Raw genomic sequence first — 55,311 nt, forward strand, 5'->3', positions numbered from 1 at the left:
GGATGGCCTACCGTAACTCTCGGACAGCGAGACAGAGTGCTGCGAAAGGCCGATATCTGCCTGGGAAGTGGAAGAAGCAATGAAAAGCTGCACGAGAGGTAGATCGCCGGGTTTGAATGGTCTGCCCTACAAGCTTTACATTTCAATGCCAGACTTGTTTGCGGGCCTCTTGGCAAACGTTTACTGCAACTGGCAGCAAAACGGGAGAATTCCTGCTTTTGTTTGTCGAGGAGTGGTGGCTTTGCTGAGAAAGGACCCAAACAAGGGGGACATTATATGCAACTTTCGGCCCATCACTCTGCTCAATGCAGAGTTGAAGATTTTGGCCAAGGTGTAAGCCAAGAGATTGGCGCTTGTTGTGGGCGAGTTGGTTGGCAAGGCGCAGACATGCGCCGTGCCGACCAGGTCGATACACGATAATCTCCATCTCATGCGCTACACCATAGAGAGGGTGGGTAACGACACTGGCGCGGGTGGGGCTTTGATAAATTTAGATCAGAGTAAAGCCTTCGATAGGGTCGACCATCGATACCTGGCAACTGTTCTCAAGGTAGCCGGATTCGGTCCAGTCTTCCGCGGGTGGATTGCTGCTTTATACAGCAACATCTGCTCGGTAATACGGGTGAACGGTCACCTTTCAGAGCCGTTTGGCATCTCGCGTTCGGTCCGCCAAGGATGCCCTCTCTCCTCCCTCTTGTACGTATTGACTCTCGAGCCATTACTGCGCAAGTTGGAGGCTTTGAGGAGTATCCCGCGCGATCTAGGAGGTGGAAACAGCGTGTCTGCCTATGCCGACGACGTCACCGTGATAGTGTCGAGCCACAGGCACATTGACCTGATCGGCGAGACGCTAAACGAGTACGAAGCGGTGACAGGGGCCAGATTAACGCGGAAAAGTCTGTGGGCTTGCAACTGGGCACCTGGAGAAGCAAGTCCATGCCGTCCAACAGCGTCGTAGGGCGCTGGACAGACGGACCCGTTAAACTGCTCGGGGTTTGGTTCGGTCCAGATCTCCAGGTGGATAAAAACTGGGAAGAAGTGACGAGCAGGGTGGCCAAACTCACCCAGAAATGAGCCGAGAGGAAGCTGTCCTTGAAAGGTCGAGTGGAGGTGGCGAATGCGTACATCGCATCCGTCATCTATTACCGCTTGACCGTCGTCCCTTGTCCCGACCGCTTGTTGGCCAAGCTGGTACGCCTGCTCTTCGACTGTTTGTAGAAGGGTCAGGTACCACTGGTCAGGCGATCCATCTGTTGCCAAGGACCGCTGAACGGAGGCCTTGGCATGCTGTGGTTACTGATGCGCAGACATACGCTCAGGCTGCGTCATCTCAAGCGTTTCCTAGACGGTGAACAGGTGTGGTCGTCTTTTGTCAGACGCGACTTTCCGCAGCTCGTCTCTTTAACAGAGCTGCAAACATGGATCAAACGTAGACCGAGAAAGGGCGCTTGGTACCTCGAGTGCCATCAAGCTCTCTCTGCCCTCTGCCAAGCGGGCAATGCGATCGGTAGTAGTTCCACTCTAGCGTTCTATAGAGGGTCAGTGGAAGAAAAGTGCGACGACGTTCTCGGGGAAACTCTAGACGTTGACGATATTGAGCTGAGCAGTCTGTTCGGAAGGATTTTCGGGCCGGGGCCAATGGATAATTTCCAGAGGTCCCTCGCCTGGCAGTGTTACCGAGGGGCTCTGCCTGTTCGAGATAAACTCTACTGGCACGGAAGTGCCGTCAGCCGGACCTGCCCGAGGTGCTGCCACGACGACGAAACCGTTCTGCACGCACTCGTCCAGTGTCCGAGTATTGCTGAACTATGGGTTTATGTCGAAAAGCTACTGTCACGTATAGGACGGATCCGGCTATCAGCTGAATCCATACTGAAGATTGCCCCGCCGACCTCCTTTAACCGGGAGGGCAAGGCTGTTTTCCTTTACCTTAGTGGCTGTAGCGAAAGAGGTGGTATGGTGGACCCGTTTGAAAGGGCTAAGTCAGACACTTTCCTCTTTGGCTCAGGCTTCATCAACTTTTTCAGGTTTCACTTGAAAAGGAAGATGAAAGTAGAGAGGGAAGTGCTGTCCGATAGCAAGTTTGCTGAAAGGTGGATAAATGTCGCAAGAATGGCTAGGATGAAAGGAGCCATTCTGAGGTTACACCTGTGATTTAAAAAGGTAATATAAAAGGAGAAAGGGGCTCTCTACCCCACTTTTGACCAGGCTTTTATGGGTTTTTCCACCCCCTATTGGAAGTTTTTCATTGTTATAATTTTTGATTGTTACACTGTTTTTACACGATTTTTTCACAAATGAACAAAACCCTTTGTAACTTCTCGTCCTGTTTTTGTCCTATTTTTGTAATAATTAATTTTTGTCAGCCCTTGTGGCCAATAAAAGAATTGATTATTATTATTATTATTATTATTATTTTTTTTTATTAATATTATTATCATTATCATTATTATTATTATTATTATTTTTATTATCATTATTGTTGTTGTTGGTGGTGGTGGTGTTGGTGTTGCTGTTGTTGTTATTATTATATTATTCAGTAGTTTTATTGTTATAGCGTGCTTTCACTTCACTACCGAGCGCAGCTTTGTGTGACTTGGGTATGTGTTGCGATTTGTTGTGATGCTCTGTTGGTTCCTCCATTTCTTTTAGAAACACGTTGTCATCTGCTGGTATTGACACATCAATTAGAAAGCATTTTTTCTTCGTGATCTCTGACAACTATATCTGGCCTATTGGCCTTAATTTCTCTGTGTATTGGCATATCCCATGGTTGCTGGCCAGAGATAACATGATTTATTGTTTCTTGTCCATCTCCACCTATTCTGCAGTTACTTGTTATGTTTTTGGTAATTTCTGAGTCCTGAGCTTCTCAACCATTGCTGGAATTTTTCTCTGTCTATTTCTTTTGCATTTAGTTTAGTCCAGCATTTCCCATGAAGGGGCTATTTTTGCCATCGTTTTATCATGGTCCGTTGCTGTTCTAGTTTTAGTTTGGATTTCATTTGTTTTATAGCTTTTGTTGTTTCATCTTCTTTTTTGTTTGCATTAAATTTGGAGAACAGATTTTTGTGTTTTGCTCGTGTTTTGCCGCTATTTGTATCAGTTTTCCTTGCTTCTGAAGTAGGTATTTTTGCAGTCCTATGGTGGTTATTTTATAGTAGTTTTCCAGCTGTATAAGGCCTCTACTACCTTCAATACTTTATATATATAGTCTTTCTATGTCAGATTTTGGGTGGTGCATCCTAGATCCTGTCATTATTTTTCTTGTTTTCCTATCTATTTTGGTTAGTTCATTTAGTGTCCAGTTAAGAATATTGTAGCTGTAACTTATAAAAGGGACGGCTAAAGTATTAATACCTATTATCTGTTTTTAGTATTGATCTAACTTGTCTATAGTATTCTTTCTTTATTTTCTCTTTCATATGTGTGTGTTGTATCATATCTAGTTCATGGATTCTTAGATATTTGTATGTCTGGCTTTGGTCTAATTCTCTTATTTCATTGGTTTTATCTAGTGTGATGTTGCTACTCTTTCCTCTTTTCAGGGTTGGTTTGGCGCATTTTTCTAATCCAAATTTCATATCTATTTCTTTGGTAAATCCATGAACTGTCTTTAATAGTGTTTCCAGCTGTTTGTCATTTGTAGCGTATAGTTTTAGGCCATCTATATATAAAAGGTGGCTGATTGTTTTGCCGTAGCATTTGTATCCGCATCCAGGTCTATTTAGCATATCAGATCGAGGTGTCAGTGCCAAGCAGAAGAGGAGTGGAGAGAGCGCGTCTCCCTGGAATATTCCTCTTCTAATGGGGATGGGTTTGGTTTTCACGAGTTCCTCTTTTGTTTGGAGCTGTAGTAATATGTCTGCCATTTATTCATAGAGTGTCATGTATTTTATAATTGTTGGCGCTACCTTGTTAATGGCTATGAAACGTCTTTCGGTAGTCGATCCAAGCCATACTGAGGCCTTTCTTCTTTCTGTGGCTGAGGCTTTCTTCTTTCAGTTATGGCTTTATTGATCATTTGTTAATCTTTACAGCTATATGAGCCCTTGCAGCACCCTGCTCTTCTGGGAACAGGTTATTTTCGTCTAGGTGCTTGTTCAATCTTTGCAATATTACTGCAGTAAGGGCTTTGTACATTGTAGGGAGACAGGTTATAGGTCTGTAGTTTTGTGGTTTTGCCGTTTCATTGGATTTGAAAATTACGATGGTTTTCCCTTTCGTGAGCTATTCAGGCATTGTCTCTGGCTCTGCCTGTATGTCGTTAAATCTATTTCTGTGATGTTGTCCTTGCACAGTATTTTTGTTTTCTTCTTGTTGACTGTCTTCTAATTTCGTGAAGAATCGACAGATCTTTTCTCTTTTTTGTTTTTTGTTATTTTATGTTATTTATCCACAGGGTTTGTTTGGGTGGTGGTACTCCTGCTTGGATGGGTTTGAGGAAGTATCCAGCTTCTTTTGTGGTTGCAGTGGATGCTGCATATACTATGCCATTTAGCTCAGTGATATTACCATTTGTTTCTGTGATTATTAGTTCCGTGACGGCCAAGTTTATGCTATTTGTTATTGATGTTGTTTTTTTTGTCTAATTATATTTTTGGGAGGTATGGGCGGTGGTCCATTCTGAGATCTGTGGTTTACAGCTCTTTGATTATTCTCATTTTTATAGTATCATATTCATTAGGCTCCCTTCGTTGTTTCCAGATTTTAGATTTGTTTCGTTTTCCTTCTCATTCATGTGTTTGTCTGTTGTGTTTTGTACATATTATTCATCGCTACGGTGTCATCATCATCATCATCATCATCATTATTATTATTATTATTATTATATTATTATTATTATTATTATTATATTATTATTATTATTACTGTTATTATTATTATTATTATTATTATTATTATTTTTATTATTATTATTATTATTATTATTATTATTATTATTATTATTATTATTATTACTGTTGTTATTATTATTATTATTATTCAGTAGTCATATCTTTACAACGTACTTTCACTGCAGTACCGTGGGCAGCTCTGTGTGCCTTAGCTATATGCTGTAGTTTGATGTGATGCTCTTATGGTTTCTGTATTGAAAGTGTTTTACGTAGAACGTGTGCGGTGCCTAGTAGTGCTATTTTCTGTATGCTATATATATTTGTAAGTCCTGGTGTATTTATGTCTATTTCCTCTATCCATGTGTTCAGCTCTTTAGGGATAGTTCCCAATGCAACTATAACTACTAATTTTACCCGTATTTTCATAGTGTTTCTATTTCAATAGCTAGGTCTTGGTACTTCACTATTTTTCGATACTTCTCATATTAATGTGCTCAACATTTGGAACTGTAAAGTCATTTATCTGGCACTTTCTAGTCTCTGTCACATCAGACCTTCTAGCTTCTATTACTCTGTCAGTTTGAATTTTAAAGTCCCACAGCGTTTTGTATTTCTTACTTTCTAGTATTTACGAGGTTCATGTTCATAGCAATTATCAGTATTTTCAAGTCCTACCTTTCTACAGAGATTCCAGTGGCTTACTCTTCCTAGATTGTCATATCTTTTCTTGTATTCACCCTTTACCAGCATGCTACATTCACTTTCCTATTTTGTGACACTTTCCTATTTTGTTTTGCATAATCTGCATTGGGAATCTACTTGGTTGTGTCTATCTTGGCTTTTATACAAATTAGTCCTTAATGCTCGATATTATGCAGCTACTAACAAATTTTCTGTCTCACTCCTCAACTTTCCTTTCTGGAATCAGAACCATGTCTCACTACTACTATTTTCTGCAGTCTTCTTTTTGGAATCTACCATGCAACGCATTCTCCTGCCAGTCAGATAATTTCTGTTATTTTTTCTGTTCTTTAAGTTCGTTTCGGTTTTTGATTTCTCTCTCTTGCTGTGACTATTTAGCTTTTAATAAACTTTCTACAGAGGAGTCTATATCTGCTCTATTACCTACACCAATCTGTCTTTTACTGATATTAAATCCACTTCCGCCTTCCTTTCTATGTAAATATAATCTTGCTACTCCTGCCCTTGGGTGGAGTCCTCCATCCCTGTTGATTTCTTTCCTAGTTCTTCCGACTAACTTTGCTAATTCAGTTTTTGTCCAATCCACAAAAGTTTCTAAGTAATGATACTGTCCAAGTATTTACAGCCCTCACTAGATTCAAGCCATTTAACTTTGAATTCATTAGCTTCCTCACCCTTCTGATGTATGTACTCCTCAATTTTCGTTTTCATTTCTGTAGTTAGTACCCTGTCAGAGATACTTATAACTCTCTCCTTCTTTCAAAGATTTTAATGTCTGGCCATTAGGTAATTTGAATGCCTTCGCTACCTGTCCCCTTCTCATGACTAATATTGAACACTTATCTATGTCAAATTCCACGCCTATATCTCAATGCTGAAGAGTTTTTGAGGCTGTATTAAGGAATATATCTCATTTTCATCCTTACTAAAAAGCTTCAGATCATCCATGTAGAGAAAATGGTTAATTTCCCCTTACTATTTCAGAACTGATACCCTACTTTGCCTTCTTTAATACTAAACTGAGTGGGGGCCAAGCATAAAACAAATATTAAAGGGGACAACGAGTCCTCTGGAAAATTCCTCTTTTGATATTAACTTTTCCTAAGAGTGTGTGACTTGAGTAGAGATCTACTTTCCATTTCCTCGTGCTAAAGCTAATCAAATCTTTTATATTGTCCGCTATACTAAATAAACTTAAGCATTCACTCATTCATGAGTGTGGGATCATGTCATAGGCTTTCCTATAATCTATCCATGCTACTGTTAGATTTTTCTTTCTAGATTTTACTTAATTTAGAAGTGCTTTGTGTGTATATAATAGATCATGCCTTCTTTCTACAACTTTTTTGTTCTTCTGGCAGTAAATTCTCTCGTCAATAGTTTCCCCAATAATGGTAAAGCAAGTGATTGGTCTATAGTGGCTAGCTATATTACCCTAGCTCTTATCTCTCATGATGAGTATTGCACTCCCCCTAGTAATCCAATCTGGTATTATTCCTCTATTAAGGCGATCCTGAAATTGTTCCTTCAGCCTCCCATATAAAGTACTAAATTTCTTGGGGCCCTTCCATATTGGGATATTTCCGAACACTTTACTCATTAATGCACGAATTAATCATAGAACTGACTGCTTCTTGCTCACTACTTATTCCCTCACTTTCTTTAACCATACTTCATCTCCATTATGATTGACTAGCTTATCCCCAAAATTTCTCCAGAACTTTCTAGCTTCGTCTGCATTAGCTTTTTCACCTTGAGTACTTCATTCTCTGCTATTTATTTGGTTATAAAACTTCCTCTGGTCTGTCTCAAATACTGATTTATTCTTTTCGGGAGAGCTTGCCAGCAGCTGCTATGATACGCTGTTTCAACCCTTCTATTACTACCCCAAATCCTTTCCTTTTGACTTAGTATCTTTTCTCGGGGGAAGATTTGCATCTTGTGTTTCCTATCTTGTTCAGTTTCCTGGCTTCTATTCGATTCGGATCTTCTCTTAAAGTCTTCACTTTACTTTGTAGTCTCATTCCCTCTTTTTTATCTTTCCCTGTGAAATATCTAATTTTCTGGTGACTACTACACCTTCTGCATAGATCAAGAAAGTAGTATCTCCTATATTTTTTTAGTATTTATACTACATTCCTAGTCATATCCAGCAGCTTCCTACTGTTGGTGCCTTTTAATGCTGGTAATCATTTTTTACTTCTTTACTCATTACTTCCTGCAATTATTATTTTTTCCTTTAGGTTCTTCTTTGGTTTGAGCTGTATCGTTGTTTATCTTTCCTACAGCCTGCTCTTTCTTTTCCAGTTCTCGTGATCCCTTCTACCTCCAATTCTCATATCCACGCTCCTCTCCAAATAGCATTAATTTTAGCTTGATCAAGTAATCTCTGCTCAGTCACTGTAATCCGTTTCCTATAGAACCTACTTTTAGGTTCATTATCTAAGTAGCACTGCATCACTGTCATGTTTTCTTTGCAGGTCTCCTTCCACTTCCTTGCTCTATCATTTGTTAGCTGTGATCAGTCTGCATCTTTACTGCATCTGGACCAGTGTCGAGCGAGAGGCCTTCTCTTAAAGATACAACCAGAGTTCCTTTGGAAACCCCTGTCTCTTATGAATTGAGGTAAGGTAATGTTTTCGGCATCTGAAAGTTTCAAGCAACTTTTTATTGCATCATTTGTTGCACCATTGTGTTGGTGGAATGGTGTGTGCAGTGTTTTGTGAGAGAGGTGGGGGTGGATATTGTATTGTATCAGTCTGTTTTGTTACGGAATTTGGTTTAAGTCTTCTGTTGCATATTGTGCGTTGTTTGTGCAACCCACTTTGTGTTCTGTTGGGTATCGGGCTGTGGGTTTTGTTCATATTATTGGGTATTTACAGTATAAGTTTATTCTTGTACATTTTTTGCATAGTAGTGAGTGTAACTCATAAATTAACTATTTCATAGTTCTTTCTCTTTTGGTTGGTTTTGCTATGGGTTTGAATTTTAACCGTTGTCCTTCAAGAGAGTGTCATATATATATATATATATATATATATATATATATATATATATATAATATATATATAATATATTATATATATATATATATATAATATATATTATATATATATATATATTATATATATATACATGTATATGTATGTGTGTATGTATGTATGGGTATAATATATATATATATATAATATATATGTGTGTTGTGTATGTATGTATATATATATGTGCGTATATATGTATGTATATATATGTATATATATATATGTGTGTATATATATGTGTGTGTATATGTATATGTATATATGTATGTTAAGATTATACGTATATTTGTGAGTATGTGATTATATGATTGTATATGTCTATATGTGTGTATACAATCTTCAACAAGGTAACAGTCATGTATACAAATTGAAAGGAAACAAGACAGATTTTCAATTCATAGAAATAGGGGTGAAATAGATGTCAAAGTTCTAAATAAGAAATTGAGGTTGAGAGAAAGGGTAGTAATACAACAACAGAGTCCTTTTACCACTATTTGGCAAACAGATTTTGCATTAAAAAACTAGGTTAATATCAAATGGTTACAGTGACCACTCACAGACAATACAGAGATTCTTTTATGCTTATATACATCTTTATAATTAGTTGTTTTTAGGGACATAGAATTTATACTATTTATTATAAGAGAATATCAAAAACAAAAGGAGAATTTAATTCCAAGTTTTTTAGTAATCTATGTATGTTGACTTAAAAACCAGTATGGTATATTCATTCTTATTTGGTTATAAAGAATTAAAAATTTGAAAAATTTAGGAATATTCACAATATTATTATTTAAAATATTTAAACGTACGGGTTGTGCGATGTATGCAAGATACTCCTAGCTCCGAAAGGTTATTGAACAGATTTGTATTACTCCTATGTTTTAAAATTTTATGTTTCCATAGAACAAAGTTCACAATCAAGGCCGTGCTTTTCTTACTATATCCCATTTCAGGTTGAATTCTATATTATTCTTTTTCAGTTCCCAAATTTTACTAGACAACGTTGTCCAACCTGCTTTGTGTTTCAGCCTAAAGGAGGAAAAATGATTGTTTAAACGTTTCTTTAAATCTACCGAACAACTGAAATAAAGATAGTTGTTAATTTGAAGTTATTATTGTACATTTATAAATCACATTTTGGACCAAACATTTATAAATCACATTTTGGACCAAATACCGGACATTTCGATCTCATCATACAATCCTGGGGGGATAATTCCTTGTACTAGTATTATTTATGGATAATTCGATTTTCATTTCTGTTATTTGAGTTGTTATTAGTATTTGTGTTATTTTCTCTAATTGTAGTTATATTGTTATTCAATATCCTCATTATCATCACCTACTACATTTTTATCTATACTACCTATATTATTGAAGTTATTATTATCACTATTTATATTAATGTTTTTATTATTATTATTATTATTATCATCCTTATTATTATTACCATTATTATCATTATTATTATTATCATTATTATTATTATTATTATTATTATTATTATTATTATTATTATTATTATTCTATGTTTGACTTTTGCTTTATGTTTATACAAGTTGGCTCCAAGTCTCACCCAGAGACCTCAAGAGACAACAGGTTGGAAGTTCACGTTGTTGTTATGCCTGGTGTGCCATATATTTGGGGTTTTTGTGTTGTACTAGTGAATGTCTAATAAATAATTTTTTTTTTCAAATGTTTGTTTTAAACCTTGAGATTACATAGAAAGTATTTTGCGTAGGATATGAACAGTTCCCATGAGCACTTTCTTTTGAATTTCTGCCATTTTGGGGTTTCCTGGTATCTGAGTTAGGTAGCAATCAGCCCCTTTCGCTATCATTCCCAGGGCACCTATGACAACATGTATTGTTTTAGTCTTCAGTTTCCACATTTTGCTGATTTCTATTTCAAGATCTTTATATTTGCTCAGTTTTTGGTAGGTCTTGACAGATACATTTATATCGATTGGGACAGTCATATCAATGAGGAGGCATGTTCTTTGTCTGAAGTCTTTCAATATGATGCCTGGCCTATTTGCATCTATCTTTCTGTCAGTTTGAATGGAGAAGTTCCAGAGGAGTGAGATGTGGTCATTTTCAAGCACTGGAGGTGGATTGTGTTCCCACCAGTTTTATTCATGGGGCAAATCCAGGTTTTTGCAAATTACCCAGTGAATATATTGTGCAGCTCTATCATGCCTTTTGAGGTACTCTGTAGGCGCTAGAAGACTGCACTTGGAGACAACATGATCAATGGTTTCCTTTTGTTGTCGACATACACGACATGTTGGGCTACTGCCGTTCTTTAATATTTTGGCCTGGTAGTTTCTTGTTGGTAGGCATTGATCTTGAGCTGCGATGATAAATCCGTCTGTTTCAGATTTTAAGCCAGAGGCCATTAGCCATTGGTGGGTCAGGGCTTTGTCAATATCTGCATTATTCGCTCTCTTTGGGTATTTGCCATAGAGAGGTTTTATTATTATTATTATTATTATTATTATTATTATTATTATTATTATTATTATTACTATTGTTTTTATTTTTATTACTATTATTGCTGTTATTCTATCCCTAGCTAACTTAATATTTTTACTATTAAGTCTAGCTATTTGGAAAAGTAGAATATGATATTCTTACTGATTTATTAGAAATTATTTTATAATATTAATGGGAAGCTGGGAAGGTTTTTTTCTAGTGGTGTGTTTACGTCCTTGTAACTTAGCGGTTCGGCAAAAGACCCCGATAGAATAAGTACTAGGCTTACAAAGAATAAGTCCTACTAAAGGCGGTGCTCCAGCATGGCAACATTCAAATGACTGAGAACATCTTAATGAATCTAATAACATTTTATAACAAATCATACGATGCGTATTGAGGAGGCCAAAAATCTATATTATATATATATGTGTGTGCGTGTGTGTGTGTGTGTGTGTGTGTGTATGTGTGCATACATATATATAATATATAAATATATATATATATATATATATATATATATATATATATATATATATATATATATATATATACACATAGTCATATGTGCATATATGCATTCATACACACACATATACTCACACGCACTCATACACACACACGCGCGTGCACACACACACATGCACACACATACACGTGCAACCTAAAATACACATACATTTACACATACGTACATACATATTAATATATGTACACATACAATTATATATATTTGGAATTTACAAAATTAAACAAAAAAAGAAATGAGGCGAAGACAGTAGTTTAAGGCTCGGGAAGGTGAGAAGTCTTTTACGTTTCTAGCCTACGCTCTTCAACAGAAAGGAACATGAGAAAATAACTAGAGAGAGAAGAAAAAAGTTTCAGTGGCTAGCGGTCCAACATGTATGTATGGTTTTCTACATGTTTTATGGTTAAGGGTAGTTTTGTATTCCTGTATAAAGACAACTTCAATGACTTGTCTCAGGATTGCATCAGTGGGATATGTAAATAGGATATCTAACCTAAGTCTCCCTAAGGAGCCATTTTCACAGTCTACAACGTGCTGATAGAAGCTGCCGTTTGTCTTTTTTTAGTTTTTTTAATGTGGTTTTCCAGGTGTTCTTTGAACCTATCATTGATGCTCCTAGAAGTCTCACCAATACATGACTCTGGGATAACCGCGCAAGCTCCTTCTGCAGTTCATATATGGGTTTGTAGAACATACTTCACAATTATTCCGACACAAAATTTCTTACTTACAACACAAACACGCCTAGGCATCTACATGGTTTTCTAATATAGAGTGGATATGTCCACCAGAATAAAACACTACTCAAAAGAGCCGTTAAGTAAAATATAGCAGAGAAACTCGTTCAAAAAATAGTAAGATTCACGGCTATATTTAACAAATAAAAACTAGGGTTTGTTAGTTATAATTTTACAGGGGAAATAACTCAAAGTTCTGTCTTGAAGGTACTTAGACTATTAATTATTTTACAATTCATTTATTTAATATATTTTAATATCAATTTTTTGGAGGGCGGTGAGCTGGCAAAAACGTTAGCACGCCGGGCGAAATGCGTAGCCGTATTTCGTCTGCCGTTACGTTCTGAGTTCAAATTCCGCCGAGGTCGACTTTGCCTTTCATCCTTTCGGGGTCGATAAATTAAGTACCAGTTACGCACTGGGGTCGATATAATCGACTTAATCCGTTTGTCCGTCCTTGTTTGTCCCCTCTGTGTTTAGCCCCTTGTGGGTAGTAAAGAAATAGGTTAAATTTTGTAAAGAAATAGGTATTTCGTCTGCCGTTACGTTGTGAGTTCAAATTCCGCCGAGGTCGACTTTGCCTTTCATATTTTCGGTGTCGATTAAATAAGTACCAGTTACGCACTGGGGTCGATGTAATCGACTTAATCCGTTTGTCTGTCCTAGTGGATAGTAAAGAAATAGGTATTTCGTCTGCCGCTACGTTCTTTCGGGGTCGATTAAATAAGTACCAGTTACGCACTGGGGTTGATATTGGTATACAAAATTCGTACCCTTATGAAAATGATAACAACCAAACTATGTTGAATGGTTTTCTCGTATGAGTCGTTCTGTCGCAGAAGCTCTACGGAATATCAAGCGGGCCTTTGGTTATGGTTTTGTTGACATCAGAATTGTTCCGAGAGTAATCCAAAGCTCTCGTTCAGGAGATGATAGCTTGAAAATAAACCAAGGAGTACGCCAAAATTAGTTATTCGGCATGATGGATTAAATACTTTGTTTGAACAAAATCCGAGATCAAAGGTTCGAAAACTTTCATCAGAACTCCAAACATCTCACACAACTGTTTTTAAACACCTGTAAAAAAAATTGGAAAAGTCAAGAAAACGGATAGTTTAGTTCCACATTATCTGAATGAGATTAAAAAAACAGACGACTCGAAGGAAAAACGGTAACAGCAACATCGTATTGCCAGTTTAGTGAATAGACACAAAGCACGTCCTCACACTCTTCAAGCTACGGTCTAAAAGTTGCAAAGCCTCAATTATGAGATTTTGCAACATCCTCCCTGTTCCTCTGATATCTCTCCTACTGATCATCACTTATTTAAGCATTTTGAGCTTTTCACAAGCAATAAAACACAATTGAGGCATTCGGACAGTTTATCACAGAAAAAAATTAATAGAGTTTCTAGTCTTAGTAGTAATTCTAAGGAATTACTGCTAAGACTAGAAACTCTATTTATCGATGTAAAATTACTTCCGGTTCTGACGTCTTTTTTTATATAGGTTGTTTTTCATCTCAGTTGTCCACAAGAATATCTAATCATTACTGTACATTTAGGCATATTTATTTGATAATTAGTATAAGTTAAGATAAGTACATTTATTCTATTATTATTTTTTATTAATTATTATTTTAGACCTGATCAGTGACTATATTGTGTGCACACAAACGTGCACACACCATCCTACCAAATATTAAACACACACAGACACATTTACATACACCACAATAAACCCTGGGACCAATCAAAAACGGCCCACACACGCAACCACAAACACGTATATACACACACACTCACACCATTATGACCGCTAAAGACCGATCCCCATAACCACTGAACTGTGAAAGAGAAGCAAAAACTTGGTTACGTCACATTTCCTGTTGGTATCATATTATTTCTTACAGCGGCAAGCAAGGATTCACTCTGTTGTTTGATGTACCGTTCCAAACAGTTTTTCTCGTTGGCAACACAGATCTCTTCCTCGTTCTTAGGCACATACCGTTTTTCAATATCGCATTTTGGGTGCAGTTCCTTGTTAATTGTCATCCATTTTCTCGAGCTCCTTCTCTCTCCATCTCTCGACACCTGCACCGTATCGCATTGTGTTCACTCATTGATCATGTTCTTTCCATTAAGTCTACTTAATTACAGTCTACATAATTAATTTGGTTCTTCTGCGGTATTCTCGCCTAATGCTCTCTTTCATCTCACTCCCCTTGATTTTGTCTTTCTCCAAGATACCCAGATACTTATATCCATCAGTCTCAGCTCTCACACTTTTTAGCCCTAAATTCCATTCCCATATCCTTACTGAATATCTGCACTGTTTACACCAGACCATTTTTTTAATATTCGATCTTCCCAAAGATATTTAAGTCATCTATATATAACAGATAATTTAATTTTTCTCCCCTTAAAAGTGGAGAAAAATTGTCGATGTAATCGACTTACACCACCCCCGGAATTTTTAGGCTTGTTCCAAAATTTAAACTCAATATTTATTTTATTTCATTTTGTTTCGCTCATAAATTTGTTGTTTATTGACTTAGCGCCTCCTCTGAACTTGCTGGCCTTGTGTCAAAATATGAAACCAATTTACATTTAAACCAACTGTATATGCCCAAAGTAAGAAGCAATGGAGCATCAAGCATCTAAAAGAAAATCTTTTATTTAAATAAAATGAAATACCTATTTACAAGGTTATATAGAGTTTTATTTGTCTGTTCATCTCCTTGAGCAGAAAGTAACCAGCAATAATCCATGCAATGAAAAGGGTACAACCAGAACAACGATGGTGGTACGACTTATTGTGGGAGATTCTTCACCTAGAAAATATCATGAAAGAGTGCTATAACGTGCTAACTATTATAATGGAGTATTATCATATGGGAGGCGATAAACTGATTGAATTGTTGGCACTCCAGGCATTATTTCGTCCGTCTTTACGTTCTGAGATCAAATTCTGCTGACATCGACTGCCGTTCATCCTTTCGAGGTCGATAAAACAAGTCATTGTTGGACACAGGAGACAGTGTAATCGACTTACCCATTTGCCCAAAATTATTGGCCTTTTGCCAAAATTTGGAACAATTATTGTTATTAATAAAGCAGTAGGCTATCAGAATCGAGAGTACACCGGTAAAAATGCATAGCAGCATTTCGTCCGTATTCACGTTCAGAGATCAAAATTTGGTAGCGTCTACTTTGCCTTTCTTCTTTTTGTGTTCATAGAAGAAATACCAGTTGAGTACGGGGTCAATATAATCGACATCCCTTATTTCGAAATTGCTGGATCTGTGCCAAAATTTCAAGCCATTATTATTGTTATAAAGGTTGTTAGCATGTCGGGCAAAATGCTTAGCAGCACACTCTGTGAAGTGGTTGGGGTTAGGAAGGCCATCCAACCCAGCTGCCCTGGATGCTAGATCTGGTCAAACCATCCAACCCATAGCAGCTGAAAAATACGAACATTAAATGATGATAAGATGACAGATATATACATATGTATGTGTGTATCTATCTATATATATGTGTGTGTGTGTGTATGTATACACACACACAGACACGCATACATACATACATACATACATACATACATACATACATACATACATACATACATACATACATACATACAAACATGCATGCATACGTACATACATACATATATAGCTAGTTATAAAATCTCAGAGTAGTAACCATACTAACCAGGAAAAGTTAATCGCCACATCAAAGTGGCTGTTCCGTGTTACTACTAGTTTAACTCCAGGCAAATCTTGCGCCAGCTGGTTATCGATGCAGCGCTGCACCCTATATATTTCTAGTAAGGGTAGCGAACCCCTGCCACCCTCTAGAAGACAGCAGGATGGCGGATGTCATGACTGACTCAGTTTCGAGGTGGTTGGTTCATCATCAGTAGCGAGTACCTGGCCGCCAGAGCAATAAGCAGGGTCCGCTCCAGTCAGCAACATATTGTAAATAAATCTGCAAGGTTGCAGATCACATTTCCAGAAAATTTTTAAAATTTTGAAAATTTTAATGTTCCGATGTTGCTAAAAGTTTTCCCACCAGAACAGTTGTTCTCACTGGCATTGGAAAATTTCAAACGTTCCTAGGGGAGAAAGAAAAAAATGACAAATTATCTAGGCGTAAGCATGGTTGTGTGGTTAGAAGATTGCCTGCCAACTACATGATTCTGGCTTCAGTCGCACTGCGTGACACCATGGGCAAGTATTTTCTACTTATAGCTTCGGGCCTTGTAAAGTCGGAAACTGAACGACAAAAAGTCGTATCGATAGACAGGCAGCCTAGTACTTATTCTATCGGTCTCTTTTGCCGAACCGCTAAGTTACAGGGACGTAAACACACCAAAACTGGTTGTCAAGCGATGGTGGGGGAGATAAATACAGACATATATTATATACAACGGGCTTCTATCAGTTTGCGCCTACCTAATCCACTCACAAGGCTATAGTAGAGGACACTTGCCCAAGGTGCCACGCAGTGGGACTGAACCCGGAACATGTTGTTGGGAAGCAAGCTTCTTACCGCACAACCACTTTATATATATATATATATATATATATATATTATATGGTTATCCGTAATAATGAAGGGTGAAATTAATTAATTTGGAATAATTATCAATTACACCAAGTAGTCTTCGGCATGTAAAAGCCTCATTCGAGGAAATTTAAGTAATACTAAGCAATAAAGGGTTTAGCAACGAATTGCCTTACCACATACCGAATTTAGAAATAGCAGTCAAAGAGTTATAGCTATTTCTTCTACTAAAAAGGGAGATCTCAGTAAAAACAGCAATTGGAAGGCAGACACAACAGGTAAGAGAGAATGAATTGACGGCAATCTATCATACAATTTTAAGTTATCTACGGACGTACGTTTCGAAATCAAGTCTTTAGGAAAGCATAAGAATTAAATATTAAATAATTCTATCTTACCAAAAACTTCTTTTCTCTTCAGCGTAGAATACTATAATCATAAATGATTATATATTGAATTTTGAGATACTAGAAGGCACCAACTCAACTCAGTATCAGAGCGAGCTAGAATCCGCAACTAGTATCACCAAATTCAATGCGTGAATGAAAAGATTGTGTCACCAGCCCCTTCCCACCCGCGTGTAGCCAAAACAAGATGCTGTGGTCATCTACTGAGATAAAATATGGTTATCCGTAATAATGAAGGGTGAAATTAATTAATTTGGAATAATTATCAATTACACCAAGTAGTCTTCGGTATGTAAAAGCCTCATTCGAGGAAAATTTAAGTAATACTAAGCAATAAGGGTTTAGCAACGAATTGCCTTACCACATACCGAATTTAGAAATAGCAGTCAAAGAGTTATAGCTATTTCTTCTACTAAAAAGGGAGATCTCAGTAAAAACAGCATTGGAGGGCAGACACAACAGGTAAGAGAGAATGAGTTGACGGCAATCTATCATACAATTTTAAGTTATCTACGGACATACGTTTCGAAATCAAGTCTTTAGGAAAGCATAAGAATTAAATATTAAATAATTCTATCTTCTATCTTACCAAAAACTTCTTTTCTCTTCAGCGTAGAATACTATAATCATAAATGATTATATATTGAATTTTGAGATACTAGAAGGCACCAACTCAACTCAATAATCAATTGCTGTTTTTACTGAGATCTCCCTTTTTAGTAGAAGAAATAGCTATAACTCTTTGACTGCTATTTCTAATTCGGTATGTGGTAAGGCAATTCGTTGCTAAACCCTTTATTGCTTAGTATTACTTATATATATATATATATATATATATATTATATATATATATATATATATATAATATATATATATATATATTATATATATATATATATATATATTATATATATATATACCGGAGTAAACACATAAATGTGCAACAAGGTGGAAAAAGAGTACTCAAGTATCAGTGGTAGAGTAATATGCTTTATTTAAAGCAGCAGAAAATTCAGCAAAACCTGTTACTCTGAGTTTCACGTTGAAACTCAGAGTAACAAGTTTTGTTGAATTTTGTGTGGGTGCGGGTTGGTGGGTGCGGGTTGGTGGGTGTGTGTAAAATTTATAAATATAATTTACGATAAAATTTTATTTTATTTTCATTAAAATACAAGTGAATTCAGAGCTCATAACAGTTTTCCTGCAATTAGCCACCTCTGACTGTCACTCACTGCCACTCCGTTTGTTGTTTTACTCTTGCCCTAGCGTTCTTGGAGCTGAAGCTTTAAATGTTGTTTGTTTGTTTTGGCATCTGCCACTGCTCGGAGGAAATCGATGTCACAATGGACGATATTAAAAATGCAAAGGATTTGTTAAAGAAAGATGGAAACAACGTCTTCCTTAACACTGCACAACAACTGCTATATCAAACAAACAAAAGGACCATATTTTCGACAAAATTTTCAACATAAAACACAAAAAAGTAGAAGGGGCAGTTGGAGATAGTGCTAAAGCCGATACGGGCAAAGAAATAATATGTAACCAAGGGGAAGCGAGGAAACGATTTGGAACTGTAGAAGTTCGCTTCCCAACTGAAAAGAACGCAAAGCGGCATTCCACAGTACCCTTAAAAACTGAGGATTTGCTGCTCGTGCCGACATACCTTGGTCGGCGCGTTACAAAAATAAAAATAGAGCAAGTGCCACCTGAACTCAGTATATGCTGGCTAGTGGTAGCTGTCCTCTTAGACATAGAGGACACTGCCACAGTTTTAAAAGTGCACAAATTGCAGTTAAAACTGGTCGGGTATGGGTATGCAGCTTCTCGTTCGAATTGAACAAGAAAGCATAAATGCCAAACCCTACTCCACACCAGACAGCACAAGGTTGCACGTTGCTGTGAAGGGGCGACGACCAAAGTACTACCTCTGCAGCAGCGAAAAACATTTAAAATTGGATTGCCCCATATACAAGGGGAGAATGGAGGCAGAAAGAAGGCGCCAGTATCAGAGACATCTTCAGTGCAACAGCAGCAGCAATAAACACCAACAACTAGAGACGCAGCGGAGGCAGAGAACAAAAGCTTCCGCACCACCAACACCACCAACAAAAGCGACACCACCTCCTACCATCACCAGACCAACACTGACGTCGATAACACTGGCCAGGATAAATATACCACCAACAACAACAGCACCACATTCAATAACAAATGAAGCTACACTAGAAAGAGTTTAAACGGACCCCAAATCAGCTCGGACAGTGCGAGCACTGATAGCGAGAAGGGGGAGTGGCACACCGTACCACCGAAAAAGAAGAGAAAAAACTAAAGAGAATCGATGAAGTGAGGAGGCGCGAGAAAGCAGAGCTTCCCTACAACAACAGCAACATGCATTCAACAACGTTCAACAACAACAACACCTCCAGCACTACCACCGCAAACATCAACACAAATTACAACACACAGACAACATCACCACCACCACCACCACCACCAATACAAACATCATAGCAAGAAAACTACGAGATAATAAAGAACAAATATCCAGATGATGTTAGGTCGCTCGGGAAAAGTTTCTCGAAAAAATTATACCAGAATTTGGTGGAAATACCCACGCGAAAGCATAAGAGAGTCACCCCACCAGAAAACGGCGGTAAGTAGAGCATTTTCTCCTGCATAACTCTTTTTCGACATGGTTATGCTCAGAATCGGTAGCATCAATGTGAGGGACCTCGGGTTGCCTTGAAAACAAGGTCACTTCTTAAACGCCCTAAAGGTCTTACAATGTGGATGTAGCAGCCATTAGCGAAACCAGGCTCTCCGACCCACGGGAATTCGCAGCCCTTTTTGGCGGATACGAGATTTTCTACCTCTGTGTCGGCCTGGAGCGGGCAGTGGTGTTACTGCGGTGCTATTTTGGAAAAGCCTGACTTTGAAAATAAAGGCAGTCTTCCTGGATCAGGATGGTTAGTTGGCGGTCCTGGATGCGAACAGTAGTGACGGCGGTGCCTTCAGACTGATGGCTGCCTATGCTCCGACAGGATCAGGGCAGTCGGATTATTTCAAGGTTTTCCTGGGTACATCTCGCACTTCAGTGCTAGTTGGGGATTGGAACGTTGTCTTAGACGAACGTTTCGATCGGGTAGGCGTGAGAGCATCTGATAGGAGAGTGGGGTGCAAAAGCCTCACCAACCTGCTCAGACGCTTTCAACTGTCTGACAGGTATCGACTAGACAACCCGAATGTGCAAATGTGGACTTGGACTAATCGCATCGGGTCGTCTAGATAGTACTTAGAGTTTTCTGCAGGCCGGCGGATAAGGACAGCATAGGGTGTCCACAATTCCACATAGTCAGCTACTCGGACCACAAATTCGTGATCTGTACGGTCGACTTAGATAGGCTACATAGACAGGGTCCCGGTTACTGGGAGCTAAACGCATCGTTAACGGTGTGCAGAGCTTACAGAGACCGAATTAGCTTATTAGTTAAGCGGGCACTCACGGGGGCAATCATCAACAACAACTGGTGGTTTGCACTCAAGAGAGCAATTAGAGTAGAGTCGATTAGGTTTAGTAAGGCTCTAGATGTAGAAACAAAGAAAATAGAGCGAGGTTTAGTTAAAAAAAACTAGACGAGGCTCTTAGGACAGGCATCGCGACCGACGTATTGGAGGCCAGGTAGGCCCTCGACCAACACTTCGACGCCAAACACGAAGGCTGCGTTGAGAGAGCTAAGACACGTTCGGTAAGAGGGGACTAAAGCCGCTCTATGGGCCCGTGTAGCGGAGACGAAGCGTGGCAACAGGGCAACCATTCGGTCTTTGGTGGACCAGAACGGGAGAGAGGTTTCTGAACCGAAACAGATGTGTGCGGCCTTTCAGCAGTAGTCTGCTCGACTGTTGGGGACGAGCGGTGGGACGGACAACGGGACAAATTTCGGTATGTACCTGGTCGGCCTGCCGCGACTCTCAGCCAACGAGGCAGAGTGCTGCTAAACACTAGAGAACTTTCGGCCATCACTCTGCTCAATGCAGAGTTGAAGATTTTGGCCAAGGTGTGAGCCAAAAGCTTAGCGCTTGTCGTTGACAAGCTGATTGGCAAGGCGCAAACCGCGCCGTCCCGACCAGGTCTATCCACGACAACCTACATTTCATGCGCTACATCATAGAGAGGGTGGGGCTTTGATCAATTTAGATCAGTCTAAAGCTTTCGATAGGGTCGACCATCGATACTTGAGAGCTGCTCTCAAGGCAGCTGGTTTCGGTCCGGTCTTCCATGGGTGGATCGCTGCTTTGTACAGTGGCATCTGCTCGGTCATACGGGTGAACGGTCACCTGTCGGAGCCGTTCAACATCTTGCTTTCGGTCAACTAAGGATGTCCTCTCTCCTCCCTCCTTTACGTATTGACTCTCGAACCATTACTGCGGAAATTGGAGGCTTTCAGGGGTGTCCTGCGTGATCTGGGATGTGGAAAGATCGTGTCTGCCTATGCCGACGGCATCACCATGATTGTGTCGAGCCACATCGACCTGATTGGCGAGACGCTAAGCGAGTACGAAGCGGTGACAGATGCGAAAATTAACGCGGAAAATCGGTGGGCACCTGGAGAGGCAAGTCCATGCCGTCAAACAGCGTCGTGGGGCGCTGGACAGAGTGTCCCGTTAAATTGCTCGGGGTCTGGTTCGGTCCGGACCTCCAAATGGAGCAAAACTGGGACGAGGTGACAAGCATGGTAGCCAATATCACCCAGAAATGGGCCGAGAGGAAGCTGTCACTGAAAGGTCGAACTGGGGTGGTCGCCGTTCGTCAGACTCTCCTTTCCGCAGCTCGTCTCTTTGACCGAGCTGCAATCTTGGATCAAGCCGTCAAGCTCTCACAGTCTTCCTCCAGGCGGGCAATGCGATCGGTAGTAGCGTTCTATAGAGGGTTAGTACAGGAAAAGTGCAACGACATTCTCGGGGAAACTCTAGACGTCGACGATGACCAGCTAAGCAGTCTGTTTGGGAGAACTTTCAGGCCGAGGACCATGGATAGCTTCCAAAAGTCCCTCGCCTGGCAGTGCTACCGGGGGGCGTTACCTGTTCGGAATAAACTCTACCGGCAGGAAGTGCCGCCAGCTGGGCCCGCCCGAGGTGCGCTCAGAACTACGAAATCGTTCTGCACACACTAGTCCAGTGCCCGAGCATTGCTGACCTGAGGGTTTATGTCGAACAGCTGCTGTCGCGTGTAGGACAGATCCGGCTATCAGCTGAATCCATAGTGAAGCTTGCCCCGCCGACCTCCTCTAACTGGGAGGGGAAGGAAAATTTTCATTTGTCTAGTGGCTGTGGCGAAAGAGGTGGTATGGTGGCCCCGTTTGAAAGGGCCAAAATCAGACACTTCCCTCTTTGGCCAAGGCCTCGTTAACTTTTTCAAGTTCCACTTGAAAAGGAAGATGAGAGAAGAGGGGGAAGTGTAATCTTGTAGCAAATTTATTAAAAGGTGGGTGAATGTCGGAAGAATGGCCAGTATGGACGAAACAATTCTGAGATTACACCTGTAAAACAAAAGGAATATAAATGGACAAGAGGCTCTCACCCTGTTGATCAGGCACCTGTGGCTTTTATGGGGTTTTCCACAAATAACTTTCAATGTGCCTTCCCCTATTGGGAGTTCTTTTTACCTGTTAAATTTTTCTTGTTACCATATGTTTACACGGACTTTTCTTTTTGCAAAACCATTTGTTTTTATCGTCCTCTGTTTGTCATTTCATGTGGCCAATAAAACAAGAATTTATTATTATTATTATTATTATTATTATTATTATTATCATTATTATTATTATTATTATTATTATTATTATTTATTATTATTATTATTATTATTATATGTTTGACTTTTGCTTTATGTCTGTACAAGTTGGCTCCAAGTCTCACCCAGAGACCTCAAGAGACAACAGGTTGGAAGTTCACGTTGTTGTTATGCCTAGTGTGCCATATATTTGGTTGTTTTTTGTGTTGTATTAGTGGATGTCTAAAACAAATATTTGTTTTAAACCTTGAGATTACATAGAAAGTATTTTGCGTAGGACATGAGCAGTTGCCATGAGCACTATCTTTTGAATTTCTGCCATTTTTGGGTTTCCTGGTATCTGAGTTAGGTAGCAATCAGCCCTTTTTGCTATCATTCCCAGGGCACCTATGACAATAGGTATTGTTTTAGTCTATTATTATTATTATTATTATTACTTTTTTTTTCTTCTTTCAAATTTGCTTCCATTTCTTGCCGAGTGTCTTCCCGACTCCTAGGGCAAAGAAACTCATAGTATACATTGGTAGGCCATTAATCCAAAATCAATAGTTCATTCTTTTTTTTTTTTTTTATTAAATTAAAATACATGAGCAGCAACAGTTCTCACATCGACAATGCCCTTCTCAATACGTGTGATGTACCAGTTAAGACAATCTTTTGCACTTCTTGCAGGGATGGTAAGCCAGGGATCATTCTCATATAATTTTCGGTTCCCTTCTTGATCATTCCTAGTGCTCCTACGATCACTGGTATTGTAACCGCCTTGAGATGCCACATTTTCTCAATTTCAATGAGTAGGTCTTTATATTTTCTGAGCTTGTCAAATTCTTTCGCTGAGATATTATGATCACAGGGGATGCTCATGTCGATCAATAAGCAAACTTTATTGTTTTGGTCTTTCACAACACTATCTGGTTTATTGGCTTTGATGGTTCGGTCTGTATGTACTGGAAAGTCCCACAGAATGGTTACATTTTCTCCTTCAGTTACAGCCTCAGGGTGGTGATTATACCACTTGTCGGCAGCTTTGATATTGTAATGCCGACTTATTAGCCAGTGTAGATATTGGTCAACTCTGTCATGTCTTAATTTATACTCCACTGGTGCTAAGACTTTACATCCAGAGATTAGGTGGTCCACTGTTTCAATCATGTCGTTGCAGAATCGGCATTTTGGGTCTGCTCCATTTTTCATCACATTGGCCTGGTAGTTCCGGGTTAATAGGCTTTGATCTTGAGCAGCTAGGATGAAACCTTCGCTCTCTGCTTTTAACCCTGAGCTCCGTAGCCACTGATGGGTTTGCTTCTGGTCAACATCAGCTTGTTTGCTGCGGGCCATATATTTGCCGTGCAGAGGTTTCTCCTCCCACCTATCAGCCAATTGCTCGTGCGCTTTTTTCGTTGCCATTATTTTCACCTTCTTTGCAATAATAGTTGCCGTACTTCCCTCGGGTTGTTCAGTTTGGGTATCCTGCACGAGATCAATAGCAAATTTTTTGCTTTCCTTTATGATAGAATGAAGCTTCTTTCGTCTCTCGTGATTTTCCACGAGCTTCAGCATCCAGTCATTCGTTATTTCGAGATATTTGGCCAGTCCAATTGTGGTTGTTTTGTAAGCTAATTCAAATTGGATCAGGCCTCGACCTCCTTGGGCTCTGGGAAGGTAAAGGCGATCTACGTCTGCCTTTGGGTGGTGCATCCTATTACAACTCAGCAGCTTGCGTATTTTCCTATCTATATTCTTTACTTCACTCATATTCCAGTTCAACACATTGTAGCTATAAGTAACAACTGGGACTGCTAAGGAATTTATAGCTAACACCTTGTTACGTGCATTTAGTTCAGATTTCAGGACTGCATGAACTCTCCTATAACATTCCTTCTTGATCTTCTCTTTCATGCTTGCATGCTGAATACCAGAGCCTTCATTTATCCCTAAATATTTGTATGTTTGTTCTTGCTCAAGCTCTCTTATGACTGTGTCAACATCTAACACGACTGAATTTGTGGTCTTCACTTTCCCTTTCTGGAAAGTGGCCTGGCACACTTCTCAAGTCCAAACTCCATCCCGATGTCATCGCTGAATGCTTTCACAGTGCGCAATAGGCCTTCAAGTTCATTATTGTCTTTACCATAGAGTTTTAAGTCATCCATATAAAATAGATGGCTTTTTTTTATTGGCAATTTTATACCCATACCCTGTTCTGTTTAATTCACTTGTAAGGGGTATTAAGGCTATGCAGAATATTAAAGGTGAAAGTGAGTCACCTTGAAAAATTCCACAGTTGATGTTTATATTTTCTGAGGCAAGTACTCCATTAGAGTGGTATAATTGGAGATTCGTATTCCCAACGACATATTGTGCTTCAGGAAGCTTGAAATCACAGGGGAAATTTTGAAGATGTCCAGCGATCTCAAGATCCATGGATGCGTATACTGTCGAAGGCCTTTTTATAGTCAATCCATGCGGAGCTGAGATTTCTGCGCTTGTTGTGACAGTTCTCAAGGATCATACGATTAATTAGCAGTTGATCTTTGCTCCGTAAGAGCCTCGGCGACACCCTTTTTGTTCAATGGGGAAAATATCGTCCTTCTCCATGAATGCATATGTTTTCTCCGCCAGGATAGATGTTAGGATTTTATACGTGGTGGATAGGCCGATAGTTTTTTGGAAGGTTGGTTTCGTTGTTCTTTGGGAGTAGGTAAGTAATACCACTTGCTAACCATTCAGGTGTTTTCTTTGGGTCTCTCATAATTCCATTGAGCAGCTGAACTAGCTTACCGTGTGCGCATGGGAGCGATGCGAGCCAGAAATTCGGCACCCTATCTTTACCGGGGGATTTCCAATTATGGGCCTTCGTGAGTGCCTTTCTTAGGTCTGCTATTGTGATGTCTTCCCATGCTTGTTGTAAATTTTGGTAGGATCCTTCAGTTTGTATAATCCAGTCTGCATTTATGTTGTACGTCTTCTTGTCACTCCAAATCCTTTTCCAAAAGTTTTGAACTTCTTCCATGGGAGGGGGGTCTTTAACGGTTACTTTCTCCTTCCCTATTTCTCTGTAGAATTTTTTGGCATTGGATGTGAACAGCTTATTTTGCTTGTAAAACTTGTTTCTCTTCTCAAATCTTCGTATTCTTTGGGCTTTTGCTTGGACTTTTTGTTTCAGCGTTTCTTTTATTGATATCAGTTCTTCTCTTGGTGAGGATCCAAATTTTCTCTTCATCTTTCTTCCTGTTCTGGATCTTACATCATTTCCACATATTAGTTCATTTAATATTGATATTTCCCCTCTCATAAATTCAATCTCTTTTTCAATTTTACTTCTCCAGGTTTGATTTCTTCCCAGGTTTGGTTTTCTTTGTATTTTCGGGGGCATACAGCTGGTTTCAATTGCCCTAGCAGAAGCGTATATAATTTCATTTAACTCAGTAAAATCAGGTTTTAATTCTTGTATTATTTCATTTGTTACATAGTTGCCAATTTGGATTTGTTTTTTATTTTGGTTTGTATTTGAGAGTTTATGAAGTGGTTCTCTATCATTCATACTTGTATGTCTTACAACTTCAAGTGTATTCAGGATTTTCTGCCTCTGCCTGCCATAGACTCTCTGTGTTCTTCAGCAAATGCGAGATCTTCAGTTACTGTTGTTTTTCTTTTCCTGGCTATCTTTAACAGGTACAATAGAATTTCTTGTATCTTCAGGCTTTGCGTACTTTGGTCAGATGGCAGTCTTTCAATTAAGCCTCGTGGCGGCTATACTGTTCATCTGATTCTTCATTTCCTTTGTGTCTTATATTTATGTCATTTTCCGTTGCGTGCTTGATCGCGCTTATTTCACTGTCTGTGAGTCTGTTATTTCTAAGGATATCCCTCCTCACATTTGCTAAGTTGTTCTCGTCCAAATAGGGCCTACTGTCTTGATTCGTGTTTACTGTAAGAGTTTGCGGTGTGTCTCTCTTGAGATGGCCTACCTAATGCATAGTAATAAGCGTATATTACTTCTTTATACTCTTCTCGGGTCCATTTGTTCCGCTTACATTTTTTTCTTTCTGTGTGTTTCTGGTGGTGAACTTGGAGGGCTCGAGTTGGGGGATTTCCCGTTCAAGTGACCATCCATGTCCGTATTCGGAGAAGAGTTTGTGCCAGTTGATGACTTTTCGACCCCAGGCTGGCTCTTCTCTGGGGGACGCGCTTCCAGATTAACCATAGGACAAGAAATTTGGTATACTGATTTAGTTTTCCTTTTAGTTTCCAAAAACATTTTGGTGCTACGATAATGTTATCCTTTTTGAGCTTTGATTGGCTCGTGGGGAGACAGCCATCATTGCCGTTACAATTATAATCGTAACATTATAGCAGCCGTAGTCGGCTTATTATCGTTATTATCATCGCCGTTATTATCACTATCATCATTATCACCACCATTACCATCATCATTATCATCATCACCATCGCCATCATCATCATCATCATCATCAATGATATTGTTTTATGTGTAGTCACAGCAGTATCTTATTATTGTTATTTTTGTTTTTTATCATTATCACCATCACAGTAGTGTCTGTCTGTCTCGTTGGTTGGATTGGTGGTTGGCTGGCTGACTGTCTTCAACGCCAGAGTTCTTGCCTGTCAAATAATACTTTCATATTTGGTTAACAATAGAGCCGAGGTGAGGTTTGTGTTGGCTGAACTCTTTGAGTGTGTGTGTGTGTGTGTAGATAGATAAAACTTAGATATGTTTCGACCAAAGATTGGTCCAGGCCATGTCTAACTTAATAGCACCACCTGAGTTAATAGCACTAGATAGATTATCAGCACTATTACTATCATTATTATCATCATCACCATTATTATCATCATTATAATCATCATTACCATTATTATTATTATTATTATTCAGTAGTTTTATTTTTATAGCGTGCTTTCACTTCACTACCGAGCGCAGCTCTGTGTGCCTTGGGTATGTGCTGTGATTTGTTGTGATGCTCTGATGGTTATTGTATGGAAAGTGTTCTGCGTAGGATGTGTGCAGTGCCTAGTAGTGCAATTTTCTGTATGTTATATGTGTTTGTAAGTCCTGGTGTTTTTGTTATGTATTTGTCTGAATATTTTTTTATCATGCCTAATGCACCTACTATGATAGGAATTGTTTCTGTTTTCAGATTCCACATTCTAGTTTCCTCTATTTCCAGGTCTTTGTATTTTGAGAGTTTCTCCATTTCTTTTAGAGACACGTTGTCATCAGCCGGTATTGATACATCAATTAGAAAGCATTTTTTTCTTCATGATCTCTGACAACTATATCTGGTCTGCTGGCCTTAATTTCTCTATCTGTGTGTATCGGCATATCCCAGAGTATGGTTGCTTTCTCGTTTTCTGTGACCTTTTCTGGTGTGTGCCTATACCATCTTTTTTCTGTTGTTATTCCATAATGTTGGCATATCTTCCAATGTATGTAGGTTCCAACTCTGTCATGTCTGTGAATATATTCCTTCTTAGCCAGGACTGGGCAGCTAGAGATAATATGATTTATTGTTTCTTGTCCATCTCCACATATTCTGCAGTTACTTGTAATATTTCTTTTCATTACATGTTTTTGGTAATTTCTGGTAGGGAGGCTTTGGTCTTGTGCTGCAATTAAAAATCCCTCTGTTTCTGCTTTGAGTCCTGAGCTTCTCAACCATTGCTGGGATCTTTCTTTGTCTATTTCTTTTGCGTTTAGTTTAGTCCAGTATTTACCATGAAGGGGCTTTTCTTGCCATCGTTTTATCATGGTTCGTTGCTGTTCTATTTTTAGTTTGGATTTCATTTGTTTTATAGCTTTTGTTGTTTCTTCTCATCTTCTTCTCTTCTTCTCTTCATGTTTATTAGGTGGTATGATTTCTTGTTGTATTTGTCAGCTTCCTTAAATACTGAGAACAGTTTTTTGTTTTGCTCGTGTTTTGCCGCTCTCTGGATCAGTTTTCCTTCCTTCTGAAGTAGATATTTTTGCAGTCCTATGGTGGTTATTTTATAGTAGTTTTCCAGCTGTATAAGGCCTCTACCACCTTCTATACGTTGTATATATAGTCTTTTATGTCAGATTTTGGGTGATGCATTCTAGATCCTGTCATTATTTTTCTTGTTTTCCTATCTATTTTGGTCAGTTCATTTCGTGTCCAGTTAAGGATATTGTAGCTGTAACTTATAACTGGGACAGCTAAAGTGTTGATACCTATTATCTTGTTTTTAGCATTGAGCTCTGTTTTTAGTATTGATCTAACTCGTCTATAATATTCTTTTTTTATTTTCTCTTTCATTGTGTGTGTTGTCTTATCTAGTTCATGGATTCCTAAGTATTTGTAAGTTTGGCTTTGGTCTAATTCTTTTATTTCATTGGTTTTATCTAGTGTGATGTTGTTACTCTTAACTAGTTTTCCTCTTTTCATGGTTACTTTGGCGCATTTTTCTAATCCAAATTTCATGTCTATTTCTTTGGTAAATCCATGAACTGTCTTTAATAGTGTTTCCAGCTGTTTGTCATTTGCAGCGTATAGTTTTAGGTCATCCATATATTATTATTATTATTATTATTATTATTATTATTATTATTATTATTATTATTATTATTATTATTATCATCATCATCATTATTATTATCATCATTATTATTATATAATAAATACACACAAATATGTACGTATGTATACACACACACACACACATACACACACACACACACAAACAAACAATAGGTTTCTGCGCCAGCCTGCATATGTAGATACTTAGTCCCCCCACTTTTATGATTATTCACATAAGTTATGCTTCAGTATATGTCAATTTAACCAAAGTTGTTGACGTTGTTAAAATTTAACTGATAAATTACGTATAACCAATTGGATTCCATGGACAGCGAGGCTCACCAAGCAGATCGAGCCGAAAATGTCGCTAGAAGCTAGGATCACCAAGCATAGATTGGCATATTTCGGTTATATTATGCAGAGAAAATCCCTGGAGAAGGACATCATGCTCGGAATGGTCAGTGGCAAGAGAGGAAGAGGCCGACCAAGAACCCGCTGGCTTGACACCATCATGAGTGATACTGGAATGGACATAGTCAATCTGAAAGAAGCGGCCCAGGATAGAACTGACTGGAGGACACTGATCCAACGAGTAACCGAGAGTCGACTTCGACTGAGCGGGTAGATAGATAGATAACCAATTGTTATAAAACGTGGACGTTTTATTTTTGTTATTATACATATATTTTTTTGTATTTTGCTTTTAATTTGCAATCAGGGAATACTTGCCTTTTTTAGTTTCAAATTGGTGGGTTTTACGCGGCAGTTAACCGTATCATTAAGCGCTGGGATGAGCTTTTACTTGGGTGCATGCACGTTCGAGCGTTCGCCTTTGAAAGACAGATCTTGGAAAATGTTGATTTCATCAGTATGTTATAAATAATTAAATAGTTGGGCGAAATTCTAGTTTAAACACCCCATATAACCCCTCATAACTTTTCTTTACTTTTGGGACACAGGAATTTATATGATAATGAAAAGCAGAAACAAAATCTTTTGTGTGTGTGACTTAAGGGCGATTAAGCTGTTGTTTTTAACTCATTTCACGACCTCCTTTCTCATTTCTTTGTCACTTTGACATGTACTGATGTTTTTCATGGTTATATGCCATTATCAATGAAGTCTTAAATAGGCTACATTTGCATATATCTAAGCATTATAGTTCGCTAGTGATATGAATAATCATAAAAAGAGAGGGAAGTATCTACATACGCAGAAGCTGTTGCTTATATGTGTGTGTGTGCGTGTGTGTATAAAATTAGAAATATTGCATTTCTAAATCCCTCAGAGAAACTTATACTGTAGTAGCACGATAAAATGATGGTTTGTTGTCAACTTAATGTGACAGTCCCAGGAAAGGGGAGAATGCTACTGATATTTAGCCCCAATAAACACCGTTTCAGGTTGGCTATGTGACACAAGCGTTTTGTGTCCTTATGTTTTCAAACAGGGGAGACAAGCACCTCCACCCAGCAAAGCCAAATATCCACAGACTAGTTTCAGAGTCATTGCTCTTCACCAGTCTGGAATAGCTTGGTTAGTTAGCTGCCTATGTTTATTTGCCTTTGAAAACATACAAAATTTCAAGTGAAATAAATTCACCGATCTACAAAATTAGAAATATTGCATTTCTAAATCTCTCAGAGATACTTATACAGTAGCAGCACGGTAAAGTGATGGTTTGTTGCCCCAGTTAACTGTTCCTAGTTGGCTAAGCGACACAAGCGTACTGTGTCCATATGTTTTCAAAGGTGAATAATCATCGACAGCTAGCAAACCAAGCTACTCCAGACTGGTGAAGAGCAATGACAGTAACTAGTCTCTGGATGCTGGCTTTGCTGGGTAGAGATGCTTGTCTGCCCTGTTTGAAAACATAACGACACAGAAAATGTGTCATGGCCAACTAGAAACGGTGTTTTCTGGGGCTAAATAGCAGTAGCATTCTTCCATTTCCTGGGACTGCCACATTAACTTGGCAACAAACCATCACTTTACCGTGCTGCTACTGCCTAAATCTCTCTGTGATATTTAGAAAAGCAATATTTCTAAGTTTGTAGTTCAGTGAATTCTATATGTTTTCGACAGTTAGCAAACCAAGCTACTCCACACTGATGAAGAGCGATGACTCTGAAACTAGTCTCTGGGTACTGGGTTTGCTGGGTGGAGGTGCTTGTCTCCCCTGTTTGAAGACATAACGAGATAGTACGCCTGTGTCACATAGCCAATTGGAAACGCTGTTTACTGGGCTAAGTAGCAGTAGCATTCTTCCCTCTCCTGGGACTGCATCATTAAGTTGGCAACAAACCATCACTTTTTATATATATATATATATACCGGAGTGAAACAAGGTGGAAAAAAGAGTACTCAAATACCAGAGGTAGAGTAATATGCTTTATTTAAAAACACCAGAAATATAACAAAAGCTGTTAGAGTTTCACGTTCCCGATCGTCGAACAGTTTTGTTAACATGGAATAGTAATAGCGATATAATCAAAACTAGTTGAAGGATACACCTTTAAAAAAAGGATTTATTTCATTGGGCGTTTCAATGAACAAAATAAATGAATTCAATATAAATTCATCCTATTATAAAAATCGAGGAAAACCTTAAATCGAAGAGTGGATTTAAAATACATATTGTAAATAATTATATACGAAATATAAGTCGATTAATAAATTAAAATTTTCACGCTGCATTACATAAATATTTTACAACAGTATATACCCACACTAGACAATCTATAATATACATATATACATCAAAATACACAGATGCATGCACATAGTTACATACATATACAGGCATATAAATGTAAGATATGAATATACGCACAAGTACACATATACACATATGCACGCAACCATACCCGTGTACGAAAATCTCTTGGTGTATACATATAGAAGTCAGTTATAACAGACAAGTTAGGCAAGAAGTATATCTTAAACGTAGGGAGGGGGGGAAGAAAAAGAAAATAAGAAGAATCCTAGCGAAAGAAAGCGGTAAAGGCGGCAGAAGAGGAACGCATTGTTTAAGGACGCTTTCAAAGTAACGAATAGGGAGAGAAATGATACTTTGCGAAAGAAAGAAAAAAGAAAGAGAGATAGGTGACGGAATATGTGTAACATATTACGTCAATTGAAAGGACCAATGAAACAAATCCATTTTTAAAAGTGTATCCTTTAACTAGTTTTGATTATATCGTTATTTCTGTTCCATTTTAACAAAACCTGTCCGACGAACGGGAACGTAAAACTCTGAGTAACAGCTTTTGTTATATTTCTGCTGCTTTTAAATAAACTATATATATATATATATATAATAGAAATATTAAAATTACTAAGTCTCTCTAAAAGAGAACAGCGGCAGCGTTCCCGGAAAATAATAGTTATCGCCATACTAATATGGCATTCTTATAAAAATAAGAAAAAAGCTGTCCGCTTATTAGCTCCATGAGGCCATCGCCTTAAGTTAGCTATTTGATACACAAACTGTATCCATATAACCTTCGAACAAGGGAGGTCAGTCGCTCCACACTACTTGACCGGCAGCTACAGACGCGTTTCGGGGTATTGCCCCTTTTCAATGCAGCGTAGCCAGCCAGTAGGTGTCGCTTCCGACAATCTCTGTTCGATGGTTTTATTTACCTAGTTTCGCTGGAATACATCCACTTGTTTTCAATAATAGAAATATTAAAATTACTAAGTCTCTCTAAAAGAGAACAGCGGCAGCGTTCCCGGAAAATAATATCTGTAGCTGCCGGTCAAGTAGTGTGGAGCGACTGACCTCCCTTGTTCGAAGGTTATATGGATACAGTTTTTGTATCAAATAGCTAACTTAAGCGATGGCCTCATGGAGCTAATAAGCGGACAGCTTTTTTCTTATTTTTATAGAATGCCATATTAGTATGGCGATAAACTATTATTTTCCGGGAACGTGCTGCCGCTGTTCTCTTTTAGAGAGACTTAGTAATTTTAATATTTCTATTATTGAAAACAAGTGGATGTATTCCACCGAAATTAGGTATAACAAAACCATCGAACAGAGATTGTCGGAAGCGACACCTACTGGCTGGCTACGCTGCATTGAAAGGGGGCAATACTCCGAAACGCGTCTGTAGCTGCGGCTCAAGTAGTGTGGAGCGATGACCTCCCTTGTTCGAAGGTATATGGATACAGTTTGTGTATCAAATAGCTAACTTAAGGCGATGGCCTCATGGAGCTAATAACCGGACAGCTTTTTTCTTATTTTTATAAGAATGCCATATTAGTATGGCGATAACTCTATATATATATATATATATAATATTATATACACACTAGCAGTATCGCCGGCGTTTTGCTCGGGTTTGTAAGGGAAATACTATATAAGCATTTTTAGAGAGTTACTTCCCTTATAAATTCGGGCTTTCTTAGCCATTTTTGTTTTGGTGTCTTCAAGCCATGAAGTCGTGTTCTAAAAGAACGCTGGTTTCCTTCACCAAACGCATTACGACGTTGATTTTTTACACTCCCTCCCCACAGCTTCACGAGGGAGGGAAGGGGGAGAAGCAAACAGGTGCAACTGTGAGCGTGGACGCCAACTCCGACGCCATCGACCTACGATGCATTTTATGCATTAAAATGGAATAAAAAATGATGTTAAATTATTTTAAAATCGTAGACTCATCGTTGACGCGCGCTAATAGTCGACGAGCTCGATATGAATCGAGACTATAAGATACCCGAATTTGGTTAAACTGCACCGCAAAATGTTGGGAGGAGAGTTAGGAATCTAAATCGAAGGGGACAGACACTCACACAACTAGAGTTTAATATTAGATATATATATATATATATATATATATAATTAGATTGGTTTCGGCCATTATCGGCCCAGGCCATGACTACTCAATAGCACCACGTAGAAGAGTGTTTTAATTAATTATTTCGGATACCAAGCAGAAAGTGTTATTGGCTGAGACGTGTCTAGGTGTAGGTGGTTTGTCCGGTACTTTCTAGAGGAATTTGTCCAAGTACTGTTTGTGAAAGTTGTTGTGAGGTCTTTTTAACATTAATTTCTTTTGGGATAACATTGAAAAGAACAGGACACATTTGCAGTGAAGAAACTATGTCGCAATGATCTTATGTGATGTGATCTTTACTCTTGTAGGGGGACACATTGCACTAGGGTGAACTGTAGCCCAAAATACCGATATAATTTGGATAATATTGGCGGAAATTTTCCACATGGTGCAAATAAGGTATCGCTCACGGCGGCGTGGAAGGGAATAGGATTTCAGCTGTTTCAAATCAAGTCCCTTCATTCATTTATTTTTTTAGTGATTGATGTTCATTATGTCTTGTCTTTTTTTTAGGGGTCCACAATGGACAGTAGTATTTGAGGGTGGGGCCTAGTGAATGTGAAGAGAAGAAGGATGATTCATGATCCCTAGATTGAAAAGTTCTGAGGATCCATGAGTACATTCTGCGAGGCAACATTTTGTGTTGATGTGCACACTCCAGCTAGGTTGCTGTCGACAGTTACACCTATGTCTCTGATATTATCCGACGGTTCAAGTAGGTTTCCCGATGGTAGTGTATATGGTTGTTGGAATGTGCCCTCTTAAAAAGAAGTGGACCCAGCACACTACACTGCCGGGCTCAGCTGACGACTTTGCTGGTCTTGAGTGGCTGCCATCAACTGGGTCCTGTTGTTAGGAAATAACCTAACCCCATTGAAGTAGCATGGATAGTTTCCTTAACAGTATATTGTTGTCGACTGTCAAAGGCCTTGATATGACAATCGTCGTTGGAGCCTCAGGGGCATTTAAGATGTCATCAAAATGGTGGAGAAGCTGTCCTTCCCACCACGAAAGCATGCGGGTTACAATTTAGAATATGATTTTGCTCTAGGAAGTCTGTTATTCTGATCTCAACATCTCTCACATACATATGAGGTGAGTAAGATTGGACGGTAGCTACTTGAAGCGTTTTATTCCCTTTTAAAAGATAGGAACGACTGACTGGGAGAGAAGGGTTTTTGAGGGATAAGACTGGTATCCAGTGATTTCCTCCACGAGATTTGCAAGAGGAGCGCAAGTTGCTCTCTGCATTCCTTCAGCACTCTAGCAGGGAACCTGTCAGGACCCACTGCTGAATCAGGTTTGATTTCTTTTATTGCTGTTGAGATGTCAGTAGCGCTGAAGGTTATGTCGGAAACGACATGTTGAGAATTCAAAGAAGCAAAGCAGCTTGAGTCACTGAATTAGGTCACTGTAAAACAGAGCAGTATTGACTTTGCAGAATGTCAGCCATGTCTTTGACATCGCTGTGAAGGATACCGCTTCCGTCAACCATTGGGCCAATAGAGGAAACTGTGGTCCTATGTGTTTTTGCAAAGGAGTAAAACTTTAGGATTATTCTCTGGAGCTCCTCGGTCGTTTATGACGGTTCTTATACAGTCCTGCAGCTGTTAATGTTCGCGATTGGAGGTGATGCCGATGGTGGTATTTTAGTGGTATTGATTTTTCGTTTAGTCTTCTTATTCTCCTGATGAGCCTTTTCTATGTTTTAGAATCCTGCATAGCCTGTTATTATGAGTCGTGAGGGTGTGTTGTTTGAGCATATGAGGGTGACTGTGCCCTCAAATAGTTGCCATGCGTTTGTGCAAGAGCGAAGCGACCAGTCCATTTGCCATAAGTCTTGAGTGATCGCACTCCAGTTTGACTTGTGTAAATTCATGTTATCAAATGGGTGCACTTGTGTTATGCCATTATCTTTGGATGCTGAAGATTGAGGTTACAAATCGGACAGGGCGTTTTTCCACTGTGATATTATGGATTAGTGTTAGCTTGATGCTTAGCACTAGATCCAAAACACTTTGGGTTGGCCAAAATTAGTAACCGGGATAAAATGAGTAATTTCTAATTTCTCGATTTCTCACTATCTGTTTGACTTCATATATTGTAAGTATTGCATCATCTATTGAGAAAGCTAGTTAGAAAGTTTGAAAAGTAGTCAGGTCACAGATAACTTTTTCATCCAATAAGTTATTCCTCTGCAATTGAAGCAGCTAATAAAATATCTGAATAAAGCCACGGCATCCCTAACCCACCGTTCAGCGGCTTTTGGCAGCAAATAGAGCGCCTTACAAGAGGTCTGCTTGCCCTCCACAAAAAGCGAAAGAGCATGCGTTCCAGCTTGTTCAGCCACGAATCGGGGCAAGGCACGACGGTCAGGACGGTAAGTGATTACAGAGGCGAAAAACACCTCTACACACCTCCTCCCTCCCTTCAAGGACAGCTTCCGCTCAGACCAGGTCTGAGTTAGGAGAGCACCTTTCTCGCTACCTCGCTCCAATTCTTCTCTATCTGGAGATCGGGACCTGCACAGATTCCAAGCATTTTCACCGGCCCTTCCGTCCAACGTTGTCGGAAGACATCGACTTGCCCCTCCAGGTGCCGAGTTGCAAGCCGACCGATTTATCCCGGTTGACTTTCGCTCCTGCCACCGCTTGGTAATCCCTTATGGCCTTACCCACCCTCTGTAGGTGCTCGACTCGGGATACGATGACGGTGATGTCGTCCGCATACGCTGAAGCTGACTTTCCGCACCCTAGATCTCGCGGAGTGCACCTCATAGTTTCCAACCTCCTCAGCAACGGCTTAAGGGCCAAAACGTAGAGAAGCGGGGAGAGAAGGCACTTTTGACGTACTGAACGTTCAATGCGGAACGGCTCCGAAAAGAAACTGTTCACCCGAACTACCGATTCGATATTGCTGTATAAGGCGTTGATCCATTCGCGGAAGGTCGGGCCGAAGCCAAGCCGCCGCGAGGACCGCCGCCCAGATACTGATGGTCCACCTTATCGAACGCTTCGATTGGTCCAAATGGACCACAGCCCACACCCTTGCCAGGAATCCTATTTACGTTTTCTAAGGCATAGCGTAGAGAGTGGAGATTGTCGTGGATGCTCCTTCCAGAGAGATGGCGCAAGTTTGCGCCTCGCAACAAGTTCACCCCACGACCCGCGCCAACCTTTTTGCTAAGACCTTGGCCAAAATCTTCAACTTGCGTAAAGCAGCGAGGATGGGCCGAAAATTATCAATGGAATCCCACTTGTTTGGATCCTTTCTTAACGACTCACAAACTTAGGAATTCTCCCGTTCTGCTGCCACCGGTCGGTGTACACGACATGCAAGTGGTGCTCAAACAAGTCTGGCATGCTACTATAGAGTTCGTGAGGCAGACCATCGAGACCCGGCGATTTGTCCCGCCACAGTCTGCACAAACATCCTCGACTCCTTGGCTGTGATCGGTTCCTCACAAGATTCCGCATCTGGCCTCGATAGACGTGGCGAACCGGCTAGGAAGTCTGCGAGCTTCTCCCCGCGCTCCAGTCCGCCGATCCTCCCGAATAGCTGGGCGAAATGATCGTGAAGCACCTTGCACATCTCCACGGGTTCGTTTACTGATCGACCATTTGGGTCCGTCAAAGATCGAATGGTTGAGTTGTTGCCACGCTGGCCACTCTACCACCCGGGCCCATCCGGCTGCGTTGATCCCTTCTGTCTCATGCACGGATCTTAGCCCTGACAATGCACCCTTCATGTTTAGCTTTGAGATGTTGGTTGAGTGCCAACCTCGCCGCTAACACTTTCGATGCACTGACTGACCCCATTGCCTCATCTATTGCCTTAACTAGTTCCTTTTCTACTTTGTTTCTAGCACTAGCTAGTTCTTTGCTAAACCTAATTGACTCAAATTTGATAGCTCTTTTCAGGGCGTACCACCATTTGTTGTTGATAATGGATCCGGTTAACGCCAACATTACTAATTGTTTCATCCGATTCCTGTAGGCTTCACAGCCCAATAGTGACTTTTTTTTAGCTTCCAGTAACCGGTACCTCGTCTACACATGCTATCTATATCGAGCGTACAGGTCACTAATTTGTGACCGCTGTAGCTGACGATATGTGTTGTGGACAGCAAAGTATTTCTTATCCTTTTCCTTGTAGTTATGATTCTATCTATGTAAGATCTGGACGGACCCGTCGTTTCTTGCCCAGGACCCGCTGGAACGTCTGGGTTGTCCAGTCTTAATCGATCTGCCAACTCGAAACGACTTAGCAGATCGTTGAGTGAAGTAATACCCTCCTATTCTTTCTCGAGCCAGCATAATCTACGTGTGCATCGCAAATTATATTGAAGTCACCTAGCAATACTAACGTGTTCGACGTGCCGATAAAATTCTCTAGGCTTTTGAAGTAATCTTTCTGCTCGGCTTTTTCCTTCGCAGGGAGCATAGACAGTGACCAGCCTGAACACTTTACCACTGCTATCCGTCACATCCAAAACGACTAACCTGCCTTCCGGATCTATAAAGACAGTTCTAATCTCTAAATCCAGGTTTTTTCTGATCAGCACCGCCACTCCTCCGCCCCCTCCAGGTCGACAGGGAGAAACGTATTTCTCGTAGCCGTTTAGAAGGGGTTAAAAAGCCTGCAGCCCACTCAGTCTGGATTCGGTAATTACCACTACATCCAAACGATTTGTAGGCAGCCTTGCTTCCAATACGACCCCAGGTCGCGAATATTTAAACAAACGAGTTTAAACGAGAATGTGAAAAATTAGTCGAATGTTAAAAACTTATTGTTTTAACGGGAGAGAGGGTGTAGTTTCACCCCCTCTTTTTCTGTCTGTGAGCGTTGTGGTTTGCGAGGTCATTTTTTTTTTTCGCGAAATCGTCTGTAGAGATAGCTCGAAAAGTTCATCTGTAACGGGCCCGACGTCCTCCGCAAAAGATTTTTTAGTTCGAAATGCGTATAAAATTCGGAATTTTCAAGAATAATACTATTTACATCTGTTGCGATATATTTTTTCGCCGATTTCATTAAAACAATTTGGTCTCTTAATAGTTATTATTTGTTCATCGCCGTGAAGGGTTTATCTTTTTTATATTAGGCGATTGTGGTGTGTGTGTGGTGTGTGTGTTGTGTGTGTGTGTGTGTGTGTGGTGCTTGGGGGTGTGTGTGTGGTTTGTAGAAGCGTCGTTGTTTGTAGGTGTGTGTGCTTGTGGTAGGTGTATGTGTGTTGTGTGTGCCTTTTCCAGTGTGTGTGTTTTTTGGCTACGTGTGTGTTTGCGACTGTATTTGTGGGTGTGGGTGTGCCTGTCTGTCTGTTTGGAGCATAGTCCTGTGTATCCGAAGAGAGTGGGTTTTTCCGTTTCCATCTTTTTGAAGGTTCCACGGTTGACCCCACTCTGGTTGTTGTTGTGTTGTTTTCTCCCGCTGTCGGCAATTGGTGTGCACGACGTGGCTGCTATTTCTAGTGGTGTGGTCGTTGTCTCGGCGTCGTGCTTGCCTCTTCTGTTGCGTTTCTTGGCTGTCTTCTTCTTACAGCTCGACCTTATGTGACCTTTCTCGCCACATTGTAACATCTGGGCTTTCTCCCTAGACTATCACCATCAGGCTGGTATTTTCTCCAATTGTAAGGGAACGGGGCATTTTTTTAAATGTTGAGGGGTTTGCTTGGATGACAAGCTCTAAATCTTGTCCAACCCAGTTCATGTGGTGGTATCTCTTAGATGAAGAATTGAACTTTCTCTTCTTTGCCTATGAGAATAGCGGCTATCATCCAGGCCACATCTATTTCGGGTGATATATCAGTGACCGTGATTTTTGAAGTTCTCTTCCTATGTAAGTCGGCAGGAAACTACTTCTTCCGACTTCAATGTCATTGTTGAATTTTCCCTAGCTTTTTCTTCGTAGGAAACGCACATCTACAGTGCCGAAGCGACTACCCTCGTTAATAGCTTGTTGTTGCCATATCGGCCTCCTCAATAATTTCTATCGCTTTCCTCGGTACGAAATCAATTTTTTTAGTTTTTACATATGTTTTATATATCAAGTTTTTCTCCGTCGCGTAAATTAATTCACTGGGAGGGAGCAACTTCACATTATCACCTTCTTTTTTAGTAGTCCTTGGAATTACTAAATCTTCTTTGTTTATGACTATATTTTCACAGGGGCGCTAGTTGCTGCACTCGCAAAATAATTTTTGACTTTTCTCGCTAGACATTTTGTGTCTGCCTTGTAACGAGCGCGTGCGACGCCTCTATACCTTTACCTTCCTCCTCCCACATATTCGCCTCTATATCTTTACCGCCTCCTCCCAAATATTCGCCTTTATGCCTTCAAACAAATTTTCAAAGATTTCCTTGGACTCGGAAGAAATTGGTGACAAATTCATGTCTTTCGCCGCTTCCCCCTTGAAACAAGGGGGAAACAACGGCAATACTCTGTTTCAACAGCAGAAGAGAAGTGGTCTCGCCGACCAAAACAGCAAATTTTCACAATTTTCAGCACAAAAACAATCTTTCACTGCGGAGCAAAGAATAACACGACCGATAAGAGTCCGACCGAGAGAGACAGAGAGAGAGGGGGGGAGAGAGAGTGTGTGTGTGAGAGAAAGAGAGTGAGATAGAGAGTGAGAGAGAAGGAGAGTGAGTGAAAAGCGAGAAGGAGAATGAATGAGAAAGAGTGAGAGAGAGAGAGTGAGGAGAGAGAGAGTGTGAGTTAGAAATTGAGAGAGAGAGAGTGTGAGAGAGAGAGAGTGAGAGCGAGAGAGTGAGAGAGAGTGAGAGAGAGAATCAGAGAGAGAGTGATAGAGAGAGAAAGTGAGAGATAGTGAGCGAGTGTGAGAGAGAGGTGAGATAGAGTATTTCTTTATTCACCATAAGGTTGAGAAAAAGTGGGTACAAAACAAACGTTGGGGTCAGGGTATCGAATGAGACGAAACATATGAATAAACAAACAATTAAAATATATACAATTAAATGAGAATGATGATTAACAAAAAATGAAGCGGAGGACGCGGTCGACCCCAAAAACATACTCACACTGAAGACTTGCTTTCTCTTTTCTACATTCCCGATTAAACAGGTTCTTTCACTCGCAACATACTTGCTATATACTTCCATCTTTTACGAAACACACTTTGCGACAGGCATTTCTTCTCCAGCCTTATTTTCCGTTTCATGTGGAAAACGAAAAAGTCGATTAGCTCGAGACTGGAGATAAACATGCCTGTTGCAATTCCTTTTACTCTCGTCTTCCACACTACTTCTTTCGCCATAGCAACTACCGAAAGAAAACAGGCTCGCTCCTCCCTATTCAGGGAGGTCGGCGGAACTATCTTAATTACAGATTCGCTCGACAGTTGTACTCTTCTCGAATGCGACAACAGGTGTTCTACATAAGCCCAGAGTTCAGTCATCTTGGGGCATTGCACAATCGCGTGCAGGACAGTTTCACTGTCCCTCTCACATCTTGCACAAACCGGCGAAAGTGCACACCCATGTCTAAAGAGCTTATCTCGAACCGGTAAAGCTCTTCTGTAACACTGCCAGGCCAGCTCTTCTGTAACACTGCCAGGTAAATCCAGAGGTGCCTAAGCCTGAGCGCATGTCTGCGCATTTTTAGCCACGGCATCCCTAACCCACCGTTCAGCGGCTTTTGGCAGCAAATAGAGCGCCTTACAAGAGGTCTGCTGCCCCTCCACAAAAAGCGAAAGAGCATGCGTTCCAGTTTGTTCAGCCACGAATCGGGGCAAGGCACGACGGTCAGGCGGTAAGTGATTACAGAGGCGATAAACACCTCTGCAACCTCCTCCCTCCCTTTCAAGGACAGCTTCCGCTCAGACCAGGTCTGAGTTAGGAGAGCCACCTTTCTCGCTACCTCGCTCCAGTTCTCTATCTGGAGATCTGGACCTGACCAGATTCCAAGCATTTTCACCGGTCCTTCCGTCCAACGTCCTACGACGTTGTCGGAAGACATCGACTTGCCCCTCCAGGTGCCGAGTTGCAAGCCGACCGATCTATCCCGGTTGGCTTTCGCTCCTGCCACCGCTTCGTAGTCCCTTAAGGCCTCACCCACCCACTGTAGGTGCTCGACTCGGGAAATGATGATGGTGATGTCGTCCGCATACGCCGAAGCTGACTTTCCGCACCCTAGATCTTGCGGAGGAGAGAAGGAGAAGGTGAGAGGTAGAGTGAGAGAGAGGGTGAGAGAGAGAGTGAGAGAAGGAGAGGGTGAGAGAGAGAGTGAGAGAGATAGATGCTCCATTTTGTGCTTGTTCACATTCTGCGTAAGACAGTGAGAGAGAGAGAGATAGTGAGAGAGAGGGAGTGAGAGAGAGGGAGAGTGAGAGAGATAGTGAGAGAGTGTGAAAGAAAGAGAGTGAGAGATAGAGAGAATGAATGAGAGAGAGTGAGAAAGAGAGAGTATGGGAGAGAGAGAGTGAGTTAGAGACTGAGAGTGAGAGTGACAGAGAGTGCGAGAGAGAGAGAATGAGAAAGAGAGAGCGTGAGATAGAGTGAGAGAAAGAATTAGAGAGAGAGTGTGAGAGATAGTGAGAAAATGTGAGAGAAAGAGAGTGAGAGAGAGGGTGTCACAGATAGACATAATGAGAGGGAGTGAGAGAGAAAGAGTGAGAGAGAGAGGGAGGGAGAGAGTTAGAGTGAGAGAGATAGATCCCCCATTTCGGGTTTGTTTACATTCTGCGAAAGACAGTGGGAGAGAGAGAGATGAGAGATGGAGAGGAAGTGAGAGAGTGAAAGAGTGAGAGTGATAGTGAGAGAGAGGGAGGGGTGAGAGAGAGAGTGAGAGTGAGAGAGATAGATCCCCCATTTCGTGTTTGTTTACATTCTGCGAAAGACAGTGGGAGAGAGAGAGAGTAAAATGGAGAGAAAGAGAGTGAGGAGTGAAAGAGTGAGAGTGTAGTGTGAGAGGGAGGAAGAGAGTGAGAGAGATAGATCCCCCATTTCGTGTTTGTTTACATTCTGCGAATGACAGTGGGAGAGAGAGAGTAAGATGGAGAGAGAGTGAGAGAGTGAAAGAGTGAGAGTGATAGTGAGAGAGAGGGAGGGAGTGAGAGAGAGTGAGAGTGAGAGAGATAGATCCCCCATTTCGTGTTTGTTTACATTCTGCGAAAGACAGTGGGAGAGAGAGAGTAAAATGGAGAGAAAGAGAGTGAGAGAGTGAAAGAGTGAGAGTGATAGTGTGAGAGGGAGGAAGAGAGTGAGAGAGATAGATCCCCCATTTCGTGTTTGTTTACATTCTGCGAATGACAGTGGGAGAGAGAGAGTAAGATGGAGAGAGAGTGAGAGAGTGAAAGAGTGAGAGTGATAGTGAGAGAGAGGGAGGGAGTGAGAGAGAGTGAGAGTGAGAGAGATAGATCCCCCATTTCGTGTTTGTTTACATTCTGCGAAAGACAGTGGGAGAGAGAGAGTAAGATGGAGAGAGTGGGAGAGAGAGAGTAAGATGGAGAGAGTGGGAGAGAGAGAGTAAGACAATGAGAAAGAGAGAGGAGGCAAGATATAGCGAGTGAAAGAAATTGATAGACGTGGGAGGGGCTGTGTGATAAGTAATTTGCTTACGAACCGCAGAGTTCTGGTTCTAGTCCCACTGCGTGGAAAATTGTGCAAGTGTCTTCTACTATAGCCTGGCGCCGACCAAAGCCTTGTGAGTGGATTTGGTAGACGGACACTGAAAGAAGCCCGTCGTATATATGTATGTATATATGTATATATATGTGTGTGTGTGTATATGTTTGTATATCTGTGTTTTTCCCCTAAACATCGCTTGATAACTGTTGCGGGTGTTTATGTTGCCCATAACACTAGCGGTGCGGCGAAAGAGACCGATAGGCCTACAAAGAATGAGTCCTGTGGGGGGGGGGGTCGATTTGCTCGAATAAAGGCATGGCCGCAATCAAATAACTGAAGAAAGTAAAAGAGATTAAACGTTTAAATCGCGCCAGATTTGTATATTCTCTTAACTTCATAATCAAGGGAGAGAACTGAAACATAACAGAGTTAGTTCCCTTTACTTCAGGATTAGGGGTGGGGTGGGAGAAAGGTGTTTCTGTTATCTTCAGAAATGTAAACAAATCCACGTGTGTACTTGTACCGAAAGATCGCCCTATAACCATTACTTAATAAATAAATCTTTAATAATATTAACAATAGTCATAATAATATACTGAGCTTGTTTGTTCCTTGTCAAGCCATGAGAGAGAGGGAGATAGAGAGAGTGAGAGAGAGAAAGAGAGAGAGTGAGTGAGAGAGAGAGTAAGAGAGATAGAGAGAGAATGAGATAGATAGAGAGTGAGTGAGAGAGAGTGAGAGAGAGAGTGAGAGAGAGTGAGGGAGAGAGGGAGCGAGAGAGAGAGTAAGAGACAGAGAGGGTGAGAGAGAGTGAGGGAGAGTGTGAGATAGAGAGAGACAGAGAATAGGTGAGAGAGAGAGTGAGAGAGAGTGAGAGAAAGTGAGAGAATGAGAGAGAGGGAAAGCGAGTGAGAGAGTATTTCTTTATTCACCATAAGGTTGAGAAAAAGGAGACGAAACGTATGAATAAACAATTAAAATATATACAATTAAATGAGGATGAGTGATTAACAAAAAAATGAAGCGGAGGACGCGGTTGACCCTACAAACCACATACTCACACTGAAGACTTTGCTTTCTCCTTTTCTACATTCCCGATTAAACAGGTTCTTTCACTCGCAACATATTTCCTATAGACTTCCATCTGTTACGAAACACACTTTGCGACAGGCATTTCTTCTCCAGCCTTATTTTCCGTTTCATGTGGAAAACGAAAAAGTCGATTAGCTCGAGACTGGAGATAAACATGCCTGTTGCAATTCCTTTCACTCTCGTCTTCCATACTATTTGTTTCGCCACAGCAACTACCGAAAGAAAACAGGCTCGCTCCTCCTTATTCAGGGAGGTCGGTGGAACGATCTTAATTACAGATTCGCTCGACAGTTGTACTCTTCTCGAATACGACAGCAGGTGTTCGACATAAGCCCAGAGTTCAGTCGCCTTGGGGCATTGCACAATCGCGTGCAGGACAGTTTCACTGTCCCTCTCACATCTCGCACAAAGCGGCGAAGGTGCACACCTATGTCTAAAGAGCTTAACTCGAACCGGTAAAGCTCCTCTGTAACACTGCCAGGCCAGGGATTTTGGTAATATCCATAGGCCCCGGACAGAACGTTCTTTGGAACAAAATGCAACTTACAATCTTCTTTATTTAGTACTTATTTGCAATATATTGACATGTTTCGTACCATCAGTAAACTTATATTCATATAAGAGTTTACTCAATTCACAAAAGTTTCAGATAAAAAATTTGTCAATATACTGCAAAAAAGCATAACAATGTGAAGAAAATGTGTCAAAATAATTCCTAAAATGCAACAAATTAAAATTTGCAATTTTTTTTACTTTTCAATAGATATTTCCCCAAGGGATGACTAAAGTCACAGTAGATTTAAGGATAGGGCATAAATATATGCCCTATCAATAAATCTACTTTACATGAGTTATAAATTAACTCATATATATATATCCAAGATTCTCAAAAGTTTTCATGCTACAACTGTGTCAAAATATTGCACGTGAATACTAAAAAGCTTCAAATTTGAGTTAGCAATTTTGTTCACATTCTTATGCTTATTTGCAATATTTTGACACATTTTTCATCTGAAAATTTTTGTGACTTGTGTGATCTGTTAAATATAAATTTACTGATTGATGATAAGGATATATTTATCGAAGACATCACAAAAATATCAAAAGTTTTCAAGATACCTCATGTGTTAAAATATTGCAAATATGTACTAAAAAACAATAAATTGGAATTTGCAATCTTGTTCACATTGTTAGACATTTTTTATCTGAAAACTTTTGTGACGAGTAATTTCTTCGGTAAATATAAGTTTAGTGATTGATAATAATCTATATTTAGTAAAGTCAGAAAAATATATTATATCAGAAAAATATAAAACGGAGAAAAAATTGCAGATTCCAATATGTTGTTATTTAGTACTTATTTGCAACATTTTAACGCATTTTCTATCCTGAAAACTTTGACATTTTAGTGATCGACATGAGAAATTTAATATTATCTATGAGTTAACCTATGGTTACAAAAGAGATCATTCAAATCACGAAATTTTTCCGATAAAATATGTCAAAATATTGCAAATAAGCAAGAAATTTTTTTACTTCACAAAAGATTTCAGAAAACAAAATATTTAAATATAAGAAATAAACATGAAAAGCAAAATTGCTATTTCAAATTATTGTCTTTTAGTACTCATTTGCAATGTCTTGAAACATTTTTTGAAAATCTTTTGCCACTCTCTAGTGATTGTTGTTAAATATAATCTTATTATTTATCATATCTTATAATTACCGAAGAGATTACCCAAGTGACAAAAGTTTTCGAAAAAAAATTTTTGAAAACATAAAAAAGTAAACAAAATTGCAAATACAAATTTTAATTTTAGTACTCATGTGGAAAAAGTGTTCACTATACAAATAAAAGTAATAAAGTGATATTGCTGATTTAAATTTGTTATTTTAAAACTTTTTAAGATACCTAATGTATCTTGCAAACAAGTACTAAAAAAACAATAAATTGGAATTTGCAATCTTGTTCACATTAATCTATATTTATTAGTCATCAGAAAAATATCAATACTTTGTCACATTCTGTTTACTGAAATATTTTGACATTTTTGTGATGTCTTATAATTTGAGGTTTCAGGTGAAAAATTTTGACAAAATATTGCAAATAAGCATAAAAATGTGAACATGAACAAAATCAGGTAACTATTATTCACCTAAGAAATTTCTTATTTCACAAAGATTTCAGAAAACAAAATATGTTTAAATATTGGAAATAAACATGAAAAAGTAAAATTGCTAATTCAAAATTATTGTCCTTTCGGACTCATTTGCAATATCTTCAAACATTTTGTATCATGAAATTACCAAAGAGATTACCCAAGTGACAAAAGTTTTCCAAAAAATTTCTGAAAAGCATAAAAAAGTAAACAAATTTGCAAATACAAATTTTAATTTTAGTACTCATGTGGAAAATGTTTTTCACTATACAAATAAAAGTAATAAAGTGATATTGCTCATTTAAATTTGTTATTAAATTTATCACAAAACATTTGAACACATTTTTTATCCTGAAGATGACTGAAAACTATATTGATGAGAAGAGATTGCAAAATATTGCAAATAAACAGAAAAGTGAACAAAATTGCAAATTACAATCTTTTTTTTTTAGTACTTATTTGCAATATATTGACATATTTGGTATCAGGAAAACGTCTGTCACTTGGGTGATCTCTTTGATAAATGTAATCTTATCAATCAGTAAACTTATATTCATCCAAGAGTTTACTCAATTCACAAAAGTTTCAGATAAAAAATTTGTCAATATACTGCAAAAAAGCATAACAATGTGAAGATGTGTCAAAATATTGCAAATAATTACTGAAATGCAACAAAATTGAAATTTGAAATTTTTTTACTATTTCATGTTTATTTGCCCAAGGGATAAATAAAGTCACAGTAGATTGGTGACCTGTACGCTCGACATAGATAGCATGTGTAGATAAGGTACCGGTTACTGGAAACTAAAAAAGTCACTATTGGGCTGTGAAGCCTACAGGAAGCGTATTAAACAATTAGTAATGAGGGCGTTGACCGGATCCATTATCAACGACAAATGGTGGTACGCCCTGAAAGGAGCCATCAAATTTGAGTCAATTAGGTTTAGCTGCCTCGACGATATATCGTTGTACCGTTTCTTCTTCTTCTTTTCCGGCATCACTGCCTTAGCGCGTGTCGTTGTTGTCGTCGTATTCATGGCGACCACCGTCAGCGCACTCGCTCGTGACCGCAATCCGGACGCAATTCGTCGCAGCCGTTTCGAAAGGTGGAGACCACCGCAGAACGACGCATAGGGCGCCGGATGAGTCTAAAAGCTGCAGCAGGCCCACCCCTCACCGCTGCCCCTCTCGCCTGCCGTCCTCCTCCTCCGCCGTAGTCGCTTCCATTCGACCCGCACCGGAGCCCCTCCGCAGCGGCACCGGTGTGTGACAGTAGGATCGCAAACCGTTTTTGCTTCACGAACGTTTCTCCGCGCATTGACTCGTTTGTTTTCGCCTATTCTCCCGTCGGAGGAGGAGGCGCGCGCGTATACGAACGGCTACCGACCGGTCGAGCCCTACCCGCTCGCCTGTTTTCGGGCTGCCGATTCCTCTTCTTCTTCCGCTCGGCGGCGGCTTCCCGAGCTGCCGCCGCCGCACTCCGCACTCCGCACTTCGTTTTCACGTGTTGTGTCGGTGATACCTGGTTGATCCTACTATTAGTCATGCTTGTCTCAAAGCTTAAGCCATGCAAGTGTAAGTTCATGCCGTAAACGAATGGTGAAACCGCGAATGACTCAGGAACCGGACCTAATCCTCGGGACCGTATTCTTCCACCGTGAGGAGAGTGGATAACAGTGGCAATTCTAGAGCTAATACATGCAACCGAAGCCGCGATCGCAGGTCACACCCAGGCGTCGGGCTCGAAAACGGCGTTCGGCAGCCGGCTTCGCGGCATCGCCGCCGTTCACCGCCGGTGTCCGCTCGGCCGGTCCGGGGCGGCACACCCGCGCTCGTCCCTTCCGGTCGCGACGATACGGTCGGCCTTCCGCATTGGTCGCGGCGCAAATATTAGACTGAGACCGACGTGTACGGGCCGTCGCAGCAGCCGCCGCGCCTTCCGCGCGCGGGTCCTAGGCGTGCGGTGGCTTCACGCACTTCGATTTTGGTTACTCTGGATAACTGTAAGTACGATCGCACGGGCTAGTATCGCACTAGCCTTTGCGCGACGGGTCCCCCGCGAATCTGCCCTATCAACTGCCGACGGCCCGCTCAGTGCTAACCGTGGTGGCAACGGGTAACAGGGAATCAGGGTTCGATTTCGGAGAGGGAGTATGCGACACGGCTACCACATCCAAGGAAGGCAGCAGGCGCGCAAATTACGGGGAGGTAGTGTCGAGGCCCCGCGACCGGTATGAGTACACTTCAAATCCGTTAACGAGGATCGACTGGAGGGCAAGTCTGGTGCCAGCAGCCGTGGTAATTCCAGCTCCGGTGGGGTATATTAAATTTGTTGCGTTTGAAAAGCTCGTAGTCGGAATTCGGGTCTCGAAAACGTGCCCCAGCACGTTCGGGGCGACGGCGCCGTCGCAGGCGCGCTTCTGGCGCGTCCGCTTCGGTCGTCCGTTCGCACTTCCGACCCTATTCGCCGGTGCATGCGAGGTCGGGCCGCGGAGCTATGCTCGCGTCGCCGCCGCCCTGCACCTGTCTTTGCCCACATGTGTCGTCCGGTTTCACGCCTGCGCGGCCTAGTCGTCGCGCGGGTCGGTGCTGCGCGCACGGGAGCTACGAGGCAGGCGCGTCGTTGAGCGTCGTCGCCGTTCGCGTTTTAGCGGTAGTAACGCGTCCACCGTTTCGGCCCGCACGGTTCCTCCGAAGTTACTCTGCTAAAAAATTAGAGTGCTCAGAGCGAGCACCACCGGTTTGCATACGAAAAGCATGGAATGATGGAAAATGGCCTCGTCAGCGCGTCATCCGTCGGTCTCCGACGAGGCAATGATCGAAGGGAGCGATCGGGGCCACTCGTATTGCGACGTTAGAAGTGAAATTCTTGGATCGTCGCCGCTCTCCTTCGCGTCCGGCTGCCGTCCGCCTCGCGGGGCGGTCGCAGCGTGGTTGCGGAGTCGCCTGTGGAGCGGCGGCTGTGGAGCGGCGGCGGTGACCCGGTTGGCTCGGCCCGCGTGAGCCCGGCGGCGGCACGCCATCGCGTCCGGGCCAGTCGGTTGGCGAACGCAGCGCTTCTTAGAGGGACGGTGAAAATGCTAGGAATCTGGTTAGGTCCAGATCTCCAGATAGAGAAGAATTGGAGCGAGGTGGCGAGAAAGGTGGCTCTCCTAACTCAGACCTGGTCTGAGCGGAAGCTGTCCTTGAAAGGGAGGGCGGAGGTTGCAGAGGTGTTTATCGCCTTGCTCCGATTCGTGGCTAGAACGCATGCTCTTGTAAGGCGCTCTATTTGCTGCCAAAAGCCACTGAAGAGTGGGTTAGGGATGTCGTGGCTAAAAATGCGCAGACATGCGCTCAGACATAGCCACCTCTGGTTTTACCTGGACGGTGAGCAGGTATGGTCTCCGTTCTTCAAGCTGTTATTTCCACAGTTCACATCGTTTACCAAACTGAACCCATGGATCAAGTGTAGATCGAGGGTGGGCGTGTGGCATGTAGACAGCGGGCAACGTTCTTCTATAGAGGGTTAGTAGAGTGTAAGTGTGACGACGTCCTGGGAGAAACCCTAGGCTTCGACAATAAATTTAAAATAGCAATTTTGCTTTTTCATGTTTATTTCTTATATTTAAATATTTATTTTTTCTGAAATCTTTTGCGAAGTAAAAAAATTTGTTAGGTAATTAATAGTTAACTGATTTTGTTCATGTACACATTTTCATGCTTATTTGTAATATTTTGACATATTTTATCTGAAAAATTTCGTGATTTGAATGATCTCTTTTGTAACCATAGATAATATTAAATTGCTCATGTAGATCACTAAAATGTCAAAGTTTTCAGGATAGAAAATGCGTCAAAATGTTGCAAAAATGTACAAAACAACATATTGGAATTTGCAATTTTTTCTTTATTTGCAATATTTTGACGCATTTTTTACCTGAAAACCTCATAAATTTTAAGATATCACAAAAATGTCAAAAGAATGTGACAAAATATTGTTAATTTTCAGATAAAAAATGTCAAAATATTGGAAATAAGCATAAGAACGTGAACAAAATTGCTAACTTAAATTTGATGCTTTTTAGTATTCACGTGCAATATTTTGACATATGTGTATCATGAAAACTTTTGAGAATCTCGGATATAACAGTAGAGTTATTGATAGGGCATATATTTATGCCCTATCCATAAATCTACTGTGACTTTATTTATCTCTTGGGCAAATAAACATGAAATAGTAAAAAAAATTGCAAATTTCAATTTTGTTGCATTTCAGTAATTATTTGCAATATTTTGACACATTTTCTTCACATTGTTATGATTTTTTGCAGTATATTGACAAATTTTTTTTTTTGAAACTTTTGTGAATTGAGTAAACTCTTGGATGAATATAAGTTTACTGATTGATAAGATTACAATAATCAAAGAGATCACCCAAGTGACAGACGTTTTCCTGATACCAAATATGTCAATATATTGCAAATAAGTACTAAAAAAAAAAGATTGTAATTTGCAATTTTGTTCACTTTTCTATGTTTATTTGCAATATTTTGCAATCTTTTGTCATCAATATAGTTTTCAGTCATCTTCAGGATGAAAAATGTGTTAAAATGTTTTGTGATAAATTTAATAACAATAAATTTAATGAGCAATATCACTTTATTACTTTTATTGTATAGTGAACACTTTTTCCACATGAGTACTAAAATTAAGATTTGTATTTGCAATTTTTTTTACTTTTTTATGCTTTTCAGAAATTTTTTGGAAAACTTTTGTCACTTTTGTCTTTCGTAATTTCATGATACAAAATGTTTGAAGATATTTTGTTTTCTGAAATCTTTGTGTAATAAGAAATTTCTTAGGTAAATAATAGTTACCTGATTTTGTTCATGTTCACATTTTTATGCTTATTTGTAATATTTTGTCAAAATTTTTCACCTAATATTTTGACATTTTTGTGATGTCTTACAAGACATCACAAAAATGTCAAAATATTTCAGTAAACAGAATGTGACAAAGTATTGATATTTTTCTGATGACTAATAAATATAGATCACTATGAATGAATCACTAAACTTATAGTTACCGAAGAAATTTATATTTAAGATCACACAAGTCACAAAATGTCAAAATATTTCAGTAAACAGAATGTGACGAAGTATTGATATTTTTCTGATGACTAATAAATATAGATTATCATGAATCACTAAACCGAAGAAATTACTCGTCACAAATTTTTCAGATAAAAAATGTCTAACAATGTGAACAAGATTGCAAATTCCAATTTATTGTTTTTTTAGTACTTATTTGCAAGATACATTAGGTATCTCGAAAACTTGTGACATGTTATCATCAATCAGTAAATTTATATTTAACCAAGAGATTTGCAATATTTGCAATATTTTAACACATTAGGCATCTTGAAAACTTTTGATATTTTCGTGATGTCTTCGATAAATATATCCTTATCATCAATCAGTAAATTTATATTTAACAGATCACACAAGTCACAAAAATTTTCAGATAATAAATGTCAAAATATTGGAAATAAGCATAAGAACGTGAACAAAATTGCTAACTCAAATTTTGTCACTTGGGTAATCTCTTTGGTAATTATAAGTTATATGATAAATAATAAGATTATATTTAACGAACAGATCACTAGAGTGGCAAAAGATTTTCAAAAAAATGTTTCAAGATATTGCAAATGAGTACTAAAAGACAATAAATTTGAAATAGCAATTTTGCTTTTTCATGTTTATTTCTTATATTTAAATATTTTGTTTTCTGAAATCTTTTGTGAAGTAAAAAAATTTCTTAGGTAATTAATATTAACTGATTTTGTTCAGGTTCACATTTTCATGCTTATTTGCAATATTTTGATATATTTTATCGGAAAAATTTCGTGATTTGAATGATCTCTTTTGTAACCATAGGTTAACTCATAGATAATATTAAATTTCTCATGTAGATCACAAAAATGTCAAAGTTTTCAGGATAGAAAATGCGTTAAAATGTTGCAAATAAGTACTAAATAAGTTTTCAGATAAAAAATGTCTAACAATGTGAACAAGATTGCAAATTCCAATTTATTGTTTTTTAGTACATATTTGCAATATTTTAACACATTAGGCATCTTAAAAACTTTTGATATTTTGATATTTTGACACAGTTGTAGCATGAAAACTTTTGAGAATCTTGGATATATATATATGAGTTAATTTATAACTCATGTAAAGTAGATTTATGCCCTATCCTTAAATCTACTGTTACTTTAGTCATCCTTTGGGCAAATAACTATTGAAAAGTAAAAAGTGACAGACGTTTTCATGGTACGAAACATGTCAATATATTGCAAATAAGTACTAAAAAAAAAAGATTATAATTTGCAATTTTGTTCACTTTTCTATGCTTATTCACAATAATTTGCAATATTTTGTCATCAATATAACTATGAAAGGTCATCACAAAAATGTGTTAAAACAATACATTTCAAGTAGCAATATTTTTTCATTTGAGTAATCTTTTGGGTAATTATATTTTCAATGACACTTTAGTGAACTCTTTGAAAAATTATATTAACAAATTTTATTAAAGTTTTCAGATAACAAAATGCGTCAAAATACTTCAAATCATCATTAAAAAGTAAACATTATTGCAAATTTTAATTTAGTACTTATTTGCAATATTTCGACGCATTTTGTATCCTGAAAACAACAAATTTGTATGTCGTCACTTGAGTAATCTCTTTGGTAATTATAATTTATCTGATATGTAACTATAATTTATCTGATATTAGATTTTATTGCCCTCAGAATTCAAGATACAAAATGTCTCAAAATTTTGTAAATGAGTATTAAAAAACAATAAATTTGTATTAGCAATATTGTTCACTTTCTTATGCTTATTGTGACTTTGTGACTTGAATCAGAAGTTAACTGAAAGAAGATTATATTTATCACATCAATCAGAAAAATGTCAAAAGATTTGAAAATACAAAATGTGCCAAAATATTTCAAATATTACTAAAAAACAAAATAAAATTTGTAATTTTCTTCACTTTTTATGCTTATTTGCAATATTTTAACACATTTTGATTTCTGGAAACTATCGTGACCTAATTGATCCCGTGACTTGGATAAATGTTTACTGAAACTTTACAGGATAGAAAATGTGTCAAAATAATGCATATAAGTACTAAAAAACAAGAAATTTAATTAGCAATTTTCACTTTTTCTTATTTGAAAACTTTTGTGACTTGAGTAAAAATTTAACTGATTAAGATTATATTTATCAAGGTGTCAAAAACTTTTACGGATACGAATTGTGTCAAAATATTGCACATAAGTCAGAAAAATATTGCAAAAAAGCAATGTGAACAAAATTGCTAATTAAATCAGTTAAATTATCACTTGTCAGAAAAGTTTTCAGATGACGTCTAAACATAAAAATGTGAAAATAATTGCAAATTCCAATTTGCTCTTTTGCAATATTTTGACATTTTGTATCCTGAAAACATTTGACACTTTAGTAATTTGTTTGGCAAATATAATCTTATTAATAATTATTGCGAACTCAAATTTGTTGTGTTTTAGAATTTATTTGTGACAAATTTTGTATCCTGAAAACTTTTGAGTATTTAGTGATCTCTTGGATATATATATAATCTTAAAATCAATGACAATTTATATTTACCCAAGGGATCATACAGATGAACGGTCAGTATAGCAGAACTGTATTTTAAATGAAACTACGAGTTTTGGAGGGTCTCGTAAGCCATTCCATTTAATTCATTACAAATAATTCCTTATTTGCTTATAATAAAGATAATAGTAGCGACACCTGCTGGTTCTGACTATGCTGCATTGATAAAGTGCAACAACCCTGAAACGTCTGACTAGCAAGTGAAGCGGCTGACCTCCCCTGTTCGAAGGTTGTAATGGACGCAAGTAATGGAGCTTATCATCGACAGCTTTAGTCTTATATTTAGAATGCCATATT

The 55,311-nt window shown here is 39.4% G+C and overlaps 1 long non-coding RNA gene across 2 annotated transcripts; it reads left to right on the top strand.

Annotated features, from left to right (window-relative positions):
* The first annotated feature begins 23,559 nt into the window (after positions 1-23,559).
* On the top strand, positions 23,560-49,116 carry LOC118767263. 2 transcript variants are annotated; one of them, XR_005003168.1, is made up of 3 exons: positions 23,560-23,570; positions 39,391-39,398; positions 48,871-49,116. It is a non-coding gene; the product is annotated as an uncharacterized LOC118767263 (long non-coding RNA). The 2 variants fall into 2 exon arrangements; XR_005003169.1 differs by lacking the exons at positions 23,560-23,570; positions 39,391-39,398 and adding exons at positions 36,008-36,019; positions 39,962-39,971.
* The last annotated feature ends 6,195 nt before the right edge of the window (positions 49,117-55,311 follow it).

The sequence above is a fragment of the Octopus sinensis genome, linkage group LG20 (genome assembly GCF_006345805.1).
Source record: "Octopus sinensis linkage group LG20, ASM634580v1, whole genome shotgun sequence".
Classification (NCBI taxonomy): Eukaryota; Metazoa; Mollusca; class Cephalopoda; order Octopoda; family Octopodidae; genus Octopus; species Octopus sinensis.